The following is a 72,089-nucleotide window of genomic DNA, read 5'->3' on the forward strand; positions in this document are numbered from 1 at the left end:
ATGCATATGTATACGCGTAAATGTATATGTGTATGTAAAGAGAAGTATGAAGGAGACAAAGAACCTGACTTTGCCCATGCAAGAAGTGATCAACTCGGCGTGACCAAAGCATACTTCTAAACATTGAACTGCCAAAACCCAAGTATCCCTGAATCCAAAAAGAAGCTATGCGAGCAAAAGAATAAACTAAAATGAAAGAAAACTCAGAACATCAAAGACCTTGCAATCTTCCTCCTCTTTTCCAATTTCCTACTTCGATCATGAGCTCTATATAATCAACAAATGAGACCTTCCTCATTCCAAACAGATTCATCACTACCCACAAACCAAAACACACAGCAAATTAACCATCATGGACGCAAGATCATCACGAGTTACATTCGAGGATTTTGAACCAGTATGGGAATTGACACAAGAGAAAGATTGCGACACTCTTATCCTCTACCTCCCTGGTGTGTGTAATTCTCTGCATGCTAGTCTTCTTTCTGTTCTATTGTTTGCAAGAATATAAAGTATATGCTAACAATGTAGTTACTATAAATATGCATATATGTGCCGATTCTTTTTGCAGGTTTTAGAAAGGAGCAAATAAGGGTTCAACTGATCAAAGCTCGCCTTCTGAGGGTCTCCGGAGAGCGGCCTCTTGACAACAACAAATGGGGCAGATTCAGCAAGGACTTTAGTTTTCCCTCAAACTGTGATACTACTAAAGTGGCAGCTAAGTTTGATAATGGAATGCTGTATGTTAGACAGCCTAAGATAATCACCCAAGAAGAGCAGCAGGAAACGGAGAAACCTGCAGCCAGGGAGGAGAAACCAGCCAGAGAGGCTCCGAGGCCTGCAGCGCCTATGGCTGATTCACAAGCCATGGAAGAGAAACAGCCTAGAGATCAGACCCCAAAGCTTCCAACACCCTCTCAGGAGCCACAAGCAAACGGGAAGGAGTTGGAAAACGCAAACAGTGCCTCCCAAAGTTCGCCAGTGAAACAGAAACAGAAACAGAGCAATGTGAAGGGGGTGAAAACTGTCCCAAGTGATACAAATGGAAAGACGGATGCCCCAGCCGACGCCGATAATCTTTCTCAAAAGGCTTTGGAGGGGTTGAAGGCTAGTGCTGACTGGCTAGCTGAAACAGCAAAGGCTATGAGCACAGTAGGAGAAAAGCAAGAAAATGTCAGCGACACCATCAACAATGCTGCAGTGATGGAGGAAGCTGAGCAAAATCTGAGTGGAGGTATTCGATCGACACGGGAGTACTATAAGCAGGTTGTTAATGGTCTATTGGTGGAGCTAAGGAATCGAAGAAGGCAAGTCAACTTGATTGCAATTGTTCTTTTAGCTCTGCTATTTGGGCATTATGTTAAAAATTACATTGGCTCTTCCAAGGAATCAGAAAACTGACTCCTGCAATGTCTTTGAAGAGCGTATGTATCATCTGGGCAATGCATGTATTTGCAAATGTGTAGTGAATAAAGGGAGTTGCACAATTCAGTGCTTCCATATTCAATGCAGGGGCAAAAAATTGGATTCTACTGATGATTAATAAATTAAAAATAATAATGTGTTGGTGGCTGAGTAAATAATTGAAATTCAGATACAGATGCATGGAGTCTGAATGTAAATGCGTATATGGAAAGTAAATAAAAAAAAAAACCCTGAATGTGCTAATTAATTGATTCAATAAAATCCAAATTCTTTTTTCTCAATCACATTGTGGGAGGGGGGATGAAAATATAATATGTCATGAAAGCCTGATCATAAAATGCTACATTATCTCCCAATCCATTGGTTTCATCAAAGTTGCAACAAATCTAGTGCAGATGGACAAGTTCAGCTAAAACTGTAATACCATCTTAACATGCAGGACACTAGAATTCTAACACAGGAAAACTTTATATGATTAAGACAGTAGTTGAATCTGGCAACTCAACTACTTACCAATAACTCAATTACATTGCTATAATAAATAGGTTCAAGGGGATAAAATTCAACAGTTACAGACATCTCCAGTATGTAAGTTATCCTTCTCATTCATTGGGGAATTCCAGGTTCACAGCGACCCACTTGTCATCGCTGATGGGCAGCACCGTAATGCCTTCAGGAAATGCAATATCTGGAAGGCATGTGTAGACTCTAACCTTGTTGCATAGCAAATAACTCTTTATTCCCGTGGTCTTGCCTGTGTTTGAATCTGATATTGAGATAGCAGAGAGGTTAAGAGGCTCTGTCATAGCTGAAGATGATGGACCTTGTTTGGAAGAGATAAACAATGAAGCATATGTACTTCTCCTTTCCTCAACTGATTTACGCATGTCAAGCAGTGCAGGAGATTGAATATTGGGATTTGGAGCTTCATCTTTTGGGGAACAAGGGGAAGAAAACTCACTACTTGGAGTCCTTTTTCCTGAACAAGAGCAGTATGCAATTGTCAAAGAACTAATAACATTGATTTTCCACCAAGTCAAATATTCAACCAAAGTACCAAACAAACAACAGCAAGTTGGATATGCAAATATGTTGCTGGCTGCATGAGGTAACTTCCAAAAAATAGAAAGAGGGACAGAAGTTGAGGGCAACAGGGAGGCGGCAATATCTAACCCTTTTACATGTACAGGTGAGGCTGCTACAACACCTATAGATTAGTAATAATGATCAGTCATATTCAACAGCCTCTGCCATGAACAAATAGTTTTCTGCTTACACAACTGCAGCATAGAAACATTTTTTATCAAATAATGTAGATCTGATTGGTCAAGTTAAAGATTTTCATAGAATATTTCCACACCCTATAGGCCTATACTGTCTTCAAGTGCCTGATGAGATTTCAAGTTCTCGATCAACCACAAGTTTTTTTCTTGCACTGTCAATCATTATCCAGTGAACATGAACAAAGATTATTTTGAAAGCACACCCTTTGCAACAAAAAATTTTTAATCACACGCAAAATCAATTTGGTGTTAATAAAAAAGGAAAAAAACCTTTTTCCTTTTGCAGTACATTTGGTATGAACAAAATATATAGCAGAGCTGCAGAGCATATAACAAGCACACTTACACATGCCATGAGGCTACAAGACAGGAAAAAGTTTTGAGAATTCCATGTCAGGATTTTTGGAAATTCACTTGTGAGAGTTGTCTCACATTGGAATAACAAGTGGAGGATGGGTAGCTTATATACATTAATAGCTTAAGCTTTTGGGTAAAGATGGTGCTCACTCATGTATACCAAGCCTGTGTGAAGACTTTTCGGTTCTATCATGGATGTCTTAGACTAACATGTTGCTGGTTGGGCCACAAACCCAGTGACCTGGATGTTAAAATCCCAAGTATCATTGTAAATAATAAACAAATTAGGAAAGTGGGTAAATGTGGGGGATTTGATATTATTCGGTAAGGGGATTGTTTCCTTGTTTAGAATAGGTGATTGTATTATATAAGATTGGGATGTACATATGAAAAAATTAATTCAATGTAATTCAAGGCTTCCGCTTACATGGTTTCAGAACTAGGGTTTCTTAACCTTAGCTAACAATGGCCAGCAACACCAGCAAAGGGCAACCTCATCTAGAAGATCCGATAGGGATTCCGAGGTTACGTCCGCTGGGGGTTTGAATGGGTTGGACAATACAACCTTTCCACTCTCAGTGGAGAAATTGAACGGGAAAAAATTTCGAGAATGGGCTCAATCCATAAAGTTGGTGATTGAAGGAAAAGGGAAACTAGGTAACCTTACCGAAGAAAGGAGGAAACCCGACCCTACTGATGCTGTCGCCTTGCAAACATGGAGATCCGAAAACTGCATGATCACGGCTTGGCTCATTAACTCGATGAAGCCAGCGATTGGTAAAATATACTTGTTCTGACCCACGGTGAAGGATGTTTGGGACGCCGTTTGCGAAACCTACTCCGATGTCGAGAGCTATTCACAAATATTTGACATCAAATCTCGGTTGTGGCAGATGAGGCAAGGTGGTAGGGAAGTCACAGAGTATTTCATGGAGATGACCCATCTCTGGCAGGAGCTCAATCTGAGCATCGACGAGGAGTGGGAGTGCTCCAGCGACAGAACACGATACCGAAGGAGGCTCGAAAATGAAAGGGTCTTAGAGTTTCTTGCCGGCCTCAACCGAGATCTGGACGATGTGAGGGGACGCATCCTTGGCTGGCGACCTCTTCCTTCAACCCGAGAGGTCTTCGCAGAAGTTAGGAGGGAGGAGAGTAGGAGGCATGTGATGCTGAGGCCCCAAGGTGACCAAGTCGGGCTGGACCTATCCGTATCCGCCCCAAATTCAAATGGGAACACTAATGGGCCTGATGTCTGGAACCTCGTACCAAAAGGCCCAGGGGGATTCGATCAATGACCACAAAAAGGTAAATTATGGTGTGAACATAGCCGCAAAACAGGCCATTCAAAAGATACCTGCTGGGAGATTCATGGAAAACCAGCAGATTGGAAGCCGAGACAATACCCAAAAAATCATGGGTACTAGGCGAGCACTAATGGGTCAACTAAAAAATTACAAAGAGAAAAAACCAATAATACCTCCCCAAGTAGTGCATTTAGTCTTGAGCAGTTAGAGCAGCTGTATAAAATGATTTCGTCAATTCAAACATCGGGTCAGTCTTCCTTTGGTTCCCTGGCTCACCAAGGTAATTATTTGTCAATCTTAAATATTACATCTTGTTACAAATCTCCATGGATAATTGACTCGGGTGCATCTGATCATATGACTGGTTCTTATCAATTTTTTTCATCCTACTCACCATATGTTGGGAATTTGAGAGTAAAAATTGTAGATGGCTCCCTCTCACCAGTTGCCGGTAAAGAAAGTACTCGCATATCTGACTCTGTAACTTTAAAATTTGTCCTACATGTTCCCAAGTTATCTTGCAACCTATTATCCATCAGCTAGTTAACAAAAGACTCAAATTGTTCTGCTAAATTTGTTTCATCTCATTGTGTTTTTCATGACCTGTCATTAGGGAAGACGATTGGCACTGCTAAGACATATGAGAGACTCTACTACTAAAGTCGCTCCATTTTCATCAGTTTTCATTCCATGATTCATACACAGTTTCAGACTCATATTCAAATTTTACGTACTGATAATGGTACGGAATATTTTAATACTATTCTGGGAACTTATCTTTAAGAAAATGAGATTGTTCATCAGAGTTCTTGTGTAGATACCCCTCAACAAAATGGGGTTGTTGAACAAAAAAATATACATATACTTGAAGTAGCCCGGGCATTAATGTTCACTACCAACATGAAAAACTATTTTTGGGAAGATGTCATCTTAACAGCTACACCTCATTAATTAAATGCCGAGTCGAGTACTTTCCTTTGCCACCCCCCTTCAAAAATTCCAGGAACACTTTCCTGCCTCTCAACTCCCCTCCGGTCTCCCGCTGAAAATCTTTGGTTGTATTGCTTTTGTTCATGTTCATGCACACCACCGGGATAAATTGGATCCCCGTGCTGTTAAATGTGTCATCCTTGGTTATTCCCCTACCTAGAAAAGCTACAAATGCTATGATCCTGTCTCAAAAAGGCTGTTTGTTAGTCTTGATGTTACTTTCTTTGAAACCACTCCTTATTTCCCAAAGCCCTCTCTTCAGGGGGAGAAATGGAGTGAAGATCGGTTCTTTGACTTCTTTACTACTGAATCTGAATCATTTGAACCCGTACCACCTATTAAGCCTCCCATTGCTTCATTCCCTGATCCATCTATCGAGCCTTCCATTGCATCACTTCCCGACTTGCCAAACACAACAAAACACTTAACCTCAGGGGGAGATACAGGAAAGCAAAACAACGTAGACATACTTGTTTACTTAAGAAAGCCAAACACAAAGAACAGGGAGAATCTCATGTCTGAGGCACCAAGAGCGTTGGAACCGATGATGGCTCTGAATAACCATGAGTCCATGCCCAATCCTGATCTGGTAATTGAGCTTTCTTTTGATAATCTTGTACCTGATGATATCAATTTACCTATTGCAATCAGAAAACAAATCAGGTCATGTACTCAATACACCCGGTCTAAATACATGTCTTATAAAAGCTTGTCTACACGATATCATGCTTTTGTCTCTAACCATGACAGGATGAAAATTCCAAAGAACATTCATGAAGCTCTAGAAATACCTAAATGGAGAGAGGCGGTCATGAAGGAAATGCAGGCCCTAGAAAAAAAATGGAACTTGGGAGTTGATAAATTTTCCGAGAGGGAAAAAGCCAATGGGTTGTAAATGGGTCTTCACAGTGAAATATAAATCTGATGGGACAATTGAAAGACATGAAGCCAGACTCGTTGCAAAAGGATTTACGCAGAATTACGACATTGACTATACAGAGACATTTGCACCAGTGGCAAACTTAAATACAGTTCAGGTCCTCTTGTCCTGCCAACCTAGATTGGTCACTACAACAACTTGATATTAAGAATGCATTTTTAAATGACGAATTAGAAGAAGAAGTATACATGACTATACCACTAGGATTCAATGGGAAAGGTGAAGAAAACAGAGTGTGTAAACTCAAGAAGTCCTTGTATGGACTCAAACAATCTCCCAGAGCATGGTTCAACAGATTTGCAAAAGTAATAAAGGATCAAGGTTATCGACAAGAACAATCAGATCACACCTTGTTCTTCCAACAGTCTGAAAGAGGTAAGAGAACAATTCTAATAGTATATGTTGATGATATAATCCTTACTGGTGATGATACAGTAGAGATTGAGAGATTGAAGAAAGTTCTGGTTGCTGAATTTGAAGTTAGAGACTTGGGACAAATGCGGTATTTTTTGGGCATGGAAGTTGCGAGAATGAGAAAGGAAATTAGTGTTTCTCAGCGAAAGTATATTACTGATCTCCTAATTGAAATTGGCATGCTTGGATGCAAACCCAGCGAAACCCCGATTGAAGCAGCAAAGAGGGTTGAAGACTGTGGAATACCAGTTGAAAAGGAAAGGTATCAGAGATTGGTTGGCAAGCCAATCAACCTATCACATACTAGACCAAATATTGCATTTGCAGTCAGTGTAGTAAGCCAACACATGCATTCACCAAAAGAAGCCCACTTAGATGTCGTGTACAAGATCCTTCGATATCTCAAGGGATCCCCCGGAAAATGACTCTTCTTCAAGAAATGTGAAAGCAAGGAAGTAGAAATCTTTACAGATGTAGATTGGGCAGGATCAGTAGAAGATAGAAGGTCCACCACAGGTTATTGCACATTCGTCTGGGGAAATCTAGTAACTTGGAGAAGCAAAAAACAAAATGTAGTGGCTCATAGTAGTGCTGAAGCTGAATTCAGGGCAGTTGCTCAAGGAATATGTGAAGGACTAAGGTTACGGAAACTTTTGGAAGAATTACAAGTCCCGGTGAAATTTCCTATCAAACTTTATTGTGACAATAAGGCAGCATCAGCATCTCTCTCAATCCAATTCAACATGATAGGACTAAGCATGTGGAAGTGGACAGACACTTTATCAAAGAGAAAATTAAAGAAGGAATTATCTGTAAGACTAAGCATGGGGGATCTGATATTATTCGGTAAGGGGATTGTTTCCTTGTTTAGAATAGGTGATTGTATTATATAAGATTGGGATGTACATATGAAAAAATTAATTCAATGTAATTCAAGGCTTCCGCTTACACTGGACTTAAAATGGACTAGGTTCCAAGGACTGAAAAAGCAATAGAGTAGTCAAACACGGTGAGGCCCTGACTCGCCTGGGCTGGGTTTACAATTTTATGGGTTTAATACTATTTCCTTATTAATTTTACCATTTGGTTTTAATTCACATTCATAGATTACCATTTACAGATTTACTTATTGGAAGAAAAAGTGCAGCGCGCAAAATCCCCAACAGCCAAACTGTTGAATATCCTACTGCATCCCCCATTTCCTACTTACCTAAAAGTTATTCCTACAACACATCCTTGTATAATGCTCAAGGCTCTAGGCTGAGTAGCAGGAGCAACTTTTAATTCTAGGAGTCCAAAAAAATGGATTCAATAAGTTCTTGCCAATAACTATGCCCTTTGAATTGAAACACTAAACTAAAAATTCATACAAAATGAGAATCTAGAAACAAGAAGCCATAGGCAGATAATGAAGAACTACAAGACTGAATTACTCTGATGCAGGCCCCATAAGAAATTGTGGAGTCACCCATCAATGGTAATGTAAATGTGCACACTACTTTTCTAGATATAAAGGTCAGAAGGTACTTATATTTTGTGACACCATTCCCTTAAGGTTTTTGAGTGTCACTCATGGAATTTTATGCTTACAACACAGGCCTAATAGACCATTTGGAGACGTTCCATGCTTTGATACTTCTTCACAGAGAACTAGATGCCATTACATACAAAGCCTTCGCGACAACATTGAAGAAATTTGGTATTCTATCCTTAGGCTGGATTTTTATGTTCCTCTTTGCCAATTTAGATTACACTTTATTTGTGATCCATTTCATTAGAATTGAAAACCATCTAAAAAAGATGAAAAGGAACAACCTTCCCAACATCGTAAAGGGCAAAGCATTTCCTTTTTTGACTGATATCATAGAGGATTGGAATTCCCTTATGATGACGAGCCCATGGTAACCCTCCTTAGATGTAAAAAAGGTAATTGTCAATAATGAAAGCTTTGACATACTACACTAAAACCTTCGAAACGATGAATATTAGCCCATGTTGATTAGAGCTAGTAAAAATTTTTCTCCTTCAATTAATGAGAGAGGTTGACCAACCTTGAGGCATGGTCTTGTAACTACTGTCCTGTGAACCTCCTGAAGAAGGGCTTATGTTCGATGTTGATTCCTTGGTAGAAAACCCTCTTAGGTAACAATGCCATTTTGAGTTGTCCACGCTTAAACTCCTTGAGGATGATTACTTTAACTTATCACTTGATGATCAAACTCCCAACAAAAAAGGGTTTGGTGAACTTAAAGGCAATCAATTCCTGAGACAACGCATTACAAGCCAAGCTTGTTGAAGGAATTATGCTTGCCTATGCAGCTTGTCTATCGATGAGTAACCATCATGTAAATACTAGTGCAAGTTTTATTACTTGAGTAGGATATGCCTTAGGGGGAATTATGCTTGCCAGTGACTACTTGTCTTATGCACATGGGATGAGTAACCATCATGTGAATATTAGTGCAAGTTTTATTATTCGAGTAGGATATGCCTTATTGAAAATTGTGAGCATAACTCCTCGGTCACTTTGATGTTTCCTGGTGACAGGGTGAGAATAGCATAGAAAGCTTGTTAGGGAGGGTGAGTGTTCATCAATCATTTTAAAACTCACTAGCTATAGAAAATGTGTTTAGCCTCCTAGCCTCCTCACGCTAAATACACGTCTATGGAGGTGTGATGAATGAATTGTGTCACTTTAAGTTTTATTGCGTGACTCTTGTTTTCTTTCATAATTGCTTACTGCTTCCACATACTTTGTATTCAATTGTTGTGGATTTTTTTATAAGCTGAAATCTTGGTTTACTTTCAAATGACTAGTTAAGCTAGTGTGCTACAACTAGTGTCGCACAGTGAGGTGTTCAGCTTGTGACACTTGATATCAGAGCTAGGTTAACTGCTTTGTGATTTGATTACCTTCATATTGGGGGAATTGTGTAAACCATCGGTGGGAGAACCATGCCACGCAATAATACTAAGAGAACTAATGTGCTAAAGGCACAGACTAAGATAACCAACAACGTGAGCATAGAGATGGCTCAACTTTCGGAGTGTGTCGGCTTATTGGAGGGATCCCAAAAATGGTGGCAAGGCTCCATGTAGGAGTTGAGGAAAGAGTTCCATAAGCACTACGACATTAGATGCATGAGCTTATTGCCTAAATGAACCTAATAGTTCATGCTATTTGGGATTCCAATTCTATTGGGTGGGTAGAGTATAAAAGAATAGTGGTGCCAAAACCCAACATCAGGGGTGCCTGTGATGCTAAGGAGTTGGGGAAATTATTATTTGAAATGCAACAATACTTTCATATGATGAGGACCAATTTAGAGGAGGAGACACTATCTAGGGCAACTTAAAACTTTAGTGGTGATGCTACGTTGTGGTGGCGTACCAAGTATGAGGAGATTAAGAATGGACAGTGTGTAATGGGTACTTGGTCAAACTTGAAAAGAGAGCTCAATGCCTAATTCTTTCCTAAAAATGTTAGAGTACAATGCTCATCACAAACTACAAGATCTTAAGCATACTATTCCAGTAAGGGAGTATGCGAAACAATTATCTGCTTCAAAATACTAGGTATGGGAGATATCATAAAAAAAGATAAAATGATTTATTTCCTTTAAGGCTTAAAACTATCGGCAAGGGCTGAACTTCATCGAGAAAGAGTTCAAGACTTGTCTATTGCACAGGATGTTGCGAAATGCTTGACTAACTACGTAGGAGACAACTCCACCACGCCCAAAAAGAGTGGCTCATCCTATGGAAAATAATGGAAATTTTTTCAAGAGGAGCAAATCCAAAAGTGGAGGATTCAACAAGGCATCAACTTCAAAGAAGCTTTTTTTTCTAGGTCTTTCAACACATCCATTGAAAAGGGTAAGTTGGCATGCTTTGTATGTCAAGGTCCTCGCAAAGTTGATGCGCAAGAGACAGCCCCATCACACCCAAAATGATGGCTCATCCTATGGAAATAGAGGGAATTTTTTCAAGAGGAGAAAATCCAAAGTGGGGGATCCAACACTAAGGCATCGACTTCAAAGAAGCTTTATTGTCTAGGTCTTTCAACACATCCACTGAAAGGGGTAAGTTGGCATCCTTTTTATGTCGAGGTCCTCACAAAGTTGTTGATTGCTATCACAAGTCATCACTTAATGCCTTGCAATTCGTATGTCAAGGTCTTTACAAAGTTATTCATTACACTGGCAAGACATCAGTTTATTCCTGGCAAACTTCAATTGCGGAGGGGATACAAGGATAGTATGAGAATGAGGAGGAAACCCTAAGGTTGGGTGCAATGCAGTTACTCAAGGAATGTATGAAGATGCAAAGAAGTGGAAGACAAACAACTTTTGAACCTTAAATAGCTTCCCCCTCTAGGGAAATGAATATATAATGATTTAACAAAGTCTCCATCAAATGGCCTACAAACATCCCAAAAACTCACCTACTCAATTGAAGCGACAACAAAACTCTTTGGGAACATCAAGGGAGACACTTGATGTCACTTCAATTAAGTGGCAAACCTAAAAAATGTCATCTAAAGTACAAAGATCGAGTCTTGGTAAGAAACATCAAGGGAGACACTTGTACCCAAATTAGGCAAAATCACCCTTGCCCCTTTCACTTCATCTGGGTAAGCACTCTGGTTAGGGACATGGGCGGCAGTTGATGTGGAGAAATCCCACCAAGGCATGTAGAGAAAGAGTGAGATGACATTTGGAGACAATAGAATGCCTAGAAACTGCCATTACTGCAACCAATCTGTAGTAGTTTAGATCCAATATCCACCTCCTAAGTCCATTGATCAAGCCGCTTAGCAAGAAACTACTCGTAACCACCCAAGATACATGCTCTTATTTAAAGGAGGAAAGAGCACTAAGGAATGGTATGTAATCTTAACCACCCTGAAGAATATCCTCATGACTTACGCAGCTTTAGAGGGTTTATCTAAAGCATGGCCTAGACTTTGGCAACCTTATTTATGGACTGAAAGGAGGATAGACTTCAGGTGAGATCTGCATCAATGTGTGTGTGTGTGTGTGTGTGTGCAGGCTGTCAAATATTATCAAATCTTTTGAAACACCCATTATCTTATCTCATATCATGGGAGGCAAGATAAGTTGGTAATACCCACGAAGTGCGAAGGTAAATAATCAAAGGTCAAAACAATAAAAACGTAAAGCTCCTAGGACTTCTATAATTATATCATTCCATGCTTTCTTCAGCCGTTCTTACTTCAAGAAGGGAATGAATATATATTTCCTTATCTTTTGTTTTTAAAAAACTTTTAAATGCATCACCGTATAATTTGCCTCTTACCATTTTCTTGCCAAAAAAAGGAAAGAAAAAACAAAAAAAAATAAAGCAAGCTTGTCCTTCTAATTCTAGCGGAACAATAACACATATGCACATGCTTTGATTGTTGAAGAAAAAATGCATACCAATGTCTAAACAATTTTAACCTAGAGAGACTAGCAGACCTTTCATGAATACACATTGTTATATGAAAATGCATCAAGCTAACGATAAAAAGGGGAAAAAATCAAATTGTATATCCATGACTTAAGCAAAATTCATGGCCCAAATGATGACGCTAAAAATTCTTATTCATTCATGTTCATGGCAGGAAAACTTTTCCAAGACACTTTGTATGCTTGAACTTAAAGCAATGACAAATACTAGTTGGAAAGGATAAACTGACTTACTTCCCTTAAAAGTAGTGTAAGCAACCTTTGCAGCATTTATTTCAGCCTGTTTCTTGGATTTGGCTCCTTTCCCATGAAAAATCTCCCCTCCGATTTCCACGGTTGAAACAAATGTGGGCATGTGAGGCTTGCCAGACTTGCCTGTTTTGTATACTGGTAAGCAAAGACCATCTTTTTGAGAAAGCCTCTGTAAGAGATTCTTGTAAAAACCATGGTAATCCTGAAAAATATCCCAGAACAATGAATATCTAATCATTTGCATCCAAATCTCATACATATCATTATCTCTTTACAAACAAATCTACCCCCCTCCCCCCAAATGGGGAGTGTTAACAAAAATGAATTTTCTGAATATTCTCAGTGCTTTCATTTATGAATACTGTGTCTACATATAGACTTTACATGAGGAATCAAATAATATATTATGGTTACAAACTACAATTAACAGTAGAGAATATATTATGGTTACAATTTATTCTGCTGTAGTTGTGCTGCATTTAACTAATTTATCACCAGGAATTTATCACCAGGAGCACATAGTCTAATATGCCCCCTCGAGTCCAAGGGGGTGCCAACCACTTTGAGACTTGCTTTAAAATGATTAAATTTTTCTGCAACTAACAGTTTGGTAAAAACATCCGCAAGTTGATCTTTGGAGCTACAAAAGGAAATTCTGAGTGTGTTAGCAATGACATGATCCTGAACAAAATGGTAGTCTATATCCATGTGCTTGGTTTTTGAATGAAAAACAGGATTAGCACAAAGGTATGTTGCACCAAGGTTGTCACACCAAAGAGTTGGTGCTTGAGGTAAAAACAAGCCAAGTTCTTTGAGAAGAGTTTGAAGCCATATTAATTCAGCTGCCGAAGATGACAAGGACTTGTATTCAGCTTCTGTGGATGATCTAGCTACTGTTTTCTGCTTCTTAGAGCTCCATGATATGAGATGGTTGCCGAGATAGATGCAAATGCCATTAGTTGATCGTCAATCATCCAGACAACCACCCCAATCTGCATCAGAATAAGCTTGAAGAACAAAAATTGATTGAGAAGCAAAAAATAAACCATGGTTGATTGTACCCTTGAGGTATTTCAGGACCCTTTTTAGTGCACTCCAATGAGTAAGTTTGGGTGAGTGCATAAATTGACAAAATTTATTCACGGAAAATGATGTATCTGGGCAGGTGAAATTGAGCTATTGAAGACCTCCAACTAAGCTTCTGTAGAGAACAGGATTAGGTGAATCAAATTTAGAAAGCTTAAGTGATACAGCCATTGGTGACATGGGTTTGCATTGAAGCATGTTGGTGCTGGTGAGTAAATTTTCAATATATTTTCTTTGGGAGATCAACAAACCATTTGTGGTATGATCAATTTCAAGACCCAAAAATAAAGACAAATTCCCAAGATCCCGAACAGGGAAGGCAATACTCACGGCAGCAATCAAAGTATCACTAACAGAGGAGTTAGACGCAGTTATCACTATGTCATCGACATAGAAAAGCAAGAAAATTCTAACAGCACCATTACTGAAAATTAAAAATGAAGGATCAGCTTTGGAGGCGAGAAATCCATACTCAAGTAGCCAGGAACTGAGTTGATCGAACCAAGCTCTTGGAGCTTGCTTCAACCTATAAATTGCCTTGTTGAGCTTGTGCACAAAAGTAGGATGAGCTCGGCGCACAAAGCCCTGAGGTTGCTGCATAAAGACATCATCAGTATGGGTCCCATGCAAAAAAGCATTCTCAATATCTAGTTGGAGCAATGCCTAGCGCCGAGACATAGCAATGGACATGATGAGACGAATTGTCAAAGGTTTAACCATAGGACTGAATGTCTCATGGTAATCAAGTCCAGGCTGTTGATGAAAGACTTTGGCCACTAATCGGGCCTTCCGTTGCTGAAATGAACCATCTGCGTTAGTCTTGGTGCGATACACCCAGCGGCACCCAAGAATGTTTGAAGAGGGAACAGGTGGCACAAGCGTCCAAGTATGGTTGTGAGTCAAAGCAGCAAATTCCTAGGCCATTGCCGTGCACCAATCCGAAAATTTTGAAGCCACTGTGTAGCTTGAAGGCTCATCAAGAATAGGAACAGTGGTGGTGAGGCACTGGCGGGCTAGGTAGGGCACAGTACCATTAGAGAACACTCTAGGGCGGGAGGAATTGGTCTAGGCACGAGTTATTATGGGTGACTGGGGAGGGACAAGGATTGGAGGATCATTTGAGGGGATGGAGTTGGAAGGAGGCGAGGTGTGTGATGTTTGGTGAGATCGAGAGGTTGAAGAAGGTGCAGGGGAAGATATTTGTGGTAGTGGACTAGGGCCTGGGCCAAGAACAAAAGGTGAGTGTGAGTGAGCTGGGCTAGCGGGAGCTAGCTGAGGAGCTGGGCCAAGTATTGAAGGTGATAGAATGGGTAAGGAGGCCTGAGTAGAATGAGCGGATTGAGAGGAGTTTGTGGGTTATGATTGAGAAAGTGTGTTGAGCAGAGACTATGCAAGAGGAAATGAGTTTTCATCAAAAATGACATCACGTGATATGTATAGTCTATTATTTGAGAGATGTAAACATTTGTATCCCTTGTGGGAAGCACTATAGCCAATAAATAAGCAAGGAGTGGACCGAAAATTAAATTTGTTTGAGAAGTATGGTTGAAGGTTGGGCCAACAAAGGCAACCAAACACCTTCAAAAAATTGTAATCAAGTTCATGATTATAAATCATTGAATAAGGAGATTGTTAAAATATCAATCCAGGATATCCTTGTAAATAAAATACAAATTAGGAAAGTGGGTAATTACGGGGGATTTGATATTATTCATTAGGAAATTTGTTTCCTTGTTTAGAATAGGTAATTGTATTATATATTGGTTTGCACATAAGAATAATATATGAAGAAAATATTTTTCCCAATCGTTTCTTCTTTCATGGTATCAGAGCTAGGGTTTCTTAAACCCAGCTAAACGATGGCTAACAGCGGAGGCTCTACCTCCTCTGCAAACATCACCGGTGACTCAAACGTTACATCCGGTGGTGGTACGAGTGGACTGAATAACACAGTCTTCCCACTCTCATTGGAAAAACTAAACGGAAAAAATTTCCGTGAATGGGCTCAGTCCATGAAACTGGTGATTGAGGGAAAAGGGAAACTTGGATACCTTACTGGTGAGCGGAGGACGCCAGACCCTTCCGACGCTGTAGCCTTGCAAAGATGGAGGTCCGAAAACTCCATGGTCACAGCTTGGCTCATCAACTCGATGCAACCATCAATTGGAAAAATTTATTTGTTCTTGCCGACGGCGAAGGAAGTCTGGGAAGCCATACGTGAGACGTACTTCGATGTCTAAAGCTACTCGCAAATCTTCGACATCAAGACCCGATTATGGCAGATGAGCCAAGGCGAGAAAGGTGTTACCGAGTATTTCATGGAGATGGGTCATCTCTGGCAGGAGCTCGATCTGAGCATCGTTGAGGAGTGGGAGTGCTCTGGCGACAGCACTCGATACCGAAGGAGGCTCGAAAATGAGAGGGTCTTCGAGTTTCTTGCCGGCCTGAATTGAGAGCTCGATGACGTGAGGGGGCAGATCCTTGGCCGGAAACCTCTCCCTTTAACCCGAGAAGTTTTCACAGAGGTCAGGAGGGAAGAGAGCAGGAGACAGGTGATGCTGCGCCCCAAAAATGAATCCTCTAGGCTGGACCCAGCTGTACCCGTATCTGCCCAAAAATTAGATGGGCTACACGCTGGGCCAGATGCCTCAGCTCTTATATTAAAATGCCCAAGGGGACCAAGTCAACGACTGCAAAGAGGAAAATATGGTGTGAACATTGCCGAAAAATAGGTCATTCAAAAAATACCTGCTGGGAGATTCATGGAAAATCGGCAGATTGGAAACCGAGACAATACCAAAAAAATCGTGGGTACCAGGCCAGCACTGACGGATCAACTAAAAGATCACAAGGAGAGAACAACAATACCCCGTCCAGCAGTGCATTCAGTCTTGAACAGTTGGATCAGTTATATAAGATGATTTCATCAATGCAAACATCGGGTCAGTCTTCCTCTGGTTCCCTGGCTCACCGAGGTAATCATCTGTCAGCTTTAAAAACCTCATCTTGTTACAAATGTCCTTGAATAATTGATTTGGGTGCATCCGATCATATGACTGGGTCTTATCAATATTTTTCATCCTATTCACCATATGCCGGGAATTTGAAGGTAAAAATTGCAGATGGCTCTCTCTCACCAATTGCTGGAAAAGGAAGTATTCGAAAATCTGATTCCTTAACTTTACAATCGGTCTTACATGTCCCCAAGTTATCGTGCAATCTGTTATCTATCAGTCAGTTAACAAAAGATTTGAATTGTTCCGCTAAATTTGTTTCCTCTCATTGTGTTTTTCAGGACCTATCATCAGGGAAGACGATTGGCACTACTAAAGCGTATGAGGGACTCTACTACTTTGAGGAGGCAAGTTTGAGTGAACTATGTAATACTGCAATTTGTGATTCTACATCTACTTCTAGAAATAGTGAACTTTTGTTATGGCATTCACGGATGGGTCATCCCAATTTTCACTATTTAAAACATTTGTTTCCTTCTCTTTGTTCAAATAAAATGGCTTCTGAGTTTCAATGTGAAGTATGTGAGCTTGCTAAACATCGTCGTACTTCTTTTCCATCATCCATATACAAACCATCTCGCCCATTTGCCATGTTTCATAGTGATGTATGGGGTCCCTCACGTTCCCCAAATTGCACCAATACAAAATGGTTTGTGACCTTTATCAATGACCATACTCGTCTTTGTTGGGTCTACTTACTGAAAGACAAAAACTGAAGTCCACTCCATTTTCATCACTTTTCATACCATGATTCTTGCACAGTTCCATACTCATATACAAATCCTACGTACTGATAATGGTACAGAATATTTTAATACGATCCTGGGAACCTATCTTCAAGATAATGGGATTATTCATCAAAGTTCTTGTGTGGATACCCCTCAACAAAATGGGGTTGCTGAACAAAAAAATAGACATATACTTGAAGTAGCTCGGGCATTAATGTTTACTACCCACATGAAACATTATTTTTGGGGGCGGTGCCATCTTAACAGCCACACATCTCATTAATCGAATGCCAAGTCGAGCACTCTCATTTGTCACCCCTCTTCAAAAATTTCAGGAACACTTTCCTACCTCTCAACTCCCTTCTAGTCTCCCACTGAAAATTTTTGGTTGTACCGCCTTTGTTCATGTCTATGCACACCATCGCGATAAATTGGATCCTTGTGCCATTAAATGTGTCTTTCTTGGTTATTCACCTACCCAAAAAGGCTACAAATGCTATGATCCGATCTCAAAACGACTGTTCGTTAGTCTTGATGTCACTTTCTTTAAACCACTCCTTACTTTCCAAAGCCCTCTCTTCAAGGGGAGAAATGGGGTGAAGATCGGTCCTTTGATCCTTTTACTACTGAATCTGCGGTTACTCCAGTTACTCCAGTTACTCCATTCCCTGACCCATCTATTGAGTCTTCCATTACATTACTACCCGACTTGCCAAACACAACTGAACACTTACCCTCAGGGGGAGATGCAGGAGAGCAAAACAACGCAGACATACTGGTTTACTCAAGAAAGCCGAAAACAAAGGAGAGGGAGAATCTTATACCTGAGGCACCAAGAGCGTTGGAACCGGTGATAGCTCCGAATGATCATGAGCCCTTGCCTTATCCTGATCTGGTAATTGAGTCTTCCTCTGATAATTCTGCACCTGATGATATCAATTTACTTATTGCAATCAAAAAACAAACCAGGTCATATACTCAATACCCTTGGTCGAAATACATGTCTTATAAAAGCTTGTCTACAGGATATCGTGCGTTTGTCTCTAATCTTGACAAGATGAAAACGCCAAAAAACATTTAGGAAGCTCTAGAAATACCAAAATGGAGAGAGGCAGTCATGGAAGAAATGCGAGCCTAGAAAAAAAAATGGAACTTGGAAGTTGACAGACCTACCGAAAGGGAAGAAGCTAGTGGGTTGTAAATGGGTCTTCACAGTGAAATATAAATCTGATGGAACAATTGAAAGATATAAAGCCAGACTTGTTGCAAAAGGCTTTACACAGACCTACGGCATTGACTATACTGAGACATTTGCACCAGTGGCAAACTTAAATACAGTTCGGGTCCTCTTGTCCCTGGCAGCCAATTTAGAATGGCCACTACAACAACTTGATATTAAAAATGCCTTCTTAAATGGAGAATTAGAAGAGGAAGTTTACATGACTATACCACCTGGATTCAGTAGAACAGGTGAAGAAAACAGAGTGTGTAAACTAAAGAAATCGTTATATGGCCTCAAACAATCTCCTAGAGCATGGTTCGACAGATTCGCAAAGGTACTAAAGAATCAAGGGTATCGACAAGGGCAATCAGACCTTACACTATTCTTCCAACAGTCTGAAGAAGGTAAGAGATCAATTCTAATAGTGTATGTCGATGATATAATCCTTGCTGGTGATGATACTGTAGAAATGGAGAGATTGAAGAAGGTTCTGGCTACTAAATTTGTAGTTAAAGACTTGGGACAGATGCGGTATTTCTTGGGCATGGAAGTGGCAAGAACGAAAAAGGGAATTAGCGTTTCTCAGCGAAAGTATGTTACCGACCTCCTAGTTGAAACTGGCATGCTAGGGTGCAAACCCAGCAAAACCCCGATAGAAACAGTAAAAAGGGTTGAAGATTGTGGAAAACCAGTAGAAAAGGAGAGGTATCAGAGATTGGTTAGCAAGCTGATCTACCTATCACATACTAGACCAAATATTGCATTTGCATTCAGTGTAGTAAGTCAACACATGCATTCACCAAAGCAAGTTCACTTAGATGCTGTATACAAGATCCTTAGATATCTCAAGGGATCCCTGGGAAGAGGACTCTTCTTTAAGAAATGTGAAAGCAAGGAAGTAGAGATCTTTATAGATGCAGATTGGGCAGGATCAGTGGAAGATAGAAGGTCCACCACAGGATATTGTACATTCGTCTGGGGAAATTTCGTAACTTGGAGAAGCAAAAAACAGAATGTGGTGGCTCGTAGTAGTGCTGAAGCTGAATTCAGGGCAGTCGCCCAAGGGATTTGTGAAGGATTGTGGTTACGAAAACTATTGGAGGAATTACGGATACTGGTGAACCTTCCTATCAAACTCTACAGTGACAATAAGGCAGCTATTAGCATCTCCCTTAATCCAGTCCAACATGACAGGATTAAACATGTGGAGGTAGACAGGCACTTCATCAAAGAAAAAATTGAAGAAGGAATTATATGTATGACTTATGTGCCAACCAAGGAACAAACTACAGATATCCTCACTAAAGGTTAGGAGGACAGAGCTTTGACGATCTTATTAGCAAGTTGGAGATGATTAATATTTATGATCCAACTTGAGGGGGAGTGTTAAAATATCAATCCAGGATATCCTCGTAAATAAAATACAAATTAGAAAAGTGGGTAATTACAGGGGATTTGATATTATTCATTAGGAAATTTGTTTCCTTGTTTAGAATAGGTAATTGTATTATATATTGGTTTGCACATAAGAATAATATATGAAGAAAATATTTTTCCCAATCATTTCTTCTTTCAGAGATTTATGCTTTAATGTTGGAGAGGGGAGACGATTTATTTAATAAACAACAGTTTCAAAGGCATCAACCCAATATAAAAAAGGAAGAGATGCTTAGGCCAAGAGGGCAAGCCCAGTTTCAACAATATGACGGTGCTTTCTCTCAACAAGCCCATTTTGTTGTTGAGTATGAGGACATGAAAGGCGATGTTGAATTCCAAGTTTTTGACACATGGAGGTGATGGGTTTAAATTCACCACCTCCATCAGTTTGTAAGGTTATTAATTTGGTGTTAAACATTCTTTCAACAAAGGGTAAAAAATTGGAAAATATGTGAAAAACATCATATTTTAGTTTAATAGGGAACAACTAAGTGAATCTGGTATAGTGATCCACAAAAGAAACATAGTATTTATAACCTAAACGGGATACATATGAAGATGGGCCAAAGGTCCGAAAAAATTAACTCTAAGGGCCTGTGATACACAACCCGACTTGAAGGAAAGGGAAGTTGATGTGATTTCGCAAGTGGGCAAATCGAGCATTTGAAAAAGGCTTCTTAGGAGCAACACGTCAAACAACTGTTGTGCAGAACGCGATGGACGGGCTCACATATTTAAGAACAATTATTTTACTAGGCTATTTTCACATCTATTGGGTATGGGCTTTGCAATGTGTAGAAGCCCAATACTAAGTTAATTTAGGACTGATAGGCTTTTAAACTTAACCTAGTATATAAAGAAAACATAATAGGATTATGGTCCCCAAGTCAAATCAAAAACATTTTTCACATTCTTTCTTTCCCCATCTAACGAGAAGAACACAAGTGAGACACTTAGGGATTTGACTGTGAAAGATACTCTCTACTAAAGGCTATTGCCCAATCAAATCAGACACATCTATAGATCCAGGTATTTATTCCGCGTTTAGTTTTCTTAATTGAATAACATGATTATCTTGGGTTGTTAGATTTTATGGATTAAAGATATTCCCAACAAGTGGTATTAGAGCCTAATCATGTTGTTGATTAAGAAACTACGCATGATCTGATCTAGGAATGATAAAATTTGAAGAAAATCTAGATTTGATGTATTGTTGCATGATTTTATGGATCAACAAGTTTTAGGGTTAAAGGAATTTTATTCGTCATGCTTATAATCATTTTTTTCCAGCCATAATTTGGGATTTTTAAGGTTTGGGATTGATTTGGAGTAATTCCAATTGAAAAAAAAAGAAGAGAAAGAGTTAAGCCAGAGCAATGGGTCGATCATTAATCACTCGCGAGAAATGGCGCTGACAAGCTTCAATGGAATTGGGGTTGGGTTAGGTTTTGGCATTGGTTGTAATTTTGGCGTAGGCTGGGGTTTCGGAGATACAGTGCACTGCATTTGTACTGGAAAATATATATGCGGTTTTATTTGTGTTTGGATCCCCTTAGCTTTGTAGGGTTGATTTTCATGACATTGCAACGCTGGAAAAGAAATGCAGCGTCTTGATTTTATTGGTAATGGGTTCCGTATCCATATATGAGTAAAATGATTAGGAGCTTGGCATTTTCAACCATAACTAATCTGTATTGTTTCTCTTTGATTTGAAGTACTGCACTTAAAATGTTGCATTCCTGTTTGCAGTAGATGTATGGTTTATACACCTAGTTAGATTCATTAGAAGTACAGGCTTTGGTGGGTTAGGTTGATAATGATTTCATACAATTATTTTGGTTTGCCTATTTTAAAAACTTTGGTTTGCATTCTGATGGATTGATAGAAAGATTGTTAAAAGTCCCAACATAGGGAAACAGTAGTTGGAGTCAAATGTGATAATTTCATGGGAAATCTTAAATGTTAGGATCAGCATGTTTGAAGCACTTTTGCTGCTTGTGAGGGTATAAAGTGCATTGACATAAGTTTTAGAAAGCAAAAAATGTTATTTTTGAAATGTTGATAAATTACCCATGGTTTGGCATATAAAAAAAAAAAATCTCTTTCTAAGGTAATTTGTGTATGTCTACTGTTTTAGTATAAGTATATTGTAGTAATAAGTTGCCAAAGTAACCTTTATTTTGTAGATGCATTTATATTAAAACATTAGGGACGTATGTGTATTATTTGTGCGAGTAATGATCAGCCCAAAGGAAGGTCATTATTAGGCCAAATAACTTGCATATTTGTGGTGATAAATACGTCACAATTGTTAGGTTATCCATGTGAATAATAAGTCGGTCCAAAGAAAGGCTTATTGTTTGACAGGACTTATTGTAAGTATTTGATCAATGCATGAAGAAGGATACCACTGACTAACTAGTTAATATTTCTGTCCAAAGATAGAATATTAATGTTATACTAGGTATCTTCAGATGGGGCCCACTTTTATTTAGTAATATACTTGTCATGTATATATGGAACTGATTTAGGAATTTAATATGACTTTTATATTATGACTGAGCATGTTGTTTGGTTTTTAGTTTTGCATTCTGTTATTGCATTTGCTACTACAATTTTTGCCAACATATATTCCATTCCGGTGCTTAACGGCTCCAACTTTAAGAACTGGAAGGAGAACGTCATGATTGTTTTAGGCTATATGGATCTGGATCTTGTGCTACGGATAGAACGGCCTCTCGCCCTTACAGATACAAGTACCTCTGATATAAAGAGGGACTTGGAGAGGTGGGAGCGTTCTAATCGCATAAGCTTAATGATCATGAAACGCTATGTTCCAGAAGCATTCAAAGAGCGCAATGCCCGATAAGGATAATGCTAAGGCATTCCTTGAGGAACTACACAAACATTTTGCAAAAAACGAAAAGACTGAAACAAGCAACTTGTTGGCTAGTCTTGTTTCAATAAGGTATAAAGGAAAAGGTAATATCAGGGAATACATTATGGAAATATATAACATCGCTTCAAAGCTAAAGACACTTAAATTAGAGTTGTCTGATGACTTGCTTGTGCACTTAGTTTTGATTTCCCTTCCTGCCTGCACAATACAATCAGTTCACTGTGAGTTACAACACTCGGAAGGATAAATGGACTTTGAATGAGCTTATTGCTCATTATGTGCAAGAAGAGGAAAGGATTAAGCGAGAGAAGACAAAAAGTGCTCACTTAGCAACTTCCTTTAAGGGTAACAAAAGGAAGAATGATAAGGATGCTGCAGTTGGAACATCCCAAAGAAACTGCAAAAAAAATCAAACCAAGAATTTGTTTGCTACTTCTGCAGGAAGGGAAGACACCTCAAGAGGGACTGTCCCAATTACACCGTTTGGCTAGAAAAGAAAGGTACGCTTCTAACTTTAGTTTGTTCTGAAGTTATTTTGGCTATAGTACCTTTACATACTTTGTGGGTAGATTCAGGTGCTACTACTCACATAAGTGTGTCACTGCAGGGCTACCTAAGAAGCCGAAAGCCGATTGATGTTGAAAGATTCATCTACGTAGGCGATAGCAATAAAGTTGAGGCTGAGGCAATTGGGACATTTAGATTGTTATTTAAATTTGGTTGTACTTTGGATTTGGAAGAGACATATGCGGTACCATCTTTTAGACGGAATTTGGTTTCAATTTCTATATTGGACAAATTTGGTTATTCTTGTTCTTTCAGAAATAATAAATTTTGTACTTTTCAATATTCAAATATGGTTGCAACAGGATCTTTGGTTGAAAATTTATATATGTTGGATACTATTGCCTTTAATAATGAGTCCTTGCATGTTAGTTCACGAGGTACTAAACTCAAATTAATTGAGGAGGATTCCGCCACCTTATGGCACAAAAAAAAGGACATATCTCTAAATGGAGAATGGAAAGGCTTGTGTCAAATAGAATCCTAGGACCCCTTAACGGACTTTAAAGTTTGTGTGGAATGTATTAAGGGGAAACTGACAAAAAAAAAGAAGAAGAAGAAATTTAGGTGCCAATAGAGCCTCAAGTGTCTTAGAACTGGTACATACTGATATATGTGGTCCATTCCCTACGGCTTCTTGGAATGGACAGCAGTATTTTATCACGTTCATAGACGATTACTCCTACTACGGGTACCTTTATTTGATACATAAGAAGTCACAATCTCTGGATGTGTTCAAGGCTTTCAAATCTGAAGTTGAGAACCAACTAGGCAAGAAAATTAAGGCCGTCAAATCTGACTATGGTGGTGAATACTATGGTAGATATGACGAATCTCCTCCAAGACCCTTTGCTAAATTCCCAGAGGAATGAGGTATCATCCCAAAGTACACCATGCCCAGGAAACCTAGCATGAATGGTGTTGCTAAGAGGCGAAACAAGACACTTAAGGACATGGTAAGAAGTATGATTAGTGATTCTTCTTTGCTAGAATCTCTCTGGGGAGAAGCACTAAAGATTTCAGCATATATACTAAATAGGGTGCCAAGCAAGACAGTAGCTAAAACTCCTTATGAACTTTGGACTGGCAAAAAGCCAAGTATTAGACATTTACACATTTGGGGTTGTCCGGCTGAGGCTAGGCCTTATAGGCCTAATGAAAAGAAACTGGACCTAAGGACAATTAGCTGCTACATTGTTGGGTACGCTGAAAGGTCAAGGGGTTATAAATTTTATGATTCCTCAACAAGGACCTTCTTTGAGACGGGAATCGCCAGTTTTCTCGAGGAAGTTGAGTGTTTTGGGGGGGGGGGGGGGTAGAAGGTTAGAGATATTGTCTTTGAGGAGGAATTTATTTCTCTTCCAAGTATTGCTATTGAACCTGTTCAAGACACAATACAAGACAATATCATTGTACTCCCTACACAAAATGAGGATATTGCTCCAGAAGAACAAACTCAACAACCTCAAGAAGTGATGCCATTAAGGAGATCCACTAGAGAAAGGAGAAGTGCGATTTCGAATGATTATATTGTCTTTCTCCAAGAACATGAGTTTGACATAGGTGTGGTGGAAGATGATCCAATCAACTTCCGTCAAGTCAAACAAAGTTCTAATTCTCAGAAGTGGATTGATGCCATGAATGATGAGATGAATTCCATGAAAGCAAATGATGTTTGGGATCTCGTCAAATTACCCGAAGGTGTGGAGCCCATTGGTTGCAAATGGATATTTAAGACCTCTTATTCAAGGGGTAATATTGAGAGATAAGGCACGTCTAGTTGCTAAGGGATTTACTCAAAAGGAAGGCATTGATTATAAAGAGACTTTCTCTCCGGTTTCATCAAAAGACTCTTTCAGGATTATAATGGCATTGGTGACTCATTTGGACTTAGAGCTTCATCATATAGATGTAAAGATAGTGTTTCTCAATGGTGACATTGATGAAACGATTTATATGGTGTAGCCTGAAAATTTTATTTTTGGAAATCCAGAAAATATGGTCTGCAAATTAAAAAAATTCATCTATGGGCTCAAGCAGGCTTCCCATCAATGGTATCACAAGTTTCATCAAGTAATCCTCTCGTATGATTTTAAGGTAAATTCAGTTGATGATTGTGTATACCATAAGGTTAGTGGGAGTAAGGTTGTATTCCTGGTTTTGTATGTTGATGACATATTGCTAGTAAGTAGTGATATAGGCTTTTTGCACGAAACCAAGAGGTTTCTAACCAAAAATTTTGAGATGAAAAATCTTGAGGACGCCTCTTTTGTTTTAGGAATTTAGATACATTGAGGTCGGTATCGAGGTATACTTGGGTTATCACAAAAGAGCTATATCGAAAGGGTACTTGCTAGATTTGGCATGAAAGACTGTCACCTAGGAGATACACCAACAACTAAGGGAGAAAGGTTCAGTCTCAATCAATGCCCCAATATTGAGGTTGAAAAGAAGGAAATGCAAAAGATTCCTTATGCGTCAGTTGTAGGGACTCTTATGTATGCTCAGGTATGTACACATCCGGATTTGGCGTACATAGTTGGAATTTTAGGCAGGTATTTGAGTAACCCAGGATTGCATCATTGGAAGGCAGCCAAAAGGGTTATGAGGTATCTTCAGAGAACAAAAGACTACATGCTCACCTATAGGAAATCAGATCAACTTGAGGTCATTGGGTATTTTGATTCTGATTTCGCTGGATGCCAAGATGGCAAGAGATCCACTTCGGCTATATCTATCTGCTGGTTGGAGGTGCTATTTCCTGGAAGAGTGTTGAGCAGACTCTCATAGCTCCTTCGACCATGGCGGTAGAATTTATAGCATGCTATGAGGCATCTAATCAAGGAAGTTGATTGCGGAATTTTGTCACAGGGCTGCATATCTTGGATGGGGTTGAAAAACCACTCAAGATCTATTGTGACAATAAGTCTCCAGTGTTGTATTCAAACAACAACAAATGCTCCACCAAGTCAAAGCATATTGACATCAAGTTTTTGGTGGTCAAAGAAAGGGGTCGTCAAGTGTTGATAGAACATATCGGGACAAACTCCATGGTTGCATATCCACTCACCAAGGGTTTACCACCCAAGGTGTTTCATGAGCACACTGCTCGTATGGGTGTCGTCTTGTTTGACGATATTGTGCTTTAGTGGGAGTTTGTATTTGTTTTTATGTTCCTTCTTGCAGAAACTTGTTTCGGATTATTTTCTGTAGAAATAAAGTAATAAAGGAATGCATTTTTTTTTTTTTTTTATGTATTTGTGACTCTGAATGTTATCTTCCTTTTGGAAGAGCTAAGGACTAAGGAACTAAGGTTGATCCCATAAGGAATAAGGTAGGACCAATTAGGATACGCATGTTAAGGTTAAGGATTACCATGCTACACATCCATACTCGATCTATGCCATTGAGTATATTAGTGTGGTGACCATGATGGGTTTAGGTACGAATATGAGTGTAACGAATGCCGCTTTGATCTCATGCTAGTATATGAGATGAACAAGATTGAATTAAGGAGATGTTATAAGGATAATAGTCATATTGTGTACACTTAAGATTTGGGTAATATAATTTTTTTCGATATTTATGTGTCACCCAAGTGGGAGATTGTTAGAAAATTTTAATTTCCTATTATGGGCTCACATATTTAAGAACAATTATTTTACTAGGCTATTTTAACATCTATTGGATATGGGCTTAGCCCAATACTAAGTTAATTTAGGACTGATGGGCTTCTAAACTTAACCTAGTATATAAAGAAAACATAATAGGGTTATGGTCCCCAAGTCAAATCAGAAACGTCTTTCACGTTCTTTCTTTCCCCATCTAAAGAGAAGAACACAAGTGAGACACTTTTGACTATGAAAGATCAAAACTCTCCGCTAAAGGCTGTTGCACAATCAAATCAGACACATCTATGGATCCAGGTATTTATTCCACGTTTAGTATGGATCCAGGTATTTATTCCACATTTAGTTTTCTTAATTGAATAATATGATGATCTTGGGTTGCTAGATTTTATGGGTTAAAGATATTCCCAATAAGGATGGCCCAATCTGCGATTCCACTGTGGAAGAGAATTTTTTTTTACTAATATGGGTGGAAGGAGAAGATGAAGTGGTGGTAGGAAACACATATGACCCATCACAGGTTGGCCCAATAAGGAGTGTTTGCTTTGTCTGCAAATCCTTGACAAAGAAATGTGATGAGTGGAACTCAAAGAAGCAGTGATTGTCAATGCAAAAACGAAGAATATAAATTAGATTTTTGGTAATCAACAAAACATGAAGGAGATTTTTAAAAAGAAAGGAGGAGGAAGAGGTAGGAAAAGAAGAATCGCCAAAATTTTGGATGGGGAGTCTTGAGCCATCGCCAACCCTGAGAGTGTCATCACCACTGTATTGTTATGATGAGAGATTCAAGTTGGACAGTTCATTTGTGATATGATGTGTAGCGGCAGAGTCAGGGTACCACATATTGTCTGAAGATGAGCTAAGAGCAGTGAAATTAGCAGAGAAATTTCTAGGAGAATCACATTGATAAGAATGAATGAACCTGTTTCGGCATTGGAGTGCCACATGCCCGATTTTGTTACAAACTTGGCATGTTGGCCATGGTTGCGAGAACCATTACGATCACCACGATTGTTTTAGGAATTTCTCCCACGTCCACGGCCCTGTCTCCCAGCTTGTTGAAATTGTTGAAAAGGACGACCTTGTGTACCATTAGCAGAGCTGAAATCTGCAGAGAAGTCAAGAGGAGGAGTTGTGATTTTGGTAATATGAGAGAGTTTGTTCTCTTGAATGAGAAGAAGTTGATACAGTTCATGGGTGGTCAAAGGGTTGGCTCTGGTTGTAATGGAGGTTATAAAGGGTTCATAAGAGGGTCCTAGGCCATTTAAGAGATGGGAAACAAGCTCTTTATCAGAGAGAGAATTTCCAGTTGCAGCAAGACTGTTGGCTAGGAGTAGAACTTTCCCAAAATATTCAGAGATGGTTTGTTCACCACGAGGGAGGTTGGTGAGTTGGAACCTAATCTGAAAATCTTTTGCTTGTGAGTGAGAGGAGAACATGGAGGAGAGGGAAGATCATAGGTCTCGGGATGAGGAAGATGTGAGCACATGACCTAAAATGGATTCTGAGAGAGAGGAGAATAGTACACTTAGGACCAATTGGTCAGTACGCCTACAGGCTAAGAAAGCAGGGTTGGGTTTGGGAGGTTGGTATGTGGTCGCAGTGAGAAATTCAGGCGGGGAAGGGAACGAGCCATCAACATCGGAGAAAAAGTCTTGACCCCTTAGGTAAGTTGTGATTTGAACTTTCCAGAGGAGATAGTTTTCTGTGGTGAGTTTGGTAGTAACAATGTGAGAGAATGAAGAAGCAATGGAAGGCACCGAGGGATGGGAGGGAGAAGATGACTCCATGGATCTGAAGATGAGCTAGTCACAAAAGCTCTGATACCATGTTAACAGAAATGGAATTTGCTGAATATTCTTAGGGTTTTCATTTATGAATACTGTGTCTATATATATAGACTTTATATGAGGAATCAAAGAATATATTATGGTTACAATTAACAGTAGAGAATATATTATGGCTACAATTTATTCTGCTGTTGCTGTCCTGCACTCCTGCATGTAACTAATTTATCACTAGAAGCACATAGTCTAATAGGGAGAAGATGAAATGGAAAAAAGAGCTTTGCAGTAAATCCACAACTTGCCTCTTGGGGGTCATCTGGCAACAAAGACATCAAAGCAGCCTTTGCAGCAGCATGCTCTGCTTCTTTTAGAGTGCTGAAAGACTCGGGGCTTTCAAAGGTAAGTCCATCTACGGTAACCATAGCCGTATGGCGCAGGGCATGAGATGGGCCCTCGCCCTTATGAGAATACAAGGGTAACTCAAGATTTTTCCTTTGAGCATAGTTCTGTAGCTGGCTCTTGTACTGATAATGCAAATCTGCAAGGATGGGTGTACTTCTTAAGACACTTCTTGCTGCATCAAAACATTATAGCATATAATAATTTTTTTTATTAAAGAAAAACATGCTTCATGATTTTTTTTTTTTTGTTTAAATCAAAAGAAGAGAAATGAAAATCATACAGAGAAAGAACTATGCCATACTATGTCAACTTGATATCTCCTAAATACTACACAAGGTGAGGATGGCTTCTCTATATTACAAACTAATTAAAAAATGCATTTGGCTTTCAAAATGAGGAGTAATGTGCATGTATTTGTTGCAAGAATAACTGGCTAATGAATTGAATGAATTTCCCAGGTCTGATATATTTCTCCAATCCCCTCATATAGTTTTATTTCTGCTGTCCCATCACTACATATGTAAGAAATTAGAATCCTTCCCAAAAATTTTAACTTGATGCGGATAAAATATAAACATGCTTACCATCTTCTTCACACAAAGCATTCAAATGAAACTCTGAGCTCTGTTGTGTTTCGTCTGTCTGTGGTTCTCCTGTGACGGGTTCCGCAGTCGCCATTGAAGGGCCTGGATTATAATGAGAAACTAGCATGACAAAAAAGAAAACATTCCTGGAACCTTCATGGTATATGCAGGACAATCTCAGGATCTTATGCTACACATTTGATATATGTCATTCTTCCATTCATTTACCTTTGTTTTATTGTTTAAGAAAACAAGGTCTCGAAATAAATTGTGCAATAAAATAATCTCTGTGGTGACTAAACTATAAAGAGATCTTTTGGAAGTAAATCACTAACAAGACATAATCTAAATAGCATGTTGTATCATTCCATGCATACCCATGCATGATTATACTTTTACAAAGTAAGAAACATGATTACTGCTTAAATAATTCAAGGCACAAAATTATGAGGGATACATAAACAATTTTTTTACTAATTTATTTATAGGGGCACAATAATAAAGTTTCACCAACCATGCCATTTTTCATTGCATTCAGAAATTACAATCAACCGCTTAGCAAAGAAATTACATTTAGTTTAGAAAATTAAGGGAATATCTTAGTTCCATATCACTCCGATTTTCGTCCAACTAATGCGTTTGGGGTTTATAATGGTTACGTTCCAAATAAATTAATAAATAAAGCTGCAATATTACACGGGTAACACCCCAAACTCCGTTTGTTTGGGCAGAAAAGAAGAGCCTATAATCTTTCCAGGAAAGTTTTTGCTTACTAATGCTCCACTTTTCTAGATGGATAATTAATAATATATCTTGAGGAAAATATACTGTTTTATTAAATTAGAATTGAGAAATACACCACCACACACGAAAATGATTGGCTAAGACTTTGGCAGTCTTTCCCGAGAAAATATTTTCTGCCGACACAGGAATTAAGGGGGAATTGTCTACACAAACTTTTGCAAAAAAACTTCTCCGACCACTCAACTAGCTTCAAACAGGCATGTCATTACACCTGAAACATATTCTCACCCAGAAAATATTTTCTCAGAAGCCACTCAAGATAGCATTGGGACAAATTTGTGTCTCTCAACCCCACAAATCACTCATATATATCCCTAGAAATTTTCTTGAAAAATAATTTCCGTCAAAACAGAGCAGCCATCCAACATGAAAACAGAGCATAGAAATCTAGAACTCACAATGGGCACAGTTTCTCCAAAATCCAATTTAAAAACAATCAAACAAAAAACAACTCATGGCAAAAAATGAAATAGAACTCAATTAATTCTCGGAAATGGGAATCATGAGAAGGAGCCATTGATGGACCAGGAGAGGCAGAAGTGAAGTAAGTAAATGCAAGCATGGCAGCATGGTTGTAGGCGCTCTTGGAGGATTTGCAGTCGGTGGGGGAGTCGAAGTAGACGTCATTGACGCGCACAGAAGCTTTGAAACGAGGGTTATGGTCCGGACCATCCTTAGAGCACGAGTACTGGGGCTTGCCCCAGAACCTCTGGTGGCACAGTTCTTGCAGCTTTGACTTATACATGATCAGTTCAAAACTGATTTTTCACGGCTCAGTTTCAGAAACCCAGAGAGAGAGAGATGTAGCAGAGTAAGGAAGAAAATGGGCAAGAAAATGGTGAGGACGAGGGAGGTATGCGAGAGGTTGGGAGAGCAGAGGAGAAATGCTCTGTTTTTACTTCACACGGAAACACAGCATTGAAATAGTTTTCGGAGGGGGTCATGAACGCATGATGCCCGCGTGGTGTACTTTTAATGCCGATTTTTTCTCTGTTTGGTACGCGGCTTCAGATAAATTGATTCATAAAACATTAAATTAATAGGTTATAAATGAATATTTGTTAATAACTATGTAATCTTTTTATCTGATTTTTAATAAATATGACTTCAAATTCGAAAAGTTTTTTGTTTATTATTCTTCTCATTATTTAAATTTTTTTAGCTTTTAAATAATATTAATCCAAATTGAAAAAAAAAAAAAAAAACCTATTTATTATTTTTCTCTTTAGTATTCAAAAAATGTGAGTTGAAATTTTAAAAATAGCATTTATTTTGACTATTTATTGATTTCCTCTTTAATATTTAACCAAGCATGAAAAAAATAATAATAAAGAGGGAGAAAAATAAAACTTATAATTTAAATGGGTAATTTGTCAAGTATCTCAAGCCTTCACAACCAGTTAGATAAATAAGTTGTAAATCAATGTATGATTTAACCGATTTAACCGATAAAGTATGGTTTACTTATCGGAATTAACCCGTTTTATTAAGAGATCGTCCATTATGCAAGAATATAATTTTAGGAACCTATTTTGAAAATGCAAATTTAAAAAACATGGTGTGTCTTTTCTATATTTATTGCATTATTTATAGTTTTGAATTGTTATTGTAATATTTTTGGTAATAAAACATAATATTTGAAAAAATGTTTTTGCAATAGAGTTTATGCTTGCATCATCTGATTACAATTTATTCGGAGAGTAACAATGTTTTCTCGGCCATACGTAAATAAAAAAGTAATATGTAAAAGGTGAGTAACATTTCTGTACATGAACATTACAAATGTTTGGAAATTATTTTTAAAAATTAAACATAGAAAATAAATGATCTAATTCAAAATTTTAACTCTAGATATTAAAATATTCTGACAATATATTGTCAAAATAATTGAAAATCATTAAGTTTTAACTAGCAATGGTAGAAAATGAGTTTCATATATTTCTTCAATATACAAAAATGGAAACTAAATATCAAACAAACTTGTAGGCTCCAACTTGATTTGCAAAATGGAAATGAGAAAAGAAAGAAACCAAGGTAGGAATAAAAAAATTGAAGCAATAATAAAACAACTCTTGAAATACTAGGATTGAGTATGGCTTAGTGAGATTAAATATGTGCAGTATTTGCAATTTTGATTCATTTCTAGTGTTCAATATTTTCTTTCTGGTGTTGAAAGGATCATTCATTGTCAACTCCAAAGAAGGGGTGGACCTCTCAGTCCCACTGCATACATTACCAGAATGCAAACTCCCAAAAAAATTAAAAAGGGCACAATTTTTCTTCCATAAAATTGAATAGGAAGGTTAAATCAACAGACAATAAGCAGCTGTATCTGCCTCTATCTCAATTCACAGGCATGGCAGATCAAATAATGGCATTCATTACTCAAGTTCCCTCTTTAGATATCATTTCCAAACAGTAAAATTATACTCATTCATATAATACCAAAGTAAAATTTATTAAAAAGCAAAGAAAAAAGAATAAAAATTTAAACCAAACTAAAAATTAAAAAGAAAAAAAAGGGTCCTCGGGGCATATCCAAGAACCTGGTAATCATCATTCTTCATCTTGGAAAGGAGAAGTAATACTCTCCTCATTTCAGCAAAAGCCGCAAAGCAAAGGTTATTGCTAGTATAACAGGGACACTTCCCTCTTCCAGACACAAGGGATGGATACTTCAGGCCAACTAGTAAACTCATTTGGCACTGGCTAGTTGGGCGCGGATGAGCTTAGCAGCGGCAACCATGTTGCTGAGGGCTGGCTTAACTTCGGTGTATTTGCGTGTCTTGAGGCCACAGTCGGGGTTGACCCAAAGGATGTTGGTCTCGAGGACTGCAAGCATCTTGTTGATTCGGTCTGCAATTTCTTCTGTGGATGGGATCCTAGGTGAGTGGATATCATATACACCTGGACCAATACCAGCACCATACTTCACTCCCTCCCTGAAGACTGAAAGTAGCTTCTCATCCGATCTGGAGTTCTCAATAGTGATCACATCGGCATCCATGTCTATGATCGAGTGAATGATGTCATTGAAGTTGGAGTAACACATGTGGGTGTGGATCTGTTTAGTCAAAACGTCAAAATGTTTAGATATATGCCCAGGGATTCTTATTGCATAACAAATACAAAATCAATCTGTTAAACTGAATATTATAGTTAGTAAATTATCAAAAATATTAGATGACGTGAAACAATGAGATGTATCAGAGATGGAAATGATCCTTTCCAATCATGCAGCAACTCAACTTAATTCTTGCATTTCCCTGAACCATTTTAACTTCATTTTTGAATTCCCCATAAATAATTTATACTGCTCCTAGCATCCATATTGTGTAGAGAATGTGTTTCTAATATGCATTCTTGCCACATCAAGTTGGGGTTCATGGGAGTAAGATAATGCTTTGGGTGCTTGGGGGGTTATTTGGAAATGCAAAGTGAAACATAGAAGCCCATTTTATGACTTTTGCACTGGAGGTCTTGCCACATCAAGTTGGGGTTCATGGGAGTAAGATAATGCTTTGGGTGCTTGGGGGGTTATTTGGAAATGCAAAGTGAAACATAGAAGCCCATTTTATGACTTTTGCACTGGAGGTGTATAGATATGCATTGATACTTTTGAGAACAATTCTCAGAATTGGAAAACAAAAACTGTAAGGAGCTGGGGTGACGAACCTGTGTAGTGTCCTGAACACCACAGTTGGTGATTCTGAAGGAATGAACAGCCCAGTCCAAATAAAATGCCTGCTCAGACTTCCTAAGAGGCAAACCCTCCCTTAAAGCAGCCTCATCAATCTGGATGACTGTAATCCCAGCTTTCTCAAGGTCCTCAACCTCATCCTTGATGGCCAAAGCAATCTGATAACAAGTTTCAAATCTAAAAGCACACAAACACAAATCAATTAGATATTATAACAAAATACAACAAAATCTACTGATCTGCAAAGAGTAGGTTTAAGTCAACTTCTTACCTCGGCTGGTCATTTCTAACAAAAGACCAGTTCAAAATGGTAACGGGACCAGTGAGCATTCCCTTCATTGGACGTGAAGTCATACTCTGAGCAATTGAGGACCAGAAGACAGTCATGGCCTTGGGCCGGCTCACATCACCATAAATGATTGGTGGCTTAACACACCGAGAACCATAAGATTGGACCCACCCATTGACAGTGAAGGCAAAACCAGACAATTGCTCCCCAAAGTACTCGACCATGTCATTCCTCTGCATTGTAAAAAGGCAATGGAAAACAATAATGAGAATAGAAAGGTAAGGTTGTTCCTCCCACAAAATACACTGGTCAAAAAAAATTAAGCTAATCTTCTTGTTACAGAATAATTAAGCTACAATATCCAGTCAAAAAACTCACCTCAGGCTCTCCATGTACCAAGACATCAATGTCTAGCTCTTCCTGGATCTTAACAACTTTGTTGATTTCCTCCTTAATAGCCTTGACATAGTCATCCTCGGAGATCCTAAGTTACAAAAACAAAGTATTTAGGTTATAAATATAAATCACCTAATGATTAAGGAGAAACCAGCATATTTCTAGAGGAAAAAAAATCACTTCTTAGCCTTGTATTCACGTCGAACTCTTCTAAGATCCATGGTCTGTGGGAAAGAACCAATGGTAGTTGTTGGAAGAATAGGAAGATTCAGCTTCTTCTGCTGAGCATCCAGCCTTGCACTCACATTTGTGGTGCGGCGGTGGTCAGAACCCTTCAAAGCAGCAGCCTGAGCAAGCCAAATGGCAGTTTAGAGTAATAAGGCAGCAGTCACTGCAGGTAATTCAAAACACATAAAATGACTGCAAAAAAAAAAAATCTTGGGAGTAACTTACAGCCTTCTGAACAGCCTCATTTGTCACCCTTGGGGAGGACTTCCTTGAAGACTGAGCCACAGCATTAGCAGAGAAGTATGCCTGAAAATATATAAATAAAAAATAAGCCAGAAAATACACTTGCATCTAGAGTATATAGGTTCATGAACATTAAAAGTACTCATTCAATGGGATCCACAATGATTAAACTTTTATATGTATTAAACAACATATCATCGAATGAGTCATACGCCAACTTCAATAATTTCAAGATGGACAACATGATCATTTTTAAAACTGTATGTACAGTCTGTTTATATGCATATTTGACAATTAGATGTCAAAATGGCACCCAAGACCAATGAATAATATTACGTTACTTTCATATCAAAATTCTAGGACATTTTTGACATGCAAGTACAGAAATATGCTCAGAAATTTCTTCATTTTTTTTTTTTGTCATTTTCTTTCCAATCATGGAAGCTACAATTTCAATATTTCTAAAATTTTCAAAGTTTTTGTAGACCAATAAAGAAATAATGAGTGAGAAATGTATACCTCATCCTTCTGACCAGACAAAGCCTTGGCCAAAGCATTTACTTCAACAACTTTCTGGGCAGCAAATGCAAGCCATGACTTAATTTCATTGTCCAATTTAGTCTCATTAATCAAATCAACAGCGGTATGGAGAAGTGAGCAAGAGGTAGAGACAACAATTTTTTCTGCAGGGGAACATAACATGTCAAAGACCAAATTGTACAAAGAAATATTAAACATGTACATAATGAAGTCTGCATGCAAAGATGGATACCTTTCCCAACAATGCCTTCAAGAGCTTTTAGAGTATTAAGAGAAGCGGCAAGATCATTAGCCCAAATGTTCCTTCCATCAACCACTCCAGCGAAAAGTACTTTACCAGAAGGGAATCCACCCTTGATCAACTCTATGGTCTGAGGCCCACGGATGAAATCAAACCCAAATCCAGTAACACCCTTTAAAGAAGTTAGGGTTTTGTATGCCTCAGCGGGAACATCAGCAAAGTATGTCTCAATGAGAACATTCAAACCAGAAAGAGAAGACTCTAGCTCTGAATAAGCATGTGTAAATGCTTGCAATTGGTGAGAATCAAGATCCTTCACAAGGGTGGGCTCATCGAACTGGATCCAGGTAGCACCAGCTGCCTTTAATTCAGCCACAACCTCCCTGCATGGTATTCGGAATATTTATTGAAAAACACTTACAAATAATACATACAATCAAAATATCATGACGCACAAAATCCTGGAGCCTTACTTGTACACTGGAAGAATCTTTCCAATTAGTGAGAGAAGAGAGAATGATTTCTCAACACCCTTTGCTGGTTTTGATAACAGCAAATAGCTAACAGGTCCTACAAGAACTGGGACGGTGTTGACTCCAAGCTGTATCACAGGAAAAAATAAATGATTGATTAGATGAGCTTATCAAAGGGAAGGTTTGAAAATGCATACAACAAACCACCATTGTAAGACTAAAAAGCAAACATATAATTACACCCATATAATCAACTCTTCGTTCCTCTCTAATCATATTAAAGAGTCATGTACAAATCTGCTTAAGAGTTGGGAGTCATATTCCTTTGAATGGGGTACATTGCCAAGTAGAGATGAACAAGGCTACATTCAGTTAGATTTTCACACCTTTTTGTCAAACCAAACAAAACAGAATTCGTAGTGAAACCAAGCTGAACTTTTGGTTTGAATTCAAATTATCAAAAATATATAAAAATACCTGTAAAAAGTGGTTACATTTAAATATATGGGCACAAATATTATTTATATACTTCACAAAATAAAATATAAAAACTTATTATACAGATATATAATATGGTTTGTGCTTTGATCCTGTTTTTTAAAATAACCAAACAGAACCAAAACAAATTCAAATTCTTGTTTTAAGTTGAACCAAAAAAAAAGAAACTTTAGTTTGGTTTTGCAGTTTAAACCAAATAGAGCACAACCCTATCGTAATAAGAACAAGATTTACTTTTGCAATTCTAATTCATAAAAATGATATAGAACCGCCAAATAACAAGGCATTTGAGGTAGTTCTCACAGTAAGTGGCAAAAGAGTTAAATATGCAATGCCATCACATATATGCATGACCATGCCACTGTAAATTTTCACAGTTCTTTTATGATCATTAGATATTAGAACAGCAAGAAAAATCTAGGGAGCTTACAGCTTTGGCTTCCTTAAATTCATTCACTGCCTTGTGAGATGCATAGGAGAACTTAACATCAGGACCCAGTTCAGGGACAATAAAATGGCTGGCATCAATATAAAAGCATATATTATTATGATCCCATACACCAGCAGCAGCAGATGCAAAAGTTTTTTGATAATCAAATCACAAGAGACAAAAAAAAAGCCATGACTTACTAGTTGGTATCAAACCACTTGGTCATTTCCATAGCAGGTACAGAGGCATTTCCCCTAGCCATGGAAAAGTAGATATCAAAACCAATCTCACCGCCATTCCAAGAATATCTAGGGGGCACAGCCCCAAGCATTGCAGTTGTGTCCAACACTTGGTCATAGTAAGAGAAGGTGTTGCTGGGAATATATTTGATTCCAGCATCAGCCATCTGCTTCCAGATGGATGATCTGAGATCTGCTGCCACCTTCTGCAAGTCCTCTGCACCACATTTCCCATCCCAAAAAGATTCCAATGCAAATTTGAGCTCTCTCTTGGGCCCCATGCGAGGATAGCCAACAATGTGAGAAGCCATTGCCCTGGCTTAGTAAATGCCACAAAAAAAAATTCAGAATCTTATATGTTTTAAACAGATAATCCCATAAAATTCACTTTTTTGCATTTTAGTACACCAATAAGATTGTCTCCAACAAGGCAGCTGAGAGCAAAGGAGAAAAGGGTACAAAAATATAATTATTTTGAAAGCGATAGCTCACTACAAGGGTAAACCCACAACAAGCAGCATTGCCTCTCCAAATTCACTAAACAACATAGGGTTGCAAATGAATTGAGCTGTTAACAAACAGTTCAGCTCACCTCAATTATGGCTCTGCTCAAGTTCAAATTACAATAAGCTTGAACTGAGCTAAGCTAAAGGTTAAGCTCGATATGTGCATGTATGCACATACACACAATTTTATATATATAATACAATATTTACATATTCAAGATCAATATATTTAAGCTTGAGTTTGAACTCTATTCGAGCTGAATTCAAATTTTAAAGTTCTGCTGACAAGCCTTAAACCTCTCAAACTCAAATCAAGATTGAGCTTGAAAGAAGATAAAACTAACTAGGTTGGGAGTGGAGCTTGAACCTTTTCAATTGAGGTGAGCTTGAATATTGAGAAATTCTGATTTGAGTTAGACTGCTTGCAGCCCTTTAATAAGGCATAAAGAAAAATTAAGATTCCCTTGAGGGATCCAAAAAAACAAAAATATATACCCCAGAAATCACATATCCATTCACAAATCCAAGAAAATTCAAATGGTATTTTACTCTTTTTTTTGTTTTTGTTTTTTTTTTTTTTTTTTTTGGGGGGGGGGGGGGGGGGGGGGGGGAGATGGTTGTAGAAGAATTAACTGCGAGAAAAAACAAGTAACCCAAATAAAGAAGAAAAATTCTCAATTTCAAATTATTTTAATTGGGCAGTAGATATCCAAGATCTAAACGACCTACTAAACCAGAATATAATTAAATCGCCTCAGTCAGATTTTTTAGAGTAAATTATACTAAATGATATTTAACGTAACTTCACTGATATGTAAAAATTGATTTATAGTACATGAAGCGCGCACCATTAAGAATCTAAAAAAGATTAGAGACGCAGAAAAATGAAAGATCCATACGGGAAAATGATAAGTTAAAAATGCAAACCATTCAAATCTGATCAGATCTATCATAAACCCCAAATCAAACCCAGATTAAAAAAAAAACAGTAAATTCATCAGGATCGCAGATCTTAAGTTCAACAAAACATTTCTTAGCTGCAAGAAATGTGGAAAATCTAAAACCCATCTGTAATTTTCATTTGCCACCCACTAGGCCTCCCAACAAGTTCAAATTCATTTTCCTAAAAACAGAAACACCCACAAAAAACTCAAAAGTCTGCTCTATCTATCTACTCCTCCATCCTCACAGCAAGGAAACCGAATAAATTAGATAATAAAAACCAAAACCCATGAAGTCACAGCGCGCATCAGATCTACAAACAGAGAGCGGAATGAACAAAAGAATGAAGCAGAAAGAATGAATCATCACCTGGTGTGGAAGGAGAGGGAGAAGCTGGAGAGACGGTTGGTGGAGAAGGAGAGAGAGCGAAATGGGAATAGAGAAGTGAGCGGCGCGAGGGAAGTCAGAGAGAGTTGGGTCATTTATACTTCTCCACCAACGTCCTGTTCAGATCCGAGAGCTCTGCTGTATCTTTTCCATTTTTCACGCTTCTCTTTTCTTCTTAAAATTTTTTCTTTCCTTTTCCTTTTTAAATTGTTCAGCATTGTTTTGATTTTTTAATTCATTTTTTTTGTTAGGTTTCAATGTTTATTTATTCCCTTTAATAGGGTTTTTGGCATTGGGAGATGCACCAATAATTGTGATAATGGAAGACTACAAGGAGAGCAATTTGAAGTGCTACGTGACTTTTCCTTTTTTTTTTTTTGTTTTTTTTTGGGGTACACTCCGGGTGTCCACGTCCGTTTTTACGGTCCACGACTAATCCTACGCCCCGTGCCAGCCGACCCCACAGCCCACGGAGAGGGTAAATTTTAGAAGCCCACCACAGGAATCAAACTCAGGATGCACTGAATGGATCACCTCATGAGAGGAAATCCCAAAGTCTGCCCTGCCAACTGAGCTACACCTTGGGGGTAACTTTTCCATTTTTGTTTCTTATTTGGGAAGTGTGATGTAGATGTAGAATTTTGCTCTTAAACCCACCAACCCTATCCCTTTTCCTTTACAAATTCAATGGGTGGTTGGAGAAGGCCAAACCCCAAGTTCAAAGTTTGTGACAAAGACAACCAAATATAATTTTGGACATCAATTTTTACAATATGATGATGGTTAAATGATTAATTTAGTATTAATTTAGTACTATAGTCTTGGTGGGTATTTATTGATTTATAATTATTGTTGTTGTTGAAGATTGTGATTGAGAAAGTTATTATTTCAGAACTTTTATTGACAATTTATTTTAGTTTTTAACAATCATGTAAAACTTTAAATATTATTAAATAGTTAGAAATATCACAATTTAGTGTCTTTGTGAGTATGAATTTGGAACTTTGGATTTGGATTTACATGAATTTGAACGAATTTCAATATGATTTTATATTACATCTTATTCAAATTCAATAGTAGTTCAAATTCAAACTATTTTCAAACATAGGATAGTGTTTGTCAATCATTGACGACTATTGAACACTTAAAATGTTAAATTATTGCCTACAACTTATAAAACTTCTTTCGCCAATTCAATTATATGTTGAAAATTAAAACTAATCAAATACTACCACTGCAAACACATTTAAATGAATCTTTAAAACAATAGATGACATGAAACAAAGTAAGATAACACAAATTTGATTACAAAATAAATGAAACTCGTGACATTCAATTCACGATTCAATACACTTTAATCTTTTCTATGATTACAAAATCACGATTTATCCTCTCGATTTTTGTTCGGTTGGTTTAGATTTTAATTTTTTTTTTTATTTTTGCTTGATAGGTCTGCTTAGATTTGTTTCTTATTTAACTTTATTTGGATTTGTAGTCTTATTTTGGTTAGTTGTTGGTGTTGTTTTTTAAAGACCTTTAATGTTTTTTATTTGTAATCTCTCAATACTTGTCTCATAATCACGGTTTATTCCGTTAAAAGTGAGGATATATCAATAAATAATTAGAGGTGTTGCCCTACTTTAATTATTAAAAAAAAAAACTGCAAAATCAAAAGTAATTGTCCAATTCCATAAATTCAAGTAACATAACTGATGTTGATTTATGATAAAGTTCAAAATTACTATTTGCTTCGTCATGAACATCCTCTCCCTCCCCCATCCTCTGTTTTAAAAAAAAAATTATGTATATGATCTCATCAACTAAAACTCAAATCATTTTTTTGTACTAGGATTTATTTTCAAATAATTAGTCATAACTCATAGCACAAATAAGTATAAGTTTGTCAACAAATATATTAAAAGAATACAAATTTTTACTTAAATCATTAGGGCTCCAAATTTTCAAAATAAAAAAGCATCAAACTTTCTTGTTTTGATAATGAAAGGGCATGCAAAGAATGGTTTAGAATTTATTTATTCGAGAATAAATTGTAAGTGGTAGAGAGCTTCTTATCTCCATACTATCCACAAAAACTCCAAGCCTCCAACATCATATAAATAAAATTTTCATTGCAACTAAATGGCCTCCACAATAACAATGTCTAATGTACCTCAAATGAAATGAAAATAACAATTAAAATTAATTAATTATTGTTAATGTCACGCCCCGAACCCGCAAATGGGTCCCAGAAGTGAATTTAGCAACCTAACATGTCCCTGTATCATTTAAAACATACATGATACTGCACTGAATGAGGGTCCGACCCCGTGGGTACACGTACACCCTATACATATTGACATACATATCCATACACATCAAGTACGCAGCGGAAATATTCTTTCTAATACATACCATACCAAAGTCTATACAAGACTAGAGTTTATACTCCAAAATACAGTACGTACTCTGGGTGTCTACAAAACCCAATAATGACAACTCGATTACGAAAATCAGTACTTACTCCAGTACTATACGTAGCTAACTGACACCCACGCTCTTGAGCGCTAGGATGCAAGTTTCGGCTACCCGAAGGACCTGAAAAACATTTGTATATTCGGAGTGAGACACCTCTCAGTAAGGAAGAAAGCAGGTTATATTAGTGTGTGACATACAAGTGTTATTTTGACGTAAAACATAATACAATACAGTTTAAATATTTTCACAATCCAGTTCTAATACATATGATACCAAATATACGGTCAGTGTCGTCACACTCAAGCACCCGATATCTTGTAATTACCGAAGCCTCACAGCGATATCATGCTAATACGGTGTCCACTCACACCCATCGGTGACCAGCCAAAATAAACAGGTGATATTTCATACCCTTGGATATAGAGTCGGATACTCTCGCCCACGGTATTTAGCCGAGACATGGCGTCAGCGTACGGTAATTAGCCGCCCCTAGCTGTTTTACAAAACTTGAAACAATTTTGAACTCATGTTCCTATACCCATTAGCGTACAGTAATTAGCCACCCCTAACTGTTTTACAAAACTGGAACATTTTACATACAATAGTTCATTCCACACTTATTTGAGTATATAACAATCATATCGTTTTCAATTTGAGAACACAATTTAATACAAATACAGGTACGGTCATCTCATTAATACAGTTTTATACAACATATGATTTTCCAACAAAAATAAAGATGATACCTGAAACCCCCAATTTTCCAAAAAATGTAACCCGAAAATCTAGTATTTTAACCCGATAAATTTTCCCAAATAAGTAACCAAAACTTACATACAATCGTAAACTACATGTTTACCGATTCCGATTTTAAAAATAATTGATAGAAACAGAATCCCCTTACCTTTTCTTGAATACCAAAATATGAACCCTACGACTCCAAAACTACGAACCGAGTTCCCAAAACTTAAACATCCAAGAACTATCTTCACTACAATTCTTACTACTACATATATACCAAAACGAAAATGAAATCGGACCCTTACCTCGGTTTTGGGTCAAAACCCGAAAATCCTCGAAACAAATTTTTGATCCGCTAAAAACGTAAAGATTCTCCTCCTGATCCATGTGGTAACGTCGGATCGTTGATTCCGGCAACTAACGGCTTGAAATCCTAGAGAGAGAAAGAGAGGGAGGATTCGCGTTCTAGAGAGAGAGAAAGGTTTTGAGGTTTCTTAGAAATGAAGCAACAAAATATCCTATTTATAGACCCTTGACCCGGTCCAATTAGTCGACGAGATGGCGCCTTCGTCGACGAATCATCTACACATTTCGTCGACGAACCAGCTCCTTCGGCGACGAATCCTATTCCGATATTTTACAACCCGTTCGGTATCTCTTCATCGATGAGACTCTGAATTTCAGCGACTAAGAGTATGAGGGCCTTCGTCGACGAGAACAATGGTTTTGTCAACGAAGCCTGCAAAATTTACCTTTTTACCCTTTTTTTAAATTTATTCAATCTACATATCTCGAGTCGGGTTCTTACAACCTCCCCTCCTTACAAAAATTTCATCCTCGAAATTTGCAATCTCTCATTTACCAACTCCATTACATACCCAAACGCATACCCAACCCTAGGAAGAGCCGACAGCCACCCACATAGCAGCCCCGTCTCAAATACATACATACCCTCACTTATGGCGGAGGAATACCGTGGTTACATACATACCATTTTAGGAGCTCATAATATTACAAAACTCTCCTAGAGACTAACCACACAACGTTACTACAATAGCAGAATATTACATACATACCCACCCAAAACTACTATTGAGAACAACTGTGGATATTTTCAGCATATTTTTGTCTCTAACTCCCAAGAAGCTTCCTCAACTGCGTGATTCTGCCACAGTACCTTCACTAACAGTACCTTCACTAACGGTATCTCCTTGGTATGCAACTTCTGAACTTTACGATCTAGAATCTGAACGGGTATCTCTTTATACGCCAAAGCATCCCCAATCTCTAAGGATTCGTAACTAATCACATACGAGAGATCTGACACGTACCTCCTCAACATGGATATGTGAAACATATCATGGATCTTTGAGAGCACTGGGGGTAGTGCAATCCTGTAGGGCAAGAGGACTCACTCGTTCTAGTACCTCGAATGGTCCAATATACCTCAGGCTCAGCTTGCCCTTTTTCCCGAATCTCGTCACCCCTTTCATCGGAGCGATTCTCAGGAATATCTTACCCCCAACCTCGAATTCCAACTCACGACAGCAAACATCCGCGTAACTCTTCTACCGACTCTGAGTTGATTTAATCTTATCCCTAATCAATCTGACCTTCTCAGAAGCCTGTTGTACGAGTTCGGGACCTAATATCTTCCATTCATCGACCTTATCCCAATATAGAGGAGACCGAAACCTCGACCATATAATGTCTCAAACGGTTCCATCCTGATACTAACCTGGAAGTTGATGTTATAAGCAAACTCCACCAATGGTAGAAACTAAATTCAATTACCTCCGAAGTCTAATACACAAACCCGTAACATATCCTCCAAGATCTGTATCGTCCTCTCTAACTTTCCATCAGTCTAGGGTGGAATGTTGTACTGAAAGTAAGCTTCGTCCACAATGCTTCCTGTCAGCTCTTCCAAAATCGAGAAGTGAACCTCGGGTCTCGATCTGAAATAATGGACATTGGTACCCCGTGCATTTTGATTATCTCCTGCACATACAAATCTGCTAGCCTACTCAAAGAGTAGCTAACCTTCGTCAGTATAAAGTGAGCAGATTCAATCAACTTGTCCATGATTACCTAGATTGCATTCTACCTGTGAAGTGCTTGTGGTAACCTGGAGACAAAATCCATGGATATATGCTCCCATTTCCACTCCGGAATACTCAATGGCTACAACAGCCCTGTCGGCCTCTGATGTTCAGCCTTTACTTCCTGACACGTCAGACATTGCTCCATAACCGTGCAATCTCCCATTTCATGCCACTCCACTAGAAGGACTTGCGTAAATCCCGATACATCTTCGTTCTACTCGGATGTACCATATACAAAGAACGATGCTCCTCCTCCAGAATCGTCCACCTTTTCCCTTCATCATTTAGAACACACAGACTGGTCCCAAACCTCAGCACACCTCCCTCAGAGATGTTAAAATCTACAGCTAACCCTTGCTACACTTTCTCTACAACCTCAACCAACTCCGCATCATTAGCCTGCGTGGTTTTAATCCTCTCAAATAACATTGGCTGGATCACCAAGCTAGCAATGAAAGCCTGATGATTACCATCCACCAACTCCACGCCAAGAATTTCTAGATCTCATATGATATGTTGCTGACCTACTAGTGCAGATACTGACGTGTGCTCTAACTTCCGACTCAACGCATTAGCTACCACGTTAGCTTTTCTCAAATGATAGTTAATGATGCAATCGTAGTCCTTGATCAGTTCAAGCCACCTTCTCTGCCTCATGTTCAACTCCTTCTGTGTGAAAAGGTATCTAAGACTCTTGTGGTCTGTGAAGATCACACACTGTTCACCATATAAGTAATGTCTCCAGATCTTCAACGCATATACTACTGCTACCAACTCCAGATCATGTGTGGGGTAATTCTTCTCATATTCCTTGAGTTGCCGAGAAGCATACATAATTACCTTCCCTTGCTGCATTAGCACACATCCCAAACCCTTCAGTGATGCGTCGTTGTAAATCGCAAAACCACCATCCCCAGATGGGATAGTTAAAACCAGAGCAGTGACCAGTCGGTGTTTCAACTCCTGGAAACTCTGCTCGCACTCGTTAGTCCAATCAAATCTCACACCCTTCCTCGTTAACTGTGTCAGAGGGCTAGATAACTTAGAGAATCCCTCCGCAAACTGTCGGTAATACCCAGTCAGTCCTAGGAAACTCCGAACATCCTACACGCTTTTCAATTTCACTTAGTCAACCACTGCTTCTATCTTACTAGGATCAACTGAGATACCACCCTTCGACATGACATGGCTTAGAGACGCGACCTAATTCAACCAAAACTCGCATTTCTTCAGCTTAGCATACAACTTCTTTTGTCGTAAGAACTTGAAGTACCAACCTCAGATGATTTCCGTGCTTTTTCGAACTCTTAGAGTATACCAGAATATCGTCGATGAATACCACTACAAACTGATCCAAGCATTCATGGAAAACCCTGTTCATTAGGTCCATAAATACCGCCGAGGTGTTAGTCAACCTGAAAGGCATGACCAGAAACTCGTAGTGACCGTATCTGGTTTGGAAAGCAGTTTTTGCAACATCCTTCATCCTTACTTTCACCTGATGATACCCCGACCGTAGATTGATCTTCGAAAAGACCTTCGTTCCCTGTAGCTGGTCAAACAGATCATCTATACGAGGCAATGTGTATCAGTTCTTCACTGTTACCTTGTTGATCTCATATTAATTAATGCACATTCGCATCGACTCGTCCTTCTTCTTCACGAACAATACTAGAGCTCCCTAGGGCGAAACACTAGGTCTGATAAAGCCCTCATCCAGTAGTTCCTGCAACTACTCCTTCAACTCTCTCTAAGTTTAGCTGGAGCCATTCGGTATGGAGCTTTAGAAATCGATGCCTTACCTAGCAACAATTCAATAGCGAACTCTACCTCATGATCAGGAGGTAAATCGGGTAAGTCTTTCGGGAATACATTCGAAAATTCGTTAACCACTTGGATATCTTTGAGTTTCAAATCATACCAAGGTGGTTCTTTCATATAAGCTAGGTACCCTTGACAACCATCGAAAAGTAACCTTCTCGCCTGTATAGTTGATAGAATCTGTGGCGTCGAACGCACACAAAATCTCATGAACTCATACTCCTAATCCCTAGGAGGTCTAAACACGACCACCTTCCTACGACAATCAATCACCGCATAACTGGAGAATAACCAATCCATCCTCAATATGACATCAAATCCACACACGTCATACACTACTAGGTTCCCTGGTAGCAGCCTTCCCTGAATAACCACTGGACAATTTCCTAACATCTTACTACAGATCGTTATACTTCTAGTCGGTATAGCCATAAACAACCATTCATCCATTACTTGGGTTTTAACCCCACACCGTTTCACAAAACTAGCAGATATAAATGAATGGGTTGCTCCCGAATCAAACAAAACAACAGCTCTATTCGAAAGCAATGGCATGGTACCTGTCACCACATTTCCCGCATGTTTCACATCTGCTGGAGTAAGAGAGTACACCCTCGTTGGAGTTGTGTTTGCTTGATAGTTCCCCCAAGGCATCTGATTACTTCCACGGTTCTAGCTTTGTGTAGGCATATCACTCCTCTGTGTCTGACAGTTTCGGGACATATGACCCGATTTGCCACAGTTGTAACAGTTACCCCAAAAAGGCTGGCATTCACCCTCGTGCCATTTATGGCACTTGGTGCATGGTGCAGAGGATGGATCCCCCTGCGAACCCTACAGTTCGGTATTCTGGCGATAACCCGAACTATAGTTCTTCTTCTTCTTCTTCTTCCACTGTCCCTATCGAGGACCAGTTTGAGAACCAAAAAATACTGGTCTTTTCCTCTCTTCCTGTATCACCTCATCCCCCTGAAGGTCAGCCTCAACTATGGTGGCTTTATCCACCAAAATAGAAAAGTCTTAGATCTACAATATACCCACAAGCCTGCGAATGTCCTTCCTCAGACCCTTCTTGAACCTCCGAGTCTTCTCATACTCGTTCAAAATCAAATATGGCGCAAAATGAGATAGCTCAATATATTTGGCAGCATATCTCTACACCGTCAAGGTTCCTAGAGTCAACTCGAGAACTCATCAGCCTTCGCGTCGCGAGTAGAAGCCAAGAAGTATCTCTCAAAAAATATCTCCTTGAAACAGCTCCAAGTCATACCAGATTGATCAGCTCTCTACTTCTCAAGCAGACTCACAGCCGTCCACCATCTTTCCGCTTCTCTTGCCAGCTAAAAGGTAAAATAGAGAACCTTCTGCTAGTTAGTGCAGTGCAGAACTTCCAATATCTTCTCGGTCTTCTGCACCCAATTCTTTGCTACTATCGGATCGAGTCCTCTCGTAAACGTCGAAGGGTGCATACGGGTGAACCTCTATGGTACAACCCGTAGCAGTAGGAGAATGCTTACACCTCCTAACACTTCGCCCGATCTCTCACATAACCTATCTCGTCAAACCCCGAGGCATAGAAGGAGACTCATCACTCGTAGTCCCCTCGGAACCACTTTCTAAGTTGTTATCCTTGGGCTCCATTTTGAAAATAAGATAAGAATTAATTAGAATTCCTATATTATACACAGTTAACACAATCATTGAAAGCTAATCATGTCAACTACTACTCTCACGGGTCCAGGTTTGTCCTACCACACCAACACGAAACCATCAATGGTTTATTGTGATCTTACTAAAATCATTATTCCAGGAAAAACATAGAACATCGCCAATGCATCCCCGTCTAACAACAAAACAACCCTCAACCTACTCTACCCATTTCCTACATCCTATACTCTGATATGTACACATAGCTACGCCTAACCAAGTTTACAAGACCTAACGAACTAGTTAGCTCTGATACCAAGCTGTCATGTCCCGAACCCGCAAATGCGCCCCAAGTGTGAATTTAGTTACCTAACTTGTCCCTGTATCATTTAAAACATATATGATACTACACTGAATGAGGGTCCGACCCTGTGGGGTACATGTACACCATATACACATTTACATACATATCCATACACATCAAGTACGCAGCAAAAATATTCTTTCTAATACATACATCATACCATACCAGAGTCTATACATAACTAGAGTCTATGCTCCAAAATACAGTACGCACTTCGGGTGTCTACAAAACCCAACAATGACATCCCGGTTACAAAAATCAGTACTTACTCCAGTACTATATGTAGCTAACTAACACCCACGCTCCCGAATGCTAGGATGCTAGTTTCGACTACCTGAAGGACCTGAAAAACATTTGTATATTCGGGGTGAGACACCTCTCAATAAGGAAGAAAACAGGTTATATCAATGTGTGGCATACAAGTGTTATTTCGACATAAAACATAACACAATATAGTTCCAGTATTTTCACAATCAACTTCCAGTACATACAATACCAAACATATGGCCAATGTCGTCACACTCAAGCACCCGATATCCTGCAATAATCGAAGCCTCACAACGATATCATGCTAATATGGTGTCCACTCACATCCATCGGTGACCAGTCAGAACAAACAGGTGATATTTCACACCTTCAGATATAAAGTCAGACACTCTCGCCCACGGTATTTAGCCGAGACATGGCGTCAGCGTACGGTAATTAGCTGTCCCTAGCTGTTTCACAAAACCTGGAAAAATTTTAGAACTCATGTTCCTATACCCATCAGCGTACGGTAATTAGCCACCCCTAACTGTTTGACAAAACCTGGAACATTTTACATACAACAGTTCATTCCACACTTATTTGAGTATACAACAATCATATTAGTTTCAATTCGAGGACACATTTTAATACAAATACAGGTAAAGTCATCTCATTACTACAGTTTTATACAACATATGATTTTCCAATAAAAATTGAGATGATACCCGAAACTCCCAATTTTTCTAAAACTATAACTCTAAAATTCCGTATTTTCACCCGATAGATTTTCCCAAATAAGTTACCAAAACATAAATACAATCGTAAACTACATGTTTACCGATTCCGATTTCAAAAATAACTGATATAAACGGAATTCTCTTACCTTTTCCTGAATACCAAAATACAAACTCTATGGCTCCAAAACTATGAACTGAGTTCCCAAAACCTAAACATCCAAGAACTATACTTCACTACAATTCTTACTACTACATATATACCGAAACAAAAATGAAATCGGACCCTTACCTCGGTTTTGGGCCAACACCCGAAAATCCTCAAAACGAATTTTCGATCTGCTAAAAACATAGAGATTCTCCTCCTAATCCACGTGGTAATGTCGGATCGTTGATTTCGCAACTGACGGCCTGAAATCCTAGAGAGAGAGAGAGAGAGAGAGAGAGAGGTTTTGAGGTTTCTTAGTAATGAAGCAACAAAATATCCTATTTATAGACCCTTGACCCTGTCCAATTCGTCGACGAGACGACGTCTTCGTCAACAAATCATCTACACATTTCATTGACGAACCGACTCCTTCGGCGACAAACCCTATTCCTATATTTTGCAACCTGTTCGGTATCTCTTCGTCAACAAGGTTCTAAATTTCGGCAACGAAGAGTATGAGGGCCTTCGTCGACGAGAACAATGGTTTCATCGACAAAGCCTGCAAAATTTACCTTTTTACCTTTTTGTTATTTATTCAATCGACATATCTCGGGTCAGATTCTTACATTTAATACATAAAGCATATTTTTAAAATTAATATAGATTAAATTTCAAAGTATTTAGATACTTTCTTATAAGAAACATGTTGAACTATATTATTTTCTCATATCAGGGAATAATTTTCATACACTTGTCAAAATTTAAATAATAGAATAATTTTAATTTTAAATTTTAATGTTTCTATAACTCTTCATCATCTCCTTAACTTTCACCTTTTAAAAAAAAGTATATTTGAGCATATGGAAGACACGTGCTGTGTGTTTCCATAGTTAAAAATGTAAAAAGATTTTGTGAGTATTCTAAATACATTTATGTCACGGTAAAAATATTTTCCATTTAATATGGGTAGATTTAGCCTTAAATGTGATGAAGAATATGAAATGGTAATGTTATAAGTGCTCTTTATGACGTTTATTAATAACCCATCCCTAATTAACAACTTTACACCATTCCTTAGTAATTATAACAAATTATTGACTTTTCTTTTAGCTATTCTAGTCTTCTTTGACACGTTGACCCAATGTATTATAGTCATACATTCCAATGTTCGTGACATATACAAGAGGTCATTAGGTAACTTTGGAAGGAACTATGGTAAATTTGGATTCAATTATAAAACTGTCAAGTTAGGTATTTAAATGTTGCTATAATACTGTGGTGGATCAAAAATGATATTCTTGAGTCAACAATGTATGATTCTTAGACCCTCGAGAAGAGAGATTGGGTAGAAAGTTCACAATTCAAACTTTAAATTTCCATTTGCATGAATTTAAATAAAATTTAATATTATACCATCTCCAATTTCATTCAAATCTAAATCAATTCAAATATGAACCTTAAAATGCATGCTCCCAGTTTTTGAACTTTTTTGAGAGAGAGAGAGAGAGAGAGAGAGGCATAACCATAGTCGGTGAAAAAAAAAGTTCAAACACGAAGGAAGGCATTTGTAAGAATCTGTTGCGGGATAAAATTGGTGATGACCTGTGACGTTGTTCTTCGATTTCCAATGACTTGAAAAGGATGGAAACAAAGCAGACTTGAAGGACCTGGGGTGTACTCCGGGGGATCACTCCAATGCCTAAGTAAGGGAACGCTTCAAAGAGGTTGAATGCAACAGTAAAGTGGGTTAAGAGTGAGTTATCTTGACTTATTTGCATCACCATTCTTTATAATGATGAGGTTTGACCATTGGGGTGATCCATCATTATGACGCGGGGACGTAGATCATTTCGAAGGTTTAAAGCACCAGCGTGGTCATCTCATTACTACAGTTTTATACAACATATGATTTTCTAATAGAAATAGAGATGATACCCGAAACCACAAATTTTCCCAAAACTGTAACTCGAAAATCTCGTATTTTCACCCGATAGATTTTCCCAAATAAGTAACCGAAACATACATTCAATCGTAAACTATATGTTTACTAATTCTAATTTAAAAAACAACTGATATAAATAGAATTCCCTTACCTTTTTCTGAATACCAAAATACGAACTCTACGACTCCAAAACTACGAACCGAGTTTCTAAAACCTAAACATCCAAGAACTATACTTCACGACAATTCTTACTACTACATGTACACAGAAACAAAAAATGAAATCGGACCCTTGCCTCGGTTTTGGGCAAAAACCTGAAATTCTCGAAATGAATTTTCGATCCGCTAAAAACGTAGAGATTCTCCCCTTGATTCACATGGTAATGTCGGATTGTTGATTCCGGAAACTGAAGGCCTGAAATCCTAGAAAGAGAGAGAGGGAGGATTTAAGTTCTAGAGAGAGAGAGAGGTTCTGAGGTTTTTTAGCAATGAAGCAACAAAATATCCTATTTATAGACCCTTGACCCAGTCCAATTCGTCGACAAGACAGTGCCTTCATCGACGAATCGACTATTTCAGCGACGAACCCTATTCCATTATTTTACAACCCATTCGGTATCTATTCGTTGACGAGACTCTGAATTTCAGCGATGAAGTGTATGAGGGCCTTCGTCAACAAGAACAATGGCTTTGTCGATGAAACCTGCAAAATTTACCTTTTTACCCTTTTGTTATTTATTCAATCGACATATCTCGGGTCGGGTTCTTACATTTAATACATAAATCACATTTTAAAAATTAATATAGATTAAATTTCAAAGTATTTAAATACTTTCTTATAAGAAACATGTTGAACTATATTATTTTCACATATCAAGGGAATAATTTTCTTATACTTGTCAAAATTAAAAAAATAGAATATTTTTAATTTTAAGTTTTAACGTTTAAAAATTTTTCTGTAACTATTCATCATCTCCTTAACTTTCACCTTAAAAAAAAAAATACTTGAGTATATGGAAGACACATGCAGTGTGTGTCCATAGTTAAAAAGGTAAAATGATTTTGTGAGTATTCTAAATACATTTATGCCACTGTAAAAATATTTTCCATTTAATATGGGTAGATTTAGCCTCAAATGCAATGAACAATATGAAATGGTAATGTTATAAGTGCTCTTTTATGACACTTATTAATAACTCATCCCTAATTAACAACTTTACATCATTCCTTGGCAATTATAGCAAATCATTGGCTTTTCTTTTAGCTACTCTAGTCTTCTTTGACACGTTGAACCAATGTATTATAGTCATACATTCCAATGTTCGTGACACATACAAGAGGTCATTAGGCAACTCTGGAAGGAACAATGGTAAATTTGGATTGAATTATAACGCTATCAAGTCAGGTATTTAAATGTTGCTATAAAACTGTGGTGGATAAAAAATGATATTCTTGAGTCAACAATGTATGATTCTTAGACCCTCGAGAAGAGAGAGTGGGTAGAAAATTCACAACACAAACTTTAAATTTCCATTTGCATGAATTTAAATAAAATTTAATATTATACCATCTCCAATTTCATTCAAATCTAAATCAATTCAAATATGAACCTTAAAATGTATGCTCCCAGTTTTTGAACTTATTTGAGAGAGAGAGAGAGAGAGAGAGAGAGAGAGAGAGAGAGAGACATAACCATAGTCGGTGAAAAAAAAGTTCAAACACGAAGGAAGGCATTTGTAAGAATTTGTTGCGGGATAAAATTGGTGATGACCTGCGACGTTACTCTCCGACTTCCAATGACTTGAAAAGGATGGAAACAAAGCAGACTTGGAGGACCTGGGGTGTACTCTGAGGGATCACTCCGATGCTTAAGTAAGAGAATACTTCAAAAAGGTTGAATGCAACAGTAAAGTGGGTTAAGAGTGAGTTATCTTGACTTATTTGCATCACCCTTCTTTATAGTGATGAGGTTTGACCATTAGGGTGATTTGTCATTATGATGCGAGGGCGTGAATCATTCCGAAGGTTAAAAGTACCAACGTGGATCACTCTAAGGGTTTAAGGCGCCAGCGTGAATCTCTCCCTTCATTATTAGATTAGAGCTAATTGCTCTTATCAGAGACTTGACTTGAGTAGCGATTGTTGGGTTTTAACTTTCTTTTATAAACTGATATATCAGAATCTAAACACCCAACAACAATTATCCACGCATTCACAATTTGGACAAAGAAGGATGTGGCTGCTTGGTTTTGTTGTCGCCTAAATTTTTTGTTTGTTTTTGTTTTTGGTGTGTGAGAGTATTTCTTCATCTTGCTCATTTTAGAATCATGTTGAGATGATGGTCAACTGTGGATGTGTGGTGTGGGGTTGGTGGGGATGTCATGGTTGGTCACTCCTCCCGCACCAACCACCCAGTCCAGGTTCATCCCATATTTTCATTTTTAAAATAAATATTATTTATTATTAAAAATGTTTTAAAATTGTATAACTGAGAAAGAAAAATGTTTTAGAATTGAAGAAGAGATAGAGACCCGGGTGGCAGGTGAGGACTGAGGAGAGGGGAGTAGGTTTGGTGGCCCCCGCATTGACCATTATCATGCTAAACCCATCTGTCACACTTGTCGATTAGAATGAATTGTGTCATGTGGTAGGTGGTTTCTTTTTTAAAAAATAAAAAATAAAAAATAAAAAATATATCTGTTCTGCAAAGGAGGGCCCACAGTAAGTGGGCTTGCGCCTGCACGTTCGGTCTGGTTGTGGGCCAGGCCTGTTTTTTTATGGGCCTTGGGTCGGAGCTCCCAAGTACCAGAATTTTTGGTACAAGTTCATGAATTCTGGTACTAGTATTTGTATTTTATATATATATATATATATATATATATATATATATATATATTTATATTTATATTAAGATATTAGATTGGTTAATCAATTTAACCAAAACTTAGTTTGGCCGATTTTGATTTTGGTTAATATGAAATTTCAGTTCAGTTTGGTTAATAAGATTTTTTAACTAAAAATTATTGATTAATTTGATTAATTAACTAAATTAACCGTATCGACCAAATGCCCACCCCTATTCAAAAGCTGTATCTCAAATTCTCAAAAAAAGAAAAGTAAAATTAATTATTATTTGAAACCCTAAGCATTCAATCAATTAATAATCTATAATATAGTTGGTCAATTTCGACAAATTTTTCGTCCTTTTGTTGTGAGAAGACCACTAAAAAAGCATCTGCATTCCCTTCATAATATGGAATGCATGTAATGCATAACAAAGCTCGTATGGAAATTTCTTTTAATTTATAAAATACTTTTCTTAACAATAAAATGTGATAAAATGAGAATGTCACAAAAATGGCACAATAATAATTATTTGTAAGAAAATTACTCATGTAAAACTATTTTTATTCCACCTAATAGGGAAAAAAAGAAAGAAGTTATGAATAAATAAAAAATAAAAAATGAAAACAATTTTCCAAAACTAAAGAGGCCCTTAACCTTTGTTTAGAAGTTTGAATTTTTAGGTTTTACATTTAACAAATTTATACAAATTTTAACAAAATATAATATAAAAAATATATTAAGTTTCATCCAAATACACATTAATCTAAATCTAATTTCTGAAATGAATGCCCCCAAACACTACCTTAATGCTACCATTGGTCCATTACCAGGTGCTTCCTCAATTAGATAATTTTAATTAAATCAACAATTTTATGTGAGATAAAACATAGTAACCAACAACATAACACACCTCTTGATGTGCACGTTACAAAGCCTATGAATGATTGATCATACACATCCGAGTTCAGATATATGTATTTCTTTAATTCTAAAACAAAAAATCATAATCAGTAAGGCACAACACTAAGCATAGTAATTTTTATAACACTTTAATCTACAAAATTCATAGGTGCACTCTTCAAATTCAGGATGGATCAAGTAAGAAGCGTGGGAGACAAAATAGGATGCCTCTACTATATCAATGGAAATCTAGTTGGCATGCAGGACTGTTGGCCCTCGAGTCGAGTCTAGAGGGGAGGTGAATGAACCCTTTTATGTATTTTTCTTTTTCTTTACAAAATAGAAAATCTTTACAAAATACAAATGATTATATTACAATATATGAAATTTAAATCATGCACGGGATAAATGAAAAACTTAACAAATGATCTTAACATGATTCAACCTCTTGCCTACGTCCACGTTTTGAGACACACTCAAGAATTCTACAATCCACTATATACCTCCTTCACCGACGAAAAAGTCTTTACACACGGGAACAAATCCTTTTCGCTCACCAAGAGCCTTTCTAAGGGAACAAATCCCATAATGCTCACCCAGAACCGCAAGGTTCACCAAGAATCCTTACAATTTAGTTCACTAAGAATCTTCACACGGAAACCAATCCCAATTGCTCACAAAGAACCTTTCTGAGGTAACAAATCCCTTAATGCTCACCAAGAGCCTTTATAAGGTTCACCAAGAACCCTTTGCAACAAGAAGATGAATTATAAAGACAATACTTCTTAAATGAGCTGATATTTATTACAATCAAAACCTTACACAAATCTCTCCAAGTCATCATTCACAACTGGATTAAAGAGTAAGAGATAAATTGAGCACAAATATGATGAACAAATTGAAGTGTGCTTGTAAAATGACACACAACTATTTTGATCAATCTTTAAATAAGACTTTAGACTTGTATTTATAGGAAAAACGAGCAACTAGCCGTTGGACTAATAAATTATTTGTTTTCTTTGAAAACTAACCATTTATAGCCATTGGGTGTGGAAAACCAACACAAACAGTCGACGGTTTCCTCAGACAAAAATTCAATTAACTTTCTGCCTAAAATCGTTGATGCACCTGGGCCAAACTGTCGACGGTTTGCCATGTTTCTTCATAAACTTAATTTTCTTATTTACTTAGGTGCATGGTTTTGGTTTTAACCCAACTGGGACAAAGTATATAAAAGATTTACAATACTAGGATGATTTAAAACTTGTCTCTTATAAAAACGTAGTAAGTAGAGGATATACATATATGAAACTCTTTGTTTTTGTTCTTTGAAAACTTATTAAGTTTTGTTATAAGAGTTTGGTGATATCCATATACTTATATCCCAATATGAAATACATTTGCTCAACTTTTACTCAATGATTTTGTGTGAAACAATACTGCAAGAGTTACAGTAGTCCCTATCTCAAACACTCCCTATTACACTAAGACTTTGTTGGATGTGTTTGAGTCCTTTTGAGTGATTGTCCGCTTTAATCTTTCCTACTTGAATGTCTACTCGATCCGATCTTTGCTTTTGATCCAGTATTTTCATGTATTTGTCACTTGTACCTATACTAACTGGATCTGCAAAGATAGGTTAACTTAGAACTACAATTAGGTTGATATCATCAAAATACATTAAATATGATTATATAATCACTAAGGCTAACAAGGACAAATCCAAAGTCCTAAATTAATACAAACAACATAGTAATGAATTCTGTTAATCAATTCATTGTAAACTTTTGGGGGTGCCTGTTTTTAAATCATAAGAACAGTAATTATACATCTTTTGCAAACATACAACACGATGTTTCATGTTCTAATAAAGCATAATCATACAGGTTTTTCTTTTTATAATAATTTTTGTGATTGCTAAAATCCAAAATCTTCATCAAGAAACTAACAAATTGAAGATTGTGTTTACTTCCTCATATTAAAACAAATAGTATTCACTAATGTAAATTGCAAATAACTTAACTTTCGTCATGGTCATTAAAAATTTCGGCAGTATCTCCGCATGACTCGCCAAGTATACAAGATGGGGGAAGTGAAAATGTTGCTAGTTTTCCATCATTAACAAATTGTCACGACACTCCACTATGCACCTAGAGAACACAAGTAGAGACACGCTCGAAATATATAATGACAATGAACAAAGGGTAAACGATGACAACAATGTAAATACAATTTCGTAAATTGTCCACATTGCACAATTCAAGAATCGTTAAAATACAAACATTACTAATCATAAATGAAACAAATAATTAACATGTTCAATTGATTATTAGTCTACATAGTATGACTAATAATCAATTGAATTTTAATAATTGATTTGTCTCACATGTACGATTAGACATGAATGTATAATAACCATTCTTGAACGGGTCTAAACTTCAATGAACATATGAAATGATAGTAATAAATTTGACATTTTACTTCTCATGACATTTAATTCTTATATTTTCACTGGTCTTTTATACATTGTTGTTCTGAAGATTTATTGCAATCAATTTTAAAATAAATTATTGTCATTAAATATAACAACCTACAACAAAAGAACAAAACTACAACTTGTTTAGCTCGTCTCATACACAAACATATGCTCAGATATATCTTTACTATTTAAATTTTGCAATGACTATTTCTCAAAATAACCCTAAATGAGGTTGCATTTCTTATATTGCATCATTTCTTATAACACTAAATGGGCAATTTTCCAAAATTATGGACATAGTTCCCTCTTTTGAGCTTGATTCCCAACAAGTAATAGCTATTTGTGGTTCCAAGAACATTACTCATCTCATTTGGTGCTTATATAGTTATATACTTCAACATCTATTATCTCATATTTTGGAAAAAAAATTTAACAAAATTTCGGCAGCATGCAGGTAAAGTGAATATTTCCAAAAAAATTTTTTACCTGAAAAAGAGTTTATAAGAGCATGCGAGAATCTAGATTCACTACAGCGTGCAATACACAAATCTGCATCAGTTATGCAGAAGACATATTCACAACCAATATGATAACTCAATCCAGTATTTCACAAGAGATGCAATATAATTTCAACAAGAACAGAAAGTCTTAACACAACACTTATATGGTAAACAATACATTAATAAGAAAGAAATATACATTCAAATGACGAAATTTGAGATTAGTTATTCCTTCTCTATTCTTTTTTTTACTAAAAGAGGGTGGGACCTCCATTTATTTATTAATTAATATATCCTCACTTTTGACGGAGGAATGCTGTGGTTACAAGATAAAACAAAAGGGAGAGTATAGAAAAATCTTCAAAAAAAAAAAAAAAAAAACCAACACCAGCAACCAACCAAATTAGGACAACAAGCTAAACATAACTAACAAAGAAGATAAAAACATAAATACAACCAAAATCAAAACAAAATACACCAAACGGAACTCTTTTCCTTATTATGAATTCATAAAATATTTTACATTTTTATTTGCTTTATGATATCAAAGTAGTTTTTTTGTATAACTAATTGTAACTGACCTATTATAACCACTCTATTTCTAGGAATAGACATTTCGTGAATAAGATGTTGGGTTAATTAATGAAGAAGTCCTAGTACTCGGGAAGGCATATTCAATTTTCATTTCATTTTTTTGTTTGAAGGAACATGATTTATTTCTATTTGCTTGATCAAGGCTTACAAATTCCAAAACATAAATTTGAGAAGTTATGTTGAGGGGATTACATAATGTGAAGTGTCAAATCTCTATAAGTTATGTTGAGGGGATTATATCATTGGGAAGTGGATGTGTTTGGCATCGATACTTCTATTGGTGATCATTCGTATAATTGTCATCCACATTGCCACCAGCTTCAGTAGTTCCTGAATGCCTCATGAAGGATTTAACGTCCCGTTATTCCTTCTTTGATTAAATTCATTATTTTGGGTTGTTCGATCGGGGTGTTCTTCATAGTGTTTATTTGGGTAGGTGGGTTAATCTACTCACAAAAAAAAAGGTTGTAATTTGGTGTCTAATTTTTTTTTTTGATCACATAGGAACTCCAGCCACCAACGTGCCATTCAGACTCCCTGGTACGGTACCAAACTTACGGATCAGCGTCCTCTGCCCATAGGTCTCGCTAATCAGGGTAAAATTCGGATGCGGACACGGTTTCCGTGCATCAGTTGGACGTTCGGTCAACCTGACCCCCGGGACACATCTCCATTACTATCACCACGGTACCCATTGGCTCATAGAGAACTCTCACCACCACTTTAATATTAATTAGAAGAATGTGTGTTTTCATGGGTTTTTAGGTAGTATGTGATTTTATATATCAAAATAAGAGTGATCCAAGATGATCATTCTTGTTGCCTTGATAGTTTAAGATTACTTAATTTTATTTTTAATTTTCTCACTTTTCTATGCCTCCCAATATCACAAAGGACCCCTTTTTATAGTTGCAGGAAAGGGTAAGTGTCTTTAATAATTAAAACACTTTTAAATCTAAAAATCAACTTCAAAAATTGTCAATTGAATTTAAAACATTAATCTGATATTAAGCAGCAAATCTAACAAACTAAACGTGATTTAAATATAAAAATGGATAATTTAAACCAAGAAAACTGACAGTTTAAGATAGGAATTGAACAAGCTGATGAATGAAAAAAAAAAAAAAAAAACACTTACTCAGCCAACATAGGACAAGAAAGTTGGTGTTCTGTTGAACGAAGGTGCAACACTCTTCACAATCACACATGCAGTTCCAATAAAAGACCCACCCATCCTCCTTCAAAAGCCGCAGCTGTGATCTTCACCATAAACAGCAAGTGAAATTTTCTTACTTGCCAGAATGGATTACTGAAACCCAGAAAAATTTGAAATACCATGCAAGTAAACTTGGGGAGGGGAAAGAAGGATTACCTTAATTCTTATTGCCCATTCATTATTTATAGCAGTATTATTTATGCTGTGCAGGCTGCATTTCGAGTTAAGGTTATGAAGGTTCCACAAAACGCTGGAGGGAAGAAGGAAGAGAATGAAGTTTTTCAGGCAGCCTGATGATCATGGGCTACCCCCTTTCTATTTTTTTTTTTTTTGGGCCTCACACAAGAATTGCACAGGATTTATAAAGGCCAAGCAAATCAATTGAAAGCTGCAGCATTTTGTACAATATTGGAGCAGAAGAGAGCCTTACATTTTAAGAGAACGTATAGTGACAAAAAAGAAGAAGAAGGAAATTTGATGCCTGAGCTTCGTAGTTTTATATATAATGAACCGGGATTTTGTGGGTGTTTTCATTTTAGGTGGATCTTTTAAGAACTTGAAAAGCATTAGGTGAAGGAAAGTAAACAAAAAAATATGAAGAGTTTTAGTTTTTCATGTTTGGTTAGTAAGGAAAGAAAGAAAATAGAATGTGTAATAAATCAATAAGCAAAAATTTTGATATTACATAGTAATAGTCATTTAAAAAAAAAAAAAATTAATTATTTTAGAAAAAAATTTAATGTTGATAATATTTGATATAGGGAAAAAATACGAATAAAAATAAATTCAAAAGAAAAAGTGAAAGTTCACATATATTTCTTATTTTGGGGATTTGGCCCATAATAGTGATTTGCCTAAGGATAGATATCAATGGTGATTTGCATTTATTTATTTATTTTGGCTCAAAAACAGTTTTTATGAACACTAGATAAAAGCCAAACAAGCATCTAATTAGTACTAGCAATGAAGATAAACTGAAATAAAAATATGGAGAAAAAATACTTACCTCCCTGGTGACGGCGAAGGTGAGGGGTTGTGCTGGCAACGGGTTTTGCGAACGAACGGTGACGGGCCCTCAGTTGCGACGGTTTGCGAATGGCGACGGGCCCTCGGGTTGTGACGAATGGCAACGACGCTGCGACGGAAAAAGGAGAATCTGGAGGGGAGGATCAGGAGAGGAGGCGGGAAAGAGATAAGGGAAAGGAGGTAAATGAGGAAGATTGGGGCAAAACCCGGTAAATAAAAGAACTAATAGTGATGAATCCTATAACTGTCACTACTAGTGTGAAATGAATTAAATTTTTTTTAAAAGAAAAGAACTAGTAATGACGAAACTTCCAAACTGTCACTACTAATGGACTAATAGTGACGAATATTCCAAACCATCACTGCTAGTTTAAAATAAATTTATTTTATTTATTAAAAGAAAAGAACTAGTAGTGATGAAGCATCTGAACCGTTACTACTAATGGACTAATAGTGACGAATATGACAAACTGTCACTACTAGTTTAAAATAAATTTGTTTTATTTATTAAAAGAAAAGAACTACTAGTGACGAAACATCCCGAACCGTCACTACTAATGGACTAATAGTTACGAATATGACAAATCGTCACTACTAGTTTAAAATAAATTTATTTTATTTATTAAAAAAAAGAACTAGTAGTGACGAAGCTTCCGAACCGTCACTACTAATAGACTAATAGTGGCGAATATGACAAACCGTCACTATTAGTTTAAAATAAATTTATTTTATTTATTAAAAGAAAAGAACTAGCAGTGATGAAGCATCCGAACCGTCACTATTAATGGACTAATAGTGACGAACATGACAAACTGTCACTACTAGTTTAAAATAAATTTATTTTATTTATTAAAAGAAAATAACTAGTAGTGATGAAGCACCCGAACTATCACTACTAATCGACTAATAAGGACGAATATTACAAACCGTCACAATTAGTTTAAAATAAATTTATTTTATTTATTAAAAGAAAAGAACAAGTAGTAATGAAACATCCGAATCGTCACTACTAATCGACTAATAGTGACGAATATTCCAAACTGTCACTACTAGTGAAAACTAAATTTATTTTATTTATTAAAAGAAAAGAACTAGTAGTGATGAAGCATCCGAGCCGTCACTACTAATCGACTAATAGTGACGAATATTCCAAACCATTACTACTAGTAAAAAATAAATTTGTTTTATTTATTAAAAGAAAAGAACTAGTAGTGATGAAACTTTTCAACCATCACTACTAATGGACTAATAGTGACGAATATTCCAAACCGTGACTACTAGTGAAAAATAAATTTATTTTATTTATTAATACAATAATAATAGTGACGATTAATTAACCGTCACTATAAAGTTCCTTTTAGTGACTCATTGAAATCATCACTAATACCCAAATAATTGTCGCTAATTGTTTCCCAAGATAGTTTTCGGGTGAAAAGTGGTTTCCCGCGCTGGTTTGAGTGGGGATACTGGAGTATTCGTGACAGATGAAATTTCGTCATTAAAAGTGCAGTATTAGTGACGGATGAAATTTCATCATTAATAATCGAACTATTAGTGACGTTTTTAAAAAACCGTCACTAATACTACACTTTTAGTGACAAAATTTCATCCGTCACTAATACTTTCGTCACTAAAAACCTTCTTGTATTACATTTCAAAGTTTGCACGAAGGACTTTAGGAGAGTTCTATCTTGTGTAGAATATCGTCAAGTCAACCATTATTTTGATTGGTAAATTCAGCATTCATTTGGATCATTACATACTTACAACAACTCCACTCTCCCTCCATTACATTGCTACGTTTGTCTCGGTGTTTTCAAGCTTGTTCCAAGGAATTTTCTGGCATGGTCTAAGACTTGTGTTGAACAACGTCAAGTCATCCAAACAATTCTCTTGGTAATTTTAGTAATTGTGTTTAAATCCTTGCTATATATTGTAAACCCTTGCTTATATTGAAGCCTTTGCTGGAAATATGAAATTACATATTTGATAAGTGTTGGAATTGGTGTATTCCCAAGAGGGGGTGAATTGAAAATTAAAAAACTTTTACCTAGGTTAAATCAGATAACAACAGTATTTCACAACCTAGGGTCATTCTATGCAATCCCAATCAAACTGGTAATTAACTGAGCAAATATTTAAACAATTAAAGCAATCTCAGTATTTCCCAAGCAATCACAATAATCAATAAAAGGCATACAAGTGTGGAAATAAAATAGCGTAAGGAAAGAGAAAGTTGGACACAAGATATGATATCGGGGTTCGGCCAATTGTGTCTACATGCTCGCCTCAAGCTCACAAGTAGGAGGATTCCACTAGTTACTCATTTGCGGGTGGAGTGACACCATTTACAATACTTTACAGGCTGGTGCACCTAGTTCTCTTAACCGGGTCTGAATCAGTCCGGGAGTATTCATAAGGCTAGTCACCCTCTTTTGATCATATGTCGGGAAATACAACAAATATTCAAATGAAATATTTCGTACAACCAGATTGCTTCTAATACAAGCAGATACATACCACTATGCACAATCAATCAATGTACTCAAATATGATATGAACATAAGCTCAAGTGAGCATGTGTGATTTTCTCTCAAGGATATTTTATGCAAAAATGTGAGAGAAAATAATAATGATGATCTTTGATCTAAATACAAGATATTCAATAAGTGTTTTTCAAAGATCTAAGACCCATATAATATCTCCGAAAATATTTTGCAAAGATAGGTGTACGAGATATTTGGGAATGTGCTTACAAAAATATTTATGAAACAAACTCAGTGTAAGCCTTTGAATCTTGCAATGATAATGCAAAGATTCACAAGCTAAAGGAAGTTTTCCCAAAAAAGTATTTATCAAGAAAAATAATATGGGAAATGCTTTAAAGAATTACTCTCACAATGATTTCAAAGATGAAGTGTGTATGAGAGTGAATGTTTGAAAAGATATGCTCAAAATAAAACTTCTTTCAACAAACTCTCAAGAACAAAGGATTTGCAAGTAAGGGAGTGAAAGAGAAATCAAAAGCTCTCTTAAAATTATTTTCAAAAAGGAGTATAAGGAATTTAAATATTTTAGCACAAAGAGTTTTTGGGAGAAATTAAAATCTAAGCATTGGTGTTCAAATTGAGTAATGAGGGGGGTTTTTATAGACACATGCCAAAATATGACCATTAGGGACACATTAGGAATTTTAGAAAAGTTTAATTAAGAATTTAACCCTAATACGAATTTTAGAAAAGTTTAATTAAGAATTTAACCCTAATACCCTTAATTACCCATGGTAAAAATGTGGCAACCCGAGAGTTTTGATCACTCGGCCCTTAGGGTCGGTCTCCTGAACAGACTCAGTTAGAAAAGTTCACTTTCTGACTTAGGGTGCCCAAGTGAAGGTTCAGGTGGCTGGGCCAAGGCAATTTTACAAACGCTCGAGGTTTGGTCACCCGGTTATCAATTCGGTTTGTTAAACGTCATACTTTGGTTGCCCGCGGTATATTTGAACTCAGAGTTCGGGTGCTCAGAGAAGGTGAAAAGTGATGCTCCTTAAGTTCGGTCGATTGTGAACAGCGTGTTCATTTTGGGTTCAGTCGCCCGGTCCATGGTCAACTGTTGACCCTTTGCACATTCGGTCGCTCGAACCATTTTTACCACTCTAGGTTTGGTCGCCCGAAGTCCTACTTTTGTCCTTGAACTTATTCAACCATGTGTGAATAAGTTATAGAATTTTGTGCAAAGGTTTTAGGGTCCTAGTCGTCAGTCTATGGTATCTTGAGAGTTAACCCCAAAAATCCGAAGTTAGTCGACTAAGGTGATCTCTAAGGTCAATTTATGGTCTTGAGCATTCCATTCATATCATGCATGTCATGCAATTTTACATACCAAAATATTAAACTATATGCTATTACAACATAAAACAAATGTCTTCTTCTTTTGCTCTCGAATCTACATGGAGAACGCCAGGGGTATGTGCTTTAAGTCGCCTCCATCAAACCTCTCTTGTGTGTGTGTTCTGATAAGCCCTTTGAATCCATAAATTGCACTATTGATACTTGCTAGTTTAAAATCAATTGTGAGAATATTGCTTGCTAACAATAGAACTTAAATTCTTGAAATTTTGAATAACATATTTGTTGTATATGTTAGCTTTGGCACAAGAGGGGGGAGGGGTGAATTGGAATTTTAAAACTTATTCCTAAGTTAAACAAGATGTTAGCAGAATATCACAACCTAGGGTCAGTCTACGTAATCCCAAATGCGCAAATTAATATAATATACGAAAATTTAAACCATGCACGTTATTGACACAATAACATACACGTGCGGTAAATATAAAGTACTGAAATATAAACAGACACACGATATGTTATCAGGGTTCGGCCAACTATGCCTACATCTCCACCTCTAGCGCACAAGCCCGAAGATTCCACTAATGGCTCACTTAACGGGTGGAGCGACACCTAATACAACTAGGTCAATTAGCACAGGGCTGACCTCAACCTTTACAAACTCTCCTTGCGGGCGGAGAAGTCCCTAGGTCAAATTTATAGGGCTTACCCTAACTTGATCCTTCCGGACTAGATCAAACCCGCTCAGGCCATGCCTGAAAATACAACAATATTCACTTAATAAAAATGATACATTGATTGTGCTTTCATGTAAAGCAGATATGTACCCTAATACGCACAGTATAAACAATCAACCACACATCAACAATATAGGTAAATGAAAGCTCAGTGATGTGTATTTTTGTGCAAGCTACACTCAACAAGATATGATCGTTAATATGCTTAAGAGTTTTCTAATCAAACAATTTCTTTGAAACAGTATATATCAAATCTTAATAATAATCAGGGTTTCAAAGATGCTGCAAATACTTAGAACAACTCAAAAATATTTTCTTCAATGAAATATGCTTAAGAGTTGTTTGAAAGAATAATATAGCTTGTAGAAAAATATTTTTGCAGAACAAAATCAAAGCTATGAGACACTTGCAATGACAATGCAAATATCCTAAGTTTGCTAGTTTGTCCCAACACAAGATTTATAATATTGAAATCAATGGGATACAACTAAGCCAAACTCCCCAAAAATAATATGACAATCAACCAATCAAATGGGAGTATTAGCACTATCTAATAAACACAAGACCACTCAATAAATTCTCACAATATCAAGATGTATCAAATGAATAAATATTTGAGAGTATTTTGAGCAAAATGAGATTTTGAGATAGAGAGAATTTTTTGCTAATTATTTTGGCAAATTTGACACTAATCCTCACAAATGAACCCATATTTATAGGTAGAGGTAAAATTATAACCGTTAGGGACTTGTTGGGAATTATTAAAAAAGTTTCAAATTGTTAAAACACCATTAACCCAACTTAACCCTAATTTACAGCGGTTAAATTAATTTTAACCCGGCAAGGTTCGGGTGGCTAAACCTTGGTTCGGTCGCCCGAACAGACATAGGAATAAAAGTAATTTAAATGAGTACGATCGCCCGTGTCATGCTTTGACGGTCCGAATCAAAGTCAGTAGCATAGTTTCGTGACTTCGGGTGCCTGGTCCTCGGTTAGGTCGTCCGAACTCTTGTGTTCGGTCGCCCAGGGCTCAATTTGAACTAATTTGTTCGGTCGCCCGAGTTGGTGGAATGTCCCTTTCGAGGTGTTCGGGTGCTCGAGGATAGTATGCATAATTTGGTTCAGTCGCACGAGAGCCTAAGTCAACTGTTGACTTTTCAATAGTTTGGGCGCCCGAGGACTTTTGAACTCCGAGGGTTCGGTCGCCTGAGCTCTCTTAGTTTTCCTAATTATGTTCAATTTCAACATAGATTAAACACTTCTATATATTATATGATATGTGTGTGAGTGTTGGGACCAAAAGTCATATTAGGGTTTTTATCGAGGCCGTTTTGAGATAGTCCCAAAAATCCGGTGTCGGTTGATTGAAGGGTTAAGTTACTGGCATTGCACAGTAACTTGCTCCCCTAACTTCTTTTTGAGGCAAAAGACATGAAAAACTGGATGTACCTTAGAACTTGTTGGTAAATTAAGACAATAAGAATAAGGTCCATACATTTTAGGATTTTATAAGGCCCAAAGAACTGAGGAGACAACTTCATTGAAGAATGAATAGTTATGGATATCAATCTATAGGACTGTAGCATAAAGAACATTCAACCTCCTATTGAGAACTCCATTTCATTGTGGTGCTTAATAGCTTGTTGTTTCATATGAGCTTGAGTTGCAACAAGGTCTTCCTTGAGGAGCTAAAGCACTTTCTCTCAATCATGTAACTCCTTGTCAATTTGATCAATTCTGGATGATCTAGCTGAAAACCTAGCAAGAATAGGAGGAGCTTGACCATAAACAACCTCGAATGGGGTCAACTTGATGGAGGAATGATAGGTGGTATTGTACCACCATTCGGCCCATGGGAGCCATCGCACCCAATCCTTTGGTTTGTCGTTGGCAAAGCAACAAAGATAAGTCTCCAAGCACCTTCTATCAACTTCAATTTGCCCATATAATTGTGGATGATATTCAATGCTCATATTTTGTAGCCCTTGGAAACAAAGAATATCCTTCAAGAAGTTTTTGGTGAAGACTTTGTCACGATCACTGACAATAGGCTGAGGAATTCCAGGCAACTTGACAATATCCTAAACAAAAGTACAAGCAACACTTATAGTAGTATAAGGGTGAGTTATGGCACAAAAACGAGCATATTTCATGAGACGATCCACAACAACAAAAATAGTATACTTACCATGAGAAGATGGAATCCCTCAATAAACTCTATGGAGATATTAGCCCAAGCTTCTTCTAGAATAGAAAGAGGTTGTAGAAGGCTCGGACCCACCGCAATTTCCCCTTTTTTTTTTCGTTGACTAACATCACATTCTGCCACAAACTTTTTGATTTTACCTTTCATTCCTTGCTAGTAAAATTCCTAAGAAATGTGACTGTAGGTTGTAAGAAAACCAAAGTGACTTGCAGTTGGTGGTGTGTGTAATTCTCGCAATATGGTTAGTTTATGTGCTAAATTAGGCACTGATAAAATCCTCCCCTTATACAATAAGTTTAAAAGCTCCAAAAGTAAGGAGGGACTGAAGTTGGCTCTTTTGTAGCTTTATGTATAATATCTCTAGTCTTAGAATTTTGCCACCAGTCCTTCCTAATTTGTTCAAGAGTAGTATATGTGGGTACAAAAATAACTATAAGTTTAACTTGTTTAGGAAGTTGTGAGAGTGCATTTGCCACCACATTCTTGGTCCCTTTCTTGTAAATAATCTCATAGTCAAAGCCCAACAACTTAGTGAACCACTTTTGTTGTTCCATGGAAGAGATTCGTTGCTCCAAAAAATACTTTAGGCTTTTGTGATTAGTTTGGATTTGGAAATGCCGACCAATTAAATATGGTCTCCACTTTGTAACTACATGCACAATGGCTAGCCTCTCTTTTGTCATAAAAAGACATGCCAATGTAGGATGAAGAAAAATCTTCCCTTGCATGAACACTGCACCAATGCCAACTCCTGATGCATCGGACTCAACAATGAACACCTTGTTGAAATCTAGCAAGGCAAGAACTGGTGTGATCGACATTGCATGCTTAATCTTGACAAAGGCTTGTTCAGCTCCCTCACTCCATTTGTATGCATCCTTTTTCAACAAAGCCGCCAGTGGAGCTCTAATTTTTCAATAATCCTTGACAAACTAGCAACAGTAACCAGTAAACCCTAAAAATCCTCACAACATTTTGATTGTTTGTGGGATAGGCCAATATGTCATCACTTGTATTTTAGAAGGGTCAACTGAAACACCTTCCCGGGAAACAATATGATCAAGGTATTCCATCTATGGTAGAGCAAAATTGCATTTCGATTTCTTGACAAACAGATGATGCTCACAAAGAGTGGTGAGTATAGTTTGCAAATAACATAAATAATCTTCAAGAGATGAGCTATATATCAAGATATCATAAAAAAATATAAGAACAAACTTATTTAGGAAAGGTTGGAAAATGTCATTCATGAGACTTTGGAAAGTCGAAGGCACATTGATTAACCCAAAAGGCATAATTAAGAACTCGTAATGGCCATCATGTGTTCTAAACATAGTTTTTTGAATTCATCCTCATGTACCCAAATCTAGTGGTAGCTTGATCTTAAGTCGAGTTTGGTTAACTGCTGGGCACTTCCCAACTCTTCTAACAATTCATCCGCAACATGAATAGGATACTTATCCTTCCTAGTGTTCTTGCTTAATGCTTGACAATCAACATACATCCGCCAAGAGCCACCCTTCTTCTTCACCAATAAGGCATGAGAAGAATATGAATTGACGCTTGGTTGAATTATGACAACATCTAACATTTCTTTCACAATCTTTTCTATTTCAGTTTTCTGAAAAGAAGGATAGCATTAAGGACATACATTAGTAGGGACACTACCTAGCAATAGGGGTGGCAAAATGGGTCATGACCCATCAAGCCACCCGAACCTGCCCATTTAAAACGGGTTCGAGTTTAGGGAAGTCAACTCGTTATAAAAGGGTCAACCAGGTTCGGGCCAAGTCACCCGTTGGGTGACCCATTTATTTGGATCCTTTATATACTTCACAACCCATGGTCCACCTATGCAAAAAAACCCTAATCCGCACCTCTCCTCTTACTCTCTCAGTTTTCTCCTCTAGCTGCCTCCAACCTATTGGTGCGACCGTGCGATGCTGCTTGCTGCAAATGATCCACTCCTCATATAGCTGTGCTCGAGTCCTCGTCTACTACGAACAAGCCCTTATTCCAATTCTTCTTTCTTTTCTTCGGCATCGGGAGGCGGGAGAGCAGAGAGCTGGGTTCGGAACATGCCGGCGACACCATATGAGGTTCAAAGAATTCTTGAGAGATGAAAAGAAAATTAAAGAGGAGGGGGTATAGCGATGTGGCGGTGGGGGGAAGTGGGGAAGCCCTAGAAGTCTCCTTTATCAAAATCTCTCCCTTCACTTTCTCCCCACTTATTTTGACTTTCCCATTCATTTCCCATTTCCCCATTTCCCACCACCCCTCTTTCATTCTGCTCAATTCCCACCCCTATAACGCCCCGATTTTCATACCAATTTTTTTTTGACATTAAACATATCCACATAACGGTCACGTCAAACACTGATATCAAAGTACATAACCCGACCCGCAAGTGGGTACCGGGCATACATCATACACACATACATAATCCTAACAGCGGAAGTCATTTCATATTCATATATACATCCCACAGCGAATACACATACTAGAGTACAAAACCATCCATAAATACAAGTCTAATACAAAATCTCTAGGGAAAACCAAACCTCCCTAGCCCAAAATACTTACCCTGGCTACTCAGGGTATCTGCTCCCCTCTATCTCGGAGCTCTATCACCAGGTCTATCTCGATTTCCTGAAATATTTAATTGATTGGGTGAGACACATCTTAGTAAGACGGAATAAATTATCTACAATGTGTGGCAATATAAGATTCATTATATCATAATATATACGCATACTAGTGTTAGTATTTTCTCAGAAAATATACCATTCCACATTTACTATCATATAGATATGCAAACTAAGCTTTCAAAAAGCTTTTATTTCCAATTCCAAAATAATTCAGTATAAACCAAATTTATTTGCGAAGTTCCTAAGAATAGGGAAGCTTACCCGCCCATACAAGTAGTTTCCCTCTGCCTTGATATCGTTTGCAGCCTAGCCCGATTAACTCGGGTTCAGCTACAATTGATACTTATCAGAGCACTCATCTTATTCAGTAAACCCTCAGGAGGTGTGTTTTACTTCGCTTAAATTATTTATTACCTCACGCTATTCATTTCTCATTTCATTATTGTTCCCATTTTCATGTTCATTTCCATTCTCATTTCATTTCCATTTTCCATTTTTATTTCCATTCTCATTTCATTTCCATTTTCCATTTTCATTTTCCATTCCCTTTTCCTTTCCATTTCCATATCTAGCTCATGAGTGTCGCCATATTGAGGTATCCGTGTCTGTACTCATGGCTGCCCTGAAGATCTCGCTCCACGTCATGCTTCCCCCCATGAATAGGGTTGTACGGCCCGAGGCTGGACCTAACTGCGGCTGGTTGACTCGGTTAGGTCAAATGTCACCATATATCTCATGTCTGTAGTACGACTAGCCAGCTAAAGCCCTGATTCAGACTCAGGGGGCACAACTCTACTATATGACTTAACCTACTGCCACGCCACACGCTTCACGAGTTCGTGTGGTTGCACTGCTCCACTAGCAACAGTATCGTGCTCTCAATATCATAACCTATCATTAGGGTTTCCATATTCATCCATCAGGGTTTTTACTGCCACATACCAACAATCATTATGTGGTATTGACATTTCATCCTTCACATGTCTGTATTCCATGTGCGAAATTCCACATTTCATTTCTCACAATTTGGTATTCATATTGCAGAATTAATGATACAATATTCATATTTCACATATTTACATTTCCCATAGTCATATTTCACATTTTTATATTGTAGAATTAACATTACAATATTTTCATTTCCCATATTCACATTTCTTAT

At 37.4% G+C, this 72,089-nt stretch overlaps 3 protein-coding genes across 5 annotated transcripts; 1 reads left to right on the forward strand and 2 right to left on the reverse strand.

Moving 5' to 3' along the window:
* The first annotated feature begins 305 nt into the window (after positions 1–305).
* LOC131149342 (protein RESTRICTED TEV MOVEMENT 2-like) lies at positions 306–1,507 on the forward strand. Its single transcript, XM_058099713.1, has 2 exons — positions 306–452; positions 572–1,507. Exons 1-2 carry the CDS (start codon positions 353–355, stop codon positions 1,399–1,401), a joined length of 930 nt encoding a protein of 309 aa, XP_057955696.1. The 5' UTR covers positions 306–352; the 3' UTR covers positions 1,402–1,507.
* A 232-nt stretch (positions 1,508–1,739) lies between these two features.
* LOC131149340 (double-stranded RNA-binding protein 1-like) lies at positions 1,740–31,539 on the reverse strand. Of its 2 annotated transcripts, none has more exons than XM_058099712.1 (5): positions 31,121–31,539; positions 29,792–29,893; positions 29,108–29,343; positions 12,419–12,638; positions 1,740–2,404 (listed from the first exon to the last, which is right to left on the reverse strand). In XM_058099712.1, the coding sequence occupies exons 1-5, from the start codon at positions 31,338–31,340 to the stop codon at positions 2,028–2,030; spliced, it is 1,155 nt and encodes a 384-aa protein (XP_057955695.1). In that variant the 5' UTR covers positions 31,341–31,539; the 3' UTR covers positions 1,740–2,027. The 2 variants fall into 2 exon arrangements, with proteins under 2 accessions (XP_057955695.1, XP_057955694.1); XM_058099711.1 differs by having other exon boundaries at positions 29,108–29,379; positions 31,121–31,509.
* Positions 31,540–33,003: 1,464 nt separating this feature from the next.
* Positions 33,004–40,085, reverse strand: LOC131149525 (5-methyltetrahydropteroyltriglutamate--homocysteine methyltransferase 2-like). Of its 2 annotated transcripts, none has more exons than XM_058100048.1 (12): positions 39,690–40,085; positions 37,834–38,187; positions 37,634–37,721; positions 36,706–36,833; positions 36,224–36,615; positions 35,971–36,134; positions 35,434–35,514; positions 35,161–35,327; positions 34,963–35,068; positions 34,567–34,817; positions 34,271–34,472; positions 33,004–33,659 (listed from the first exon to the last, which is right to left on the reverse strand). In XM_058100048.1, the coding sequence occupies exons 1-12, from the start codon at positions 39,800–39,802 to the stop codon at positions 33,291–33,293; spliced, it is 2,415 nt and encodes an 804-aa protein (XP_057956031.1). In that variant the 5' UTR covers positions 39,803–40,085; the 3' UTR covers positions 33,004–33,290. The 2 variants fall into 2 exon arrangements, with proteins under 2 accessions (XP_057956031.1, XP_057956032.1); XM_058100049.1 differs by having other exon boundaries at positions 37,834–38,191; positions 39,690–39,839.
* Positions 40,086–72,089: the final 32,004 nt, after the last annotated feature.

Source organism: Malania oleifera, chromosome 2, assembly GCF_029873635.1.
Source record: "Malania oleifera isolate guangnan ecotype guangnan chromosome 2, ASM2987363v1, whole genome shotgun sequence".
Taxonomy (NCBI): Eukaryota; Viridiplantae; Streptophyta; class Magnoliopsida; order Santalales; family Ximeniaceae; genus Malania; species Malania oleifera.

What these genes read in the sequence shown, in the direction of transcription:
- LOC131149525 (XM_058100048.1), bottom strand. Translation starts at nt 39,802, where the DNA reads ATGACCCAACTCTCTCTGACTTCCCTCGCGCCGCTCACTTCTCTATTC. An exon ending in TCCCTCTCCTTCCACACCAG is followed by an intron (nt 38,188 to 39,689) that starts GTGATGATTCAT and finishes TTACTAAGCCAG; the next exon opens with GGCAATGGCTTCTCACATTG. An exon ending in GTTAGAAATGACCAGCCGAG is followed by an intron (nt 34,473 to 34,566) that starts GTAAGAAGTTGA and finishes GTGTGCTTTTAG; the next exon opens with ATTTGAAACTTGTTATCAGA.
- LOC131149342 (XM_058099713.1), top strand. Translation starts at nt 353, where the DNA reads ATGGACGCAAGATCATCACGAGTTACATTCGAGGATTTTGAACCAGTA. An exon ending in TCTTATCCTCTACCTCCCTG is followed by an intron (nt 453 to 571) that starts GTGTGTGTAATT and finishes TTCTTTTTGCAG; the next exon opens with GTTTTAGAAAGGAGCAAATA.
- LOC131149340 (XM_058099711.1), bottom strand. Translation starts at nt 31,340, where the DNA reads ATGTATAAGTCAAAGCTGCAAGAACTGTGCCACCAGAGGTTCTGGGGC. An exon ending in TGCTTTGTGTGAAGAAGATG is followed by an intron (nt 29,380 to 29,791) that starts GTAAGCATGTTT and finishes GTTTTGATGCAG; the next exon opens with CAAGAAGTGTCTTAAGAAGT. An exon ending in TGCCAGATGACCCCCAAGAG is followed by an intron (nt 12,639 to 29,107) that starts GCAAGTTGTGGA and finishes GATATTTTTCAG; the next exon opens with GATTACCATGGTTTTTACAA.